The sequence below is a fragment of the Zingiber officinale genome, chromosome 5B, assembly GCF_018446385.1.
Source record: "Zingiber officinale cultivar Zhangliang chromosome 5B, Zo_v1.1, whole genome shotgun sequence".
Lineage (NCBI taxonomy): Eukaryota > Viridiplantae > Streptophyta > Magnoliopsida > Zingiberales > Zingiberaceae > Zingiber > Zingiber officinale.
Genome location: NC_055995.1, coordinates 86443875 through 86515963, shown reverse-complemented (window position 1 = coordinate 86515963; position 72089 = coordinate 86443875). Strand labels below are relative to the sequence as shown.

At 38.7% G+C, this 72089-nt stretch overlaps 3 protein-coding genes and 2 pseudogenes across 5 annotated transcripts; all 5 read left to right on the top strand.

The window, feature by feature from the left end:
• The first annotated feature begins 10659 nt into the window (after window positions 1-10659).
• On the top strand, window positions 10660-10828 carry LOC121988002 (annotated as a pseudogene).
• Window positions 10829-21004: 10176 nt separating this feature from the next.
• LOC121984816 (long-chain-alcohol oxidase FAO2-like) lies at window positions 21005-24081 on the top strand. The gene is made up of 4 exons (XM_042537960.1): window positions 21005-21307; window positions 21828-22100; window positions 22190-23563; window positions 23642-24081. Exons 1-4 carry the CDS (start codon window positions 21020-21022, stop codon window positions 23990-23992), a joined length of 2286 nt encoding a protein of 761 aa, XP_042393894.1. The 5' UTR covers window positions 21005-21019; the 3' UTR covers window positions 23993-24081.
• Window positions 24082-24717: 636 nt separating this feature from the next.
• On the top strand, window positions 24718-30957 carry LOC121984815. 2 transcript variants are annotated; one of them, XR_006113001.1, is made up of 8 exons: window positions 24718-24936; window positions 25026-25057; window positions 26242-26339; window positions 26447-26529; window positions 28888-28965; window positions 29059-29154; window positions 29383-29724; window positions 30807-30957. XR_006113001.1 is itself a non-coding variant. In XM_042537959.1 (7 exons), exons 1-7 carry the CDS (start codon window positions 24802-24804, stop codon window positions 29656-29658), a joined length of 798 nt encoding a protein of 265 aa, XP_042393893.1. In that variant the 5' UTR covers window positions 24718-24801; the 3' UTR covers window positions 29659-30732. The 2 variants fall into 2 exon arrangements, 1 of the variants encoding a protein (XP_042393893.1); XM_042537959.1 differs by lacking the exon at window positions 30807-30957 and having other exon boundaries at window positions 29383-30732.
• Window positions 30958-38817: 7860 nt separating this feature from the next.
• LOC121984814 (general transcription factor IIF subunit 2-like) lies at window positions 38818-44123 on the top strand. Of its 2 annotated transcripts, none has more exons than XM_042537957.1 (7): window positions 38818-39150; window positions 40998-41106; window positions 41429-41559; window positions 41656-41730; window positions 42322-42471; window positions 42831-42955; window positions 43902-44123. In XM_042537957.1, exons 1-6 carry the CDS (start codon window positions 38959-38961, stop codon window positions 42945-42947), a joined length of 774 nt encoding a protein of 257 aa, XP_042393891.1. In that variant the 5' UTR covers window positions 38818-38958; the 3' UTR covers window positions 42948-42955; window positions 43902-44123. The 2 variants fall into 2 exon arrangements, with proteins under 2 accessions (XP_042393891.1, XP_042393892.1); XM_042537958.1 differs by having other exon boundaries at window positions 43899-44123.
• A 215-nt stretch (window positions 44124-44338) lies between these two features.
• Window positions 44339-47252, top strand: LOC121987586 (annotated as a pseudogene).
• The last annotated feature ends 24837 nt before the right edge of the window (window positions 47253-72089 follow it).

The window sequence follows — 72089 nt, the reverse complement described above, 5'->3', positions numbered from 1 at the left end:
AAGGAGTTTCGAGGGAATGAGTTAAGCGTATACCTGATGATATCACGATTCTCAAGTTGATGGCCGATGATATGTAGTCCATTTAGGATGTCCTTAATCCTCATGTGTAGTTGGCTTGCCGACTCACCATCTAGCATTTTAATATTTAGTAATGAATTTAATAAAAGATCACGCTTTATTACCTTTGTATCATTTGTCCCTTCATGTAGCTTAACTAACTTATCCCACAAATCTTTTGCATTGTCGAAGGGGCCGACTCGTTTTAATTCTTCTTTTGATAATCCACATTGTAAAGTGTTGAGTGCCTTTGAATCAATTTGTACTTTCTTCTTTATTTCTTTTGTCCATTCCTCTGGATTGTTGATTGGTGATGTGTAGCCGCATTGGATAATGAGTCATTGATCAATGTCTGTTTTGAGAAAAACTTCCATCCTCTTTTTCCAGTATGGGAAATTACTTCCATCGAATAGCGGAGGACGCACAGTCGAATATCCCTCGGATTGTGTCATTTTCTTGCACCAAAAATTGAGAAACAAAAAAGAATTTCCAAGACTCTTGTCTTGGGATTAGCAGTGCTTGAATAAAAAATATTCTAAGAAAAAAAATGATGAAAAGAAAAAGTTTTAAAAGATGCTTTGAAAAACGGTTAAGTAATTTCAGAGCTAACGAGCCTCTGATACCAATTGATAGATCGGATGAGTACGATAGAGGGGGGGTGAATATCGTACTCTTTTAAAAACTTTTCTTTTCGTATTTCAAAATAATTTGAGTAAGCAGCGGAAAATATAAAGGGACAAGTTCGTTTACTTCGTTCGGAGCCTAGCTCGACTCCTACTCGAAGGCCCGCGATCCTTGATCGCACCGATGGGCAAATCACTATAGCTCTTCTTTCTGAGATACTCGGAAAGAAGCAGATCGTACAAATGAGCAAGATAGTAACAACCCTACTATCTTGCTTAAGTGAATTACAATGCAAGCTTATATAAAAATATACCAACAAGTAAATGCAGTTGAAGCTTTGGTCGGCACTTCCGGATAGTGTGGCTTGCTGAGCTGATGAAGGCTTGTAGCACGATTTGCTTGCAGAACAGAACTTGAGTCGATCAGAGAAGAGTTCCTGAGCCTCAGACCTCGAGCTCCTTTTATAAGTGCCATTGTTGTTCGGTCGACCGATCCCTCTGTTCGGTCGACCGAACCCGCTCCCTTCCTTCCTGGCTGGAGTCTGACGTTGGCTCGATCTTTTGCATTAACTGATCTTTAATGGTTCGGTCGACCGATAACCTTGTTCGGTCGACCGAACGGTGAATTTCCCTTCTCGGCGAGATTCGCACTTAATGCTCCATTAATGTTTTTATTGGTTCGATCGACCGAACCTCATTTTCGGTCAACTGATCATGCTGTGATGCATATTTGTGATCCTGATCTGCTTTTCCATTTTTGCCCGTTCGGTCGACCGAACCTTTTTTCGGTCTACTGATAAAAAGTCTTTTTCGGTCGACTGAACCTCCTGTTCAGTCGACTGAACCCTTGGTAAATTGAAGGTTTCTGAGTGCTGGTCGCGTGGCCGCTGACAGAGCCTGATTCTGAGTTCTGAGTCAAAAGTTATGACCATTTGAAGTCCAAGAGGTCATATGATTCTACAACACAAATTTAGTTCCATATAACAAGAATATTCCTGCAAAACAAAGTTAGCACAGTTATAATAGTAATATGCATGAGTATAACAGTTAGGACTGTCTTGATCTCAACTTGGAAACCTTCCCGATTTCTTCAGTTGGATCAGCGACCTTAGGTTGTTCCCTTCAGGAACCCGACCTCACTGTCGCTCCTCCAGTTATTTACCTCAACCTACCTGCCAAACGTTAGGTCCTCCAGACCTGTTTGGACTTTACTGTCTGGTCATGACTAGGGCTTTCCTGATTGAGTAAATAGCCTGCACATTTAGCCAAATCATCAGATCATAACAAGACTTAACTTGAACCTTTGACAACATCAAAACTCAGGTTTGATTCTGGTGCACCTTGCACCAACACTATTAACACCGACAGTAACCAAAAAATGCTACTTGTTATTCAGCAAAAGATGCTACTTGTTATTCAATCGATGGATTTGTGTTATTTTTTTATCTTCATAAATTTGTTTGATCCCTCTAATTTAAGTGGTTATTTCTCTTTATTTCAAGCCATATGGACAAATCTGTGGGGACCCTTGGCACTCTATCATGCTTGTATTCCGTTATTTCAAGCTAAGCTTGGCAATGACGAGAATGTACTGGAAGAAAATGACATCGTTAAAATGTATATGTTAATTATCTAGATTGTTTTGTGACTCTCTATGATTTAATTCTTCTTAGGTTTTTTGGCAATATCTTCTCTGTGTTGCAGTGACATGGGCTGTCATATTGATGGGTTTATTACTGTGGTGGCACACACTCATGTTATACAGGAAGGACCAGTGACTGGTAGAGCAGCAAATGTGATTGCTGCTGCCAATACAGCAGCAGAAGTTGCCTTGCGCCTTGTGAGGCTAGGAAAAAAGGTGCCTTTATATTTGACAATGATGAAATTGTTAATAATCTTTCCTAACTATGTAGAGGGATTTTGAATTTAGTTTCTAATATATGCATTGCGAAGACGTTACAAGACTGCTCATTGTTCTAAGTCAACACTTCAAGCCACGTTGATGTTAATTCCAACTTCAATATTACCATCATCTGGTGCGTATTTGACCAACTCAGTGTTGTGTCTTGCTCATGGTGACTGACGTTCAACCAATTTGCAATTTATGAAAATTAACTTTTACAAGCAATTGGTGTGTTAACTCTTGAAGGCAGTCGGAATAGCAAGGGAAATTGGGAATTTTCTGTTCATTTATGTCATCCTACACTTTCTGTTTTATATTTTCTCACGCTAATTGTAATTTTTTTGTTTGGAGAATGTGATAAATTCCCTGTCTCATGGATGAATGTCATACGACATCTTCTTTAAGATCTTTATCATTTTGATGGTTCTTAAATTTTATTTTATGATTTATTTATTTAAGTTCTTATTTGCTTATCAAAGAATCTAATGGATAAAAGGTTCGTTTAGTGAACATTGATTTTTAAGCGATCCATCTGAAATAATTAGCACAATCAATTTTCATGTCAACGTTTACCTTGTTTCTATGCCATTAAGTTTGATACTTAGAAGATGCAAATTGATGGATGGGGTTTTCCTGGTTTAATCTTAGTTTCAGAATCGGAAAATTGATTGCTAGTGAAATCACCTAAGAAATATTTCTTTTAGTTGTAACTGGCTGTAGTACAATTTGAACAAGACCTCTTAATACAACTGAATTAAATCATTTTCATTAAGAAATATAACAAAAGCAAATCAACCTTCATACATGTGGGTTGCTTCAATTTGAACCAAATAATTAAAATCATTCATTAAAGTTGTTCTTTTGAACACTGAATTAAACTATAGATATAGTGTGGTAATTTTCAAACTGAACAATGCAAAATATTCTGTTGAAAGTGTACAGAACATGTTTTATTTTTATGTGTTTTCCGTATGAATTGATAATATACACATGTACTTGTTGGGAATTCCTGAAGGACATGATGGCTTGGACTTTAATAATTGATGGAATGACCTCTTGGATCTGATCCAGTGTCTTTCATAAGTTTTTTTGGCTTATTTTCTTACCTTTGTTGAAAGCCATGCAGAAAGATCTGGTAACACCAGATTCATCTTCTCCAAGCTCTGGAACTTGTAGCTCTGGACCACCTCCTTCAGCAAAAGATGCTACTTGTTATATGAGCAGTACTCAAAGTAGTCCAGTTGATCAAGATGACAAGGATGGCTTTGGTCCTGAAGGTCATGTTACAGAACCAGCAATGGAAACGGTATAATGTTTGAGCTCCTTTAGTACTCTCTCAACAAAAAAATCGGTATAACTCTTTATTTTTTACTAGATGGAAGATAAGTTCCTCGATCTAATCCAGAAACAGGACGAAAATAGGCTAACTGTACATGGTAAGTTAGTTTTGATTTCAGCTGTAAGTATAATTAAACTTGCCTGAGATCATGGCTTTCAGGTGGCTTTACAGGTCCGCAAATTTCCTCCTCCAGATGTAAGCCATTTTTAACATCACACGAGGAAAAGACGTCCCACCAGGCAACGTCTGTGGTCGACGAGACAAGAATGTCTACAAACAGAAAAGTCATTGTGAGAAGCTCATACTTCAAGCATAAGCCATCAGATGTCAATAGTCTCCATCGACCCAATGATGGTGCCCATAGTTTGCAAAATCGAGATCCGGATCGTAGGATCGTACGATCCTACGATCCGGAAACCCAAAATCGATCCAGGATCTTGCAGAATCATTTTTGCAGTAGGATCGCAGCAGGATCGGTAGGATCGGAGCAGGATCGGTAGAATCGGAGTAGGATCGGAGCAGAATCGGAGTAGGATCGGTGGAAGCTTTGAGAGGTCATAACTTTTGACTCGGATTGAACCACGGGGCCTATAATATATCAAATTAAAGCTCGTTCAGATATTTTTAATAAATTTCAAAGTTTATCCTTAACCATTATCTTTTTTTCATCTTATTAGAGTTTTAAATTATTTAAATATATGTTTAATTATTTTTGAGTTAGTTTTTTATCAATAATATTCTGTCATTTATTTTTCTCAAAATAATAAGTTTTTGGATGTCTATTGTCTAGTATTGTGTGACATCAACCAGTCTTTAGAAGATTATTTCCGACATTCATATTTGAATCAAAGGATTCAATAGCTTCTGTTATATACGTTAGATGCTTTGTTGGTATTTAAATTGAATTATCTTATAAATCAAGGAAATATTTTTGACATTGTATGTGTTATTATTATTGTGTTAATAGATATTTTATATTCTTTCATTTTATGATATGAAAATATAAATATTATTACTATGCGAGAATGATAGTTGAATTACAAGTTAATTTAAATTTGTACATGTAGTAATGTAATTTGATGTGTTGAGTGTAAATAATTGCATATATATACAAAATTAGTTATTTATTTATATGTAAATGAGTTTTTTAGGTATTTTTTCTAATTATTAATCATGTATGATAAAATTTTAAGGATTTTTGGTAGAATCGTACGATTCTACGATCCGATCCTGACCGATCCGATCCTGACCCTAAATCGATCCTGCGTAGGATCGCGATTCTACAAACTATGATGGTGCCACAGATGGTAATGAAAATAACGATTGTATTCCTGGTGGCTACCCTGTCAAGAAAAGAAAACTATCTGAGGACAACGAAAATCAGCCACCCATCTTAGTAATGAATCAGGAAAATCTGCCATCAAAGAATGCAAGGACTTCAGTTCATCATGGAGAAGGTTCGAGCTACTTCTTTCATAACCAAGTTTATGTTCTTCACATCAGTTGATGATAAAGTTGTTATGCTTGCAATACTCTATAACGAGCGAAGGAGACAGTAATCACAGTCAAAAGGTTTATGCTAAATAAAACTAATAATACCGGTACTCTGCAGATAATCAAGTGTCTCGTTTGAACAACAATGGCGCCATGGTAAGGGAAGGAGGAAAATTCGGTTGTGACATTTCACATGTGAACAACTACACAACTATAGTGGAGAGATCAATGGACAGATTTGCAGCGCTCATGTCATCTTTCAGATACACTCAATCAAGTGCCCGTGCAAGTGTCCTCCGTGCACCTCTAAAAGACGTTCAAAATTCTTCTTCCTCTACAAGGTATTTTTATCATCTCAATCTATAGTGTTTCTCGATACTATCCAAGTTTCTGTTTTATCATTTCCGAACAGGAGGAAAGTTGTGCCCATTGCCATTGAAGAATTCACATATACATTCCAAAAACAAGGTTGACTTGGGGAGTTTCTAGTCAGTCAAATTTTCACAATTTTGTATGTATGCTCAGTGGCCTTTGCCATTTATACATTTTGGTAGGCCTCTAAATTGCATATTATATGCATATGTATATGTATATGTGTATTGGTGTGTATGCGGATGCGCGCAATTATCCTTCAATGAATTAAGCATTATGAACAATAGTCTTCCACAGCAGCCTTTAAAAACTTAGTATTCTATTTTATTTGATACATGTACACATTTGTTTTAGTTATTTGACATATGGTGGATTATTGGGTCCTGATCATGAATTAACTTTGTATAAAGTATTGTAGATTATCTTTGTTGCAAGTATCAATTAGAAAGGGATTTTCTTTGGTTTAGATATTTTGCATTCCAAATTTAGTTTATTGGTAGTTCTCATTGCAAAACCAGACTGAAAAGCTTTCAAAATGCTTATTTGAAGTGTTAGAAGGATAGAGATCAGAAAAACTAGACTGGCCTCGTTAGAGCTAGAGCAGATATTTGGAAAAAAATAAATAAATCAAAATTGCATCTTTACCATTTCCAACTTTCAAAATTACATCTTTACCATTTCCAGCTTTCAAAATTGCATCTTTACTAATATATTATTTATGTGTTTTTACAGTTTACAAATCTCAAGTACTCCAGAGTTGAAATTGATGAAGTGCGGTTTGAGTGGGCTAAATGCATGTTAGATTACATTTGAAGTGCGGTTCTAGCTACCTTAATGTGTTGTTAAAAGAATGTTCTACCTTGATTCTGATATCTATTAGTTTTTGATGTAAAAAGAATGTTTGTGTATTTTATGGATACTGTTGTAAGAAGATTATTTATGTAATTTGTGAATATTTGTATATTTTATGGATATTGTTGAATGAAGAATATTTGTGTAATTTGTGAATATTTGTGTATTTTTTTGGTTACTGTATTCATTGTTTCAGAAATCAATGTGCTGTTAAAAAATACCGATATTACATCAGTTTTCCACCGCTGCAAAACAGGTGTTATTAACTAATATTACATCGGTCGTATACCGCTATCAAAACTGGTGTTATTAACATATAATATTACATCGATTTTACACCGTTGATGAAACGATGTCGTTAAGTCATACTACACCGGTTAATAACCGATTCGAACACCGGTGTCGTTAAGTGATACTACACCGGTTTTAACCCGATGTATAAAATGGAAGACCTTTTACATCGGCTTCATAGACATCGGTCGAAAATGTAATAGACACCGGTGGAAAACTGATGTCTATGAGGGTTTTTGTTGTAGTGAAGGTCCCAACATCCTACACTTGGGTGATGCGGAGATCTGAGACTAAGGCCTAAGTGATATCGAGATCTGAGACTTATTGTTGGTTGCTACTCGGAATATCGTACTGGTTCCCCTATACAAAAATTTAAAATTTTGTACAAGTCCTGAACCATTCCTAACAACTTATTGTGTTCTTTAGAAATTAAATTAGGAATCGCAAACAAAACTTAACATTGTTGATTCCAAATTCAATTTATCTGTTCTTAGAGGTTTAGACTTGGATCGCAAACGATGCTTAACATTATTAATCAAAATCCACCTATGTTACAAATTTGATTAAATATTTATTTCAGAGATCGGCTTCCAGGTTAAACATGGCGAGGTACTAGGCTTTTTTGGGTATGGGATCATCCACCACTTCCTAGACAAAGCCTTTCAACGAAATTCAATATTTAATCTCCTTATAGTAACCCTAGGTTTAACCAATAAGAACAATCGAATCACAAGATCGAAAAAACAAAAGAAACACAAACTCGAATCATAAATCCGAAACCTAGAAATGTTAGCCTCTTGTGTTTGATATTTCATGATCTAAACAAAAAGATGAACTAGTTATGATGCGGGAACTAATAACTAGTTATACCTTTTGTAGCTTATAGACCTCACGATCTTCTATCATATTCCTCTTCTTATCTCGGATGTCGTGTGGGCGACGATCTACTGAGATGAGAATCCACCCAAGCTTCCTTCTTCTCCTTGAAAGTTTTGGCCACCAACAATCTCCTAGAGATGAAGAACTTCAGCCACCAACCAAGCTCCAAGGGATGTTAGGAAATAATGCCTCCTATTTCTTCTTATTCTCCAAGCAAAATCCGGCCACCAAGATCTCTCCAAGAAGATGATGTCGCCGGCCACTTAAGAAGAAGAATAGGGGAAGAGGAAGAAGAGAGGGTCGACCACCACCAAGGAAGGGAGGAATACTAGAGGATATCTTGTTGTAAGGTGAGACACCTCTACCCTCTCTTTTATATTCCTTGGTCTTGGCAAATAAGGAAAGTTTTAATAAAAACTTCCTTATTTTCCTTGCCATAGAAAGGAAAATTTAATTAATTAAAAAATTCCTTTTCTCTTATTAATGTGGCCGGTCACCTCAAATCCTCCAAACAAGGAAAGTTTTAAACACAATTAAAACTTCCTAATTTTTTTTCGGAAATTTTTAAAATAAAAATTTCTCTTTAAAAATTCCCTTCATGCTTGGTTATAAAAGAAAACTTTTATAAATTAAAATCTCTCTATTAAAACATGTGGATGATTACAAAAAGGAAAGTTTTCTCCAAAATTAAAATCTTCCTTTTAACTACAAATAAGGAAAGATATCAAATCTTTTTCTTAATGAAACTATAAAAGGAAAGATTTAATTTTAAAACTCTCTTTTAAATCATGAGAATGGTTACAAAAAATAAAAGTTTTATCAAAAATTAAAATCTTCCTTTTAACTACAAATAAGGAAAGATATCAAACCTTTCTCTTAATCTTTTGTAGAAAGCTATAAAAGGAAAAATTTAAATTTTAAAACTCTCTTTTAAAACCATGAGGATGGTTAAAAAAAGGAAAGTTTTATCAAAAATTAAAATCTTCCTTTTAACTACAAATAAGGAAAGATATCAAACCTTTTCCTTAATCTTTTGTAGAAAATTATAAAAGGAAAGATTTAAATTTTAAACTCTCTTTTAAAACCATGACTTCCACATAAGAAAAGATTTTAAATAAACTCCTTTTATTTAATTGTGGCCGGCCACCTAAGCTTGGGTTCAAGCTAGGGCCGCCCACCTACTTGACCCATCTAACCTTGGTTTGGCCGGCCCTAGCTTGGGCTCCAAGCTAAGCTTGGTCGGCCACCTTAAGGTGAGTAAGAAGGTGGGTATGGCTAGGTATAACACTTCATAATTAAGAGGCTACGACAGGGACCGAGAGGAGGAATTTGTTTTGGTCTCCCGATGAACTTGAGCTTCCCGTGTTCGCCCCGAACACCCAACTCGAGTTCATCAATAATAACTCATACCACTAAAGAGTTATTATTGAACTACCGCACCAATCCCATATTACTATATGGGCTCCTTCTTATCATGAGTGTGTTAATCTCTCTGTGTTTAAGATATAGAATGCCCACTAATTAAATGAGTTACTGACAACTCACTTAATTAATATCTAACTCCAAGAGTAGTACCACTCAACCTTATCGTCATGTCGGACTAAATCCACCTGCAGGGTTTACATGACAATCCTTATGAGCTCCTCTTGGGGACATTATCAACCTAGATTATTAGGACACAGTTTCATTCTATAATCAATAATACACCATATAAATAATATCATTTCCCAACTTATCGAGCCTATTGATTTATCGAACTAAATCACACCATTTGAAAAATTAAAGAAATGAATATTGAGTATATGTGTTTGTTATTATATCATGATTAAGAGCACACACTTTCATAACAACCAAGGTCTTGTTCTTTTATGCAGTCAGTATAAAAAGAACTTATCTTAAATGGTCCTGCTCAATACACTCAGAGTGTACTAGTATAATTTTATAGTCAAGATAAACTAATACTAAATTACACTACGACTATTCCAATGGTTCGTTCCTATCCATCTTAGTCATGAGCTACTATTTATAATTTATAAGGAACTAATAATATGATCTTCTGTGTGTGACACCACACACCATGTTATCTTTAATATAAATTAATTGAACAACTACACTTAACATATAAATGTAGACATTTGACCAATGTGATTCTTTAGTAGACATTTGACCAATGTGATTCTTTATTTCAAAAATAAATGTTTAAAAAAAGCTAGGCTTTTAGTATACACTCTAACAACTTAGGCCCAAGTGATGTCGGGATCTAAGACTGAGGCTTAGGATCTTGCCTCCGAACGAACTATATTTCTGGGAATGAGTGTGTTGAGTTGGTTTAATCAAATCCGAGTCTCTTGTGGGCTGGGTATAATTTCCTTTGGATCATATTTGACCTATTTTAACTTTGATTGATAGATAAACATGACTTTTGATCGTACAAGATACATGGGCTATCAGAATTTGCCACATTAATATCCATGAGAAAAAAAATGAGAACGTTTTTTTCCCCTAAAAAATAGGTATATTTTGATTAATAATACTTGTCAAAATCATAGATTCTATCCACTAAACTTGATCTTAAAACTTTAAACAAACATTAAGTGTGAGGAAAGAAATATCATTACTTTTTTTAATGAATATCTTACTATTTAATTAAGAACCTCGACCTTTAATAACTAATTTGGATGAAACTCAAAATAAATTACGTTAATGTCCTTTTTTCTTTTAATACTCAAGATAATTTTAAGATTTATTAGTAATTTTTTTATGGTTATTTTTTATATAAAAAGCATGTACTATCATGGTTCTTTTTAGTTTCTAAAAATGCTTTGGATCGGCAATGTTAGAAAGCGCATATTTCTTGGCCATTTGGCTAAGATCAAGTATAATATCTATTTTTATCAGTTTAATATCTGATATAAAAATTTAAATTAATTTTTTTTATGAGAGAGAGTCTGTTACATCACGTGTACGCGATGGCTAGTTAGTAGTTAAGGACAAGTCCAACTCCAAATTTGACACCAAGTAAAAAGAGCAAAAGGTGGCTTTTTATTAATCAATCAAATTATGAATATCAGCAGTGCAACTATTGTGCCCAAAGGATATTCACATATCTTCATAATGATATGATATTGTCAACTTTATGTCTAAGCCCTTATGACTTTGCTCTTGGGCTCTACCCAAAAGGTCTTACGCCAATTGAGATATCTTACATCCTTTGAAATTCATAATCTTTTCTAAATCTTTTCAATGTGGGATTTTGATTGTATCTTAACAATTTGTTGGATCGTAAAGACGCTAGAGGAGGGTGAATAGCGATCGTCGCCTTTTTCAAAAATCGAGAATACACAGCGAAATAAAGGAAACAAAAATAATGCTAACAAAGCCAAGTTTTACTTGGTTTGGAGCCTATGACAACTCCTACTCCAAGGCCCGCAATCGTAGATCACTTTTGTTGGGCAATGACTATCAATTCAAATATTTAAATTATAAAGTTTTAGTACATGAATTGTAAATTGAAAAGTTACCAACAAGAAGAAAGAATGAATCGAGTTCCATAATTGTCGGATGTCGGAGCAGCCTTCTCAGAGCAACGAGCAAAAACGAAAGTTGTAACAGATGATGTTCTGAAGCTGCTAGTCAAAGGCCTTTATATAGGCCCATTTAGTTTATCCACTTCCGGGTGTTTGGATCGTTGATGTGGGTTTGGCCAGTTGTTGTGCTCCAACTCTACTTCTGGATGAAATTTTTGGTTCGGGCGCCTAAACCAACCCCAGGCGCTCGGACCGCCCGGGTGCCTAGCAAGCCACCCGGGCGAAACTGGCCAAGGCACCTGGACCAGCTTCGGACTCCCTTTTTTTAGCAGCTTCTTCCCTATAAAAAATTGTTAGTCCAAGTAACAAAAAACATATGTTTATCCTGCAAAACAAAGTTAGCATAATACAGTAGGATAGTAGTAGTAATTAGATCCTATCTCCCTGATACCAGAATCTAGTCAAGGTCTCAACTTAGGTTTTCCAAATGGACCTAAGTTGGACCGACGTCTACTATTCTCTCAACTAGGAATGCATCCTTACTGGATCTGTCCTCTAGTTTCTGACCTCCACTTACCAACTGCAGTCACTTGACTTGTCTTTGACGCACCGGGTCTTCTCGCTAGTTGTCAGGTCCTATGAACCCAACTAGATTTCGACCAGTTGTTAGGTCCGCAGATCCAACCGGACTTCCCACCAGATATCGAGTCTCGCGGACCTATCTGGACTTCACACCAGTTATCCGGTCCTGCAGACCTAACTGGATTTTAGCCTGGTGTCAAGTCCTTCAGACCCGTCAACTTCTGCACACTTGGTAAGATAATTAGATCACAAACATTCTAACTTTAAATCATTTGTCATTCATCAAAACCTGAGTTAGATCATTAGTGCAAATTGCACCAACACAATCCTCCCCTCAAACAAAAGACCACCATTACTCTCATGGTCCAGACTTTCTTGTGAGCATTCAATCACTTTTGACCTACTCCGGACCTCCCCACAAGCATCTGGTTACCCTGACTTACTTTGGGTCTCCTCGTAAGCATCTACTCACACTGATCTGCTCCGGACCTCTTCGAAACATCCAGTCACCCTGACCTACACCGGGCCTCCGCGTGAGTATCTAGTCACCCTGACTTGATCCGGGACTCCTAGCAAGCATCCGCATTTGATCACTCTTGACCTGCTTTGGGCCTTCCCGCGAGCACCCGATCATCCTGACCTGCTCCGTGCCTCCCTACAACTTTGTTCAAGGTCACTCCACATGTCATATGGTCTGGACCATGACTCTGACACCACTTGTTGTGTCCAAAGGATGTTCACTTATCTCTATAATGACATGATATTATCCACCTTGGGCCTAAGCCCTTATGCTTTGCTCTTAGGTGTACCCTAAAGATCTTATGTCAATGGAGATATCCTACATCCTTTTAAATCTATGATCTTTTCTAAATCTTTTCAATGTGGGACTTTGATTGTATCCCAACAATCCTCCCCTCAAATGAAGGATCACAATTACTCTCATAGTTTGGGCTTCTCTATGAGCATCAAGTCACTCTTGACATGCTTCAGATCTCCCAGCAAGCATTCGGTCATCCTAAATTGCTTCAGGCCTATCCATAAGCATCTAGTCACCCTGACTTGTTTCGTGCCTTCCCACAAGCATATGGTCATCATGACCTGCTCCGGGCCTTCTCGCGAACATTCTATCACCCTAACCTGCTTCGGGCCTCCCCACAAGCATTCGATCATCCTGACCTACTCCAGGCCTTCCCGCGAATATCCAGTCACCCTAACATGCTCCAGGTCTCCTGACCTGCTCCGAGCCTCCTAGTGAGTATTCGGTCACCCTAACTTGCTCTGGGTTTTCTGGGAAACATCTGGTCACCCTGAGTTACTCCGGGCCTATAAAATACCGAAACCCAATAATAAGGTTAAATGGATAAAATACCTTAACGGAATTTTCAAAATTTTTAAAAATTTTCTGAGAATTTTTCGAATGTCGTATGGTGTACGTTACAGGGATAAATATTGGGAGTAGGGGAAAGCATGTTTAGGCTACTCCATTGAACGAGGAAAAATTTTATTTTTCTTTTCCTTTTCCTTTTCTTTTTCTTCTCCCGTCGTCGAACCCGTGCCCGACACCTCTTCGTTTTCCCGATCTCCTCTTCTTCCCCTCCTCTTCTCTTCTTCCTTGTCACCGAACCCTTTCCCCTTCCTCTCCTCATTATAAGCCAAGCCTATTCCTCTCCTCTTCTCCTGAGCTCTGCCCTAGCCTCTCCACAGTTTGTTGCTGTCGAACGGAGCAGCGCCGACCACCAGATCTCTCTAGCGTGCCCCATCGTGCCCTAGATTGGGTCCATAGTCGCTGAGCCCTAAGCCATCGACGCTGTCTCCTTATCTTCCTCCCATCACAACCGACGCTGACTCCCTGCCTCTCATGATCTCTTTCTCTCGCGCACGAAGTCACCCCCTCTCAGTCGATCGCCGATCACCGGTCGCTAGCATCTACCGCCTACTGACGACGACCTCCCCCTTCTTTGGAGGCTAGATCAGTGACACAGCCGAGCACCTGCATCTGTTGTGTCATTGCCCTAGATCGTCGCCCAATGCCTGAGGTACATCTCGTGCCCTAGCCTTAGTCCTTCTTCAATTGAGCTTTCTGCTCCAGCGCTGACCTAGGGTTTCCGACAATGGGTTAATACAAGAGCAATAGATTTGGTTTCGACTAGCCACTGTTGCTTGCTATCATCACCAGAGAAGAAGGTCAGTGGGTGATTGGTCTGAAGTTGCTGGATTTCCGGCCACCACAGCACTGAATGCCTAGTTGTTTTGTTGATATCCATCTCTGATTCGATCAGTGTAAGTGTTTTCAGCAAGTGAGTTTCTGTTTTGTAGATCTAATATTTAAATTGAATTAGGTATGAATTGGATTATATGGGTGGATGATAGATTTATATTAGGTGAGTTAGAATTGATTAAGTATAGATTTAAATCTAAATTGAATAACTAGGGTTAAGGAACTAACCCTAGTTGACTGTTGAGATATATTTAATTAGGGTTAAATGATGATCTAATCTAAGCTTCGGGTTAGATCTGATTTATGTAGTTAACAGAGATTAAATGGAATTAAAAATCTAGTTTCTTAATTGGACTAGGAGTTTGGTTTAGCTATTTTGTTTACAATAAAACTTAGCTAAATTGTACGATTTATTACAGGACTTTGATTTGAGACGGGAGTCTCGACGTGGGATCTATCTGGATACGATCTCCATTTTTTTGAGGTGGGTACCTTGACTTATTTCTTTTGATAATGTCATGTTGATATGCGTAGTAGGTTATAGCCTCTAGTAATAATTATGTTTATCTTTGCTTTAGTATGTCACTACATGATACTTGTTGCATGCTTTTATCTGTTCTGCATTTATGTTTTATACCATCTTGTTTATTGCCATGATTATTTATGCTTATAGAGGTATCATGCCTTATGATACACCGGACTAGACATTTACCATGTCTGACCCATGTACCCAAATCTGTTTATTTGATCCATTTATTTTTGGTACATGTTTTATGGAGGTAGATATGGTCAGGATTTTTATGCTTAGTGTCATGCACCATCTCGCATGATTGCATGCTGAGCGATTGTCGGCTCCATTATTGTTGAGCACATCGCCAGTTACATGGATCTGCACACATAACCACTCATGGGTTAGTGGTTTTTATTCAGGCAGAGTGTGTTGCAGCAGGTTACTCTGTTAGGCTCCGTTGGTCAGCTCATGGGTAGTGGTGACGCAGCGTGGTAGCCGGCAGAGATCCCTCCTCTGGATTGTCTCAGGGAGATGAGAGCATTAAGCTACCCCACTTATGATTTGGGGTAGCAGGATAGGTGTACTTCGACAGCATCCTGTCCACTCGGTCACTCATTAGGAGCAATGATGGTAGAGTGCACAGTTGTCATAGCTCTACCCATTCGGTCGCACCATCATGTGTGAGATGGTTGACTGGCGTCAGGGGTGACCAGGATATGTCATTTGCATCATATGCATGATTGCATTTATTGCTTATGTTTGCTGCACTTTATTTGCTACATATTTGGTGGATGCATATGTTTGACATGTATACAGGGACATATTACTTTTGGTCTGACGATCTTATTATTCTGATAGGAGGTCCTGATGAGTACAGCTTCTCCTTTTCTTACAGTTTTGCATTTTGCATTACTCCAGGAGACTGTACACATATTTATTACTATTGGTTAATTCTTATTATGCATGCCAGCCCGATATCCGCTAAGTTGTTGAACTCATCCTATTGATTTATTACCATTTCAGGTTGATGCTGTCAGGAGGTTCCAGTCGCTAGTCCCCCACCACTTGTCGCGACAGATTCATATATTTTGGGTTTTTGGTTTCCTTGTTATGTATTTTCTATATACTTGTGATGTAGGATTGTACTCGAGGATTTTTATCGAGTTTTGGTCTACTACCGTTGTGTTCCACCGCGTTGGATTTCTGTTGTGGGTTTAGTTTTCCGTTGTTGTAGTGAAGTAGGGCTTAATTAAATATAAACTATGTGGTTGTGTCAGCCAGAGGCTGAGTAAATATAAACTGCGTGGATTGTTTGTTTACTTTTATTGTTATTATTCCGGCTGTGTTGACTAAGGTTTGTGTGGCCCGGAGGGATTGTAGTAAAGTTTTAGATTGTCACCCGTACAGGGGAGATGCTGCCGAAATTTCTTCTGGCAGGGACTACTTGGGGCGTGACAGAGCCTCTCCGCTAACATCCGGTCACCCTGACCTACTCCAAGCATTCCCTGCAAGCATTGACATTCGGTTACTCTTGACCTGCTCCGGGTCTCTCCGCAAGCACCCGGTCACCCTTATTTGCTCCGGACTTCCTCGCAACTTCGTTCAAGGTCACCCCACATGACATTTGATCTAGACCATGACTCTGATACCACTTGTTATGTCTAAAGGATATGCACATATCTCCACAATGGCATGTGGCAGGTTAAGAGTGATCAGATGCTCACAAAGAAGCATGGACCATGAAAGATATCATACATCCGGTCATCCTGACCTATTCCGGGCCTCTCCACAAGCATTTGGTCACTCATGACTTGCTTTGGACCTTCCCGGGTGTACGTCCCGTGCGACAGGTACGAGGGGGGGTGAATTGCCTACAAAATAAAATTTAACCCTTTCTCGATCTTTAACTTGATTAGATTAGCACAATTAAAATTAAGAAAAAATAATTAACATAAAAGAAATAATAACTTAAAATGGTAGGTAAAAGACTAGAGTTTTACTTGGTTATAACTTAAGTGGTTGTTAATCTAAGTCGTTGAAAAACTCACTAAAGAACTCTTTCATTGAAGGCGGAGAAGCCTTTTACATACATTGACAGTTCATAAATGACTAGAAAAGTTAATACTCAAGTTGTTGTTTATTTTCTAGTTCCAGGAGTCTTTTTATAGCTCTTGGAAAACTCTATCCGAAGCTGGAAGATGCCTTCAATAGGTTTCAAGGCACCTTCAATCAGAGAAGTTTTATCAAATAAGATAAAACTTTATCTTCAGCTAACGGTCACTAGAGGGCGCCTTCAACAAGTTAAAATATGCCTTCAATAGGCTGGAAGATGCCTTTAACAGGTTGAAAGACGCCTTCAATAGTATTCATGGAAGACACCTTCCAAGCCATTGAAGGAGTCTGCCCTGAGGCACATCAACTCCTTAGATGATCTTTTTTGTGTGGGTGATGCTCTGGTCAACTAGAGTTGGGCTCACAACTCCGACCTTCTCCTCGAGTAGGCTTTTTCACTATCTTCTCGTCCCTCGAACATTGTGCACGTCTTTCTCGTCCACAAAGTGTACTCTTTTGTAGCACCTTGTCCCTCGGATGCACCGAGCCCTTTGGTTGGTTTCTCATGCCATCATTCTCGTTCGTCACGTCTTCTACTCGACTTCTTACATTCTTAAGTCCCTGCACACTCAAACGCAAGACATCAAATAACACAGAGCTTAACTTGACTTAGTTGATCACATCAAAATCATCCCGGGGGTACTAACACTGTGAACATCCGGTTACTCTGATATACTCTGGGCCTCCCGAGGTCTCCCTACGAACATCCTGTCACCTTGACTTGCTCCGAGCATATTCACAAGCATTTGGTCCCCCTGACCTGCCCCGGGCCTTCCCCGTGAGAATTCGGTCACCCTGACCTGCCTCAAGCCTTTCCCGCAAGCATCTGCATCCGGTCACCTTGACTTATTCCCGGTCTCCCCGCGAGCATCCGACCATTCTTGATTTGCTTCAGGTCTCCTCTAGAACATTCGATTACGTTGACCTGCTCCAGACCTCCTTGTGAATATCCGATTACCTTGATCACTTTAGGCCTCCCTGCAAGCATCCGGTTACCCTGATTTACCCCGCGCCTTCCCCATGAGTATTCGGTTACTCTGACCTATCTCAGGCCTTCTCCACAAGTATTTATATCCAGTCACCTTGACCTACTTCGGGCCTCCCCGTAAGCATCCGGTCACTCTTGACCTGTTTAATGTCTCCCTACGAACATCCGATTAGCCTGACCTTCTCCGGATTTTCCCGCAAATATCTGGTTATCTTAACTTACTCCGAGCCTCCCTCATGAGTATCCGATCACCTTGACCTGCTCCGAGCCTCCTCACAACTTCGTTCAAGGCCACCCCACATGACATCTGGTTTGAACCATGACTCTGATACCATTTGTTGTGTCATAGGAGGTTCGCATATCTTTATAATAGTATGATATTATCCACTTTGAGTTTAAATCGTATAATTTTACTCTTAGACTCTACCTAAAAGATCTCACACTAATGAAGATATCTTATATTCTTCTAAATTTATAATTTTTTAAACAAATTTTTAATATGGGATATCCCAACAACAACCTTCTTCAATTTAAGAAATAAAAAAGTCATGTACTGTGGAGATTCTTTAATGAATAAATGGCCACTGCGGCCCAATTTCTAGATGCAATATTAATTATGGCGATAAATATTTTCTTTTATTTTGTTACCGATTTTATAAATGTTAACCTAAACGACTTACGTTATATTACAAAATAATAATACAGTGTGAGAATATCTTCCATGATAAATGATAAATAATAAATAATAATAATAATAATAATAATAATAAATTATTAAATAATATATTATTATTATTAGTAGTAGTAGTAGTCATCGTCCACACATATAATATGGACATAAATATATAAAAATAAGTATTTTAGACCTATAAATTAAATTTAGTAAGACTATATTAGACTTATGTAGTAATACAATATAACAGCAACTCTTCCTATAATAAAATTAATTTATTTTTTTATATCAAAATTAAACAGTTAAGAATTTGATCTTAGTTTAAAAAGTCGAGAAAATTATATTTTCTAACGTCTATAAGATATTTATAGAAATTTATCCTCTCATAGTATCACTAATTCTAAGATATAAGATTAAAATAAATCATGATAATATATATTTTTATATAAAAATAATTTTAAAAAAATTATTAATAAAATTTAAAATTATTTTTAGAATATAAAAAGAATACTAACATAATTTTATTTTAGAAGCAGGAGATCCAGATTAATAAAATATAGTAAGGTAATAAAACAATATAAAAAGTCCACTGACTTCTACGCGTCCTTTTGAATAACGACTTTCAATATAATTGCACTCTCCACCAATTTGCAAGCCATAATCGAAATCATGAGGTCGAAAATATCACATAAAAATGTATTATTTGCCACTATCTCCTAATTAAATTGATAAATATCAACAACCTAATTAAATATATAATAAATAAATTACTAGTCATCTGATGACTAATCAACTAGAGTAGTCCTTTTTAAAATGTGATGCTTTTCTTATTTTATAGTATTTCTCTTTGAATTAACAAATTATAGAAGAAAAGGTCGCTTCCGGTGGAGAAAATTATGATTTTGGTCCTACAACTTGTGTTTTTTCTAATTTTAGTCCTGTTGAAGATTAATTTACTTTTTTAATCATGTAACTTGTAATATTTTTTAATTTTAATCCTTTTCTTTAAAATTGAAAATTTTGACCGGTAAATGTTGAGTTGGCGGTCATTAATTACCTACGTGGCACACACAAGCTTTTCATAGCGTTTGTGTCCGTTTATGAAACTATGGAACAGAGGAAGGAGACAGAAGGAAACCTTGCATCTTTAAGATCTTCTTCGTGATCTTCCGAGTGCAGGCTGGCCAGTGCATTTGAAGCTGGAATGAAGTTACAATAATCTTTAGCGGCAGAAAAGTAGCAAAAAGTTTAGAGAAAAGGAGAAGAAGAGATCGAAGAGAAAAAAAGAGATGAGCGGATTGAGGATTTTGCTGAGGAGACTCTTCTTTCTTGTCTACTTCTTTCTTCCTCCTCCTCTTTCTTCTTCTTCTTCAGCTGATCTTTTGCTTTAGGTTTCTTCTTCCCTGGCTGTGGAGGTGGTAGAAGAGTCAGTAGCTGTACTTTCTTGTCGGTTTCCCTCTCGAGATGCTCCACCACCTTCAAAGGATTGGCCACGGCCTTCTTCCCTTTCACCACCACCTTCTGGACTCTCCAGTCTCTCGCCACCTCCACCACCCCTGCTGCCATGGAACATCGATCGTTTTCAGAGGAGATGTTGAAGGTCGATGTTCATTGTAGAATCGTTGTACCTTCGTAGCTCTTCAAGACCATCTGATCTTCCTAGCGCAGCCGTTGTAGTGCATGGACACGCGCAGCTCGATCTCCTCCGGAGGCGACAGTGGTTCCTTCTTTGCCTGCTTGCCCCCTTGTTTCTTCGCCTTCTTCCCGTTGCCGCCCTTGGCCTTAACTTCCACCGGAGCTTCCACTATTTTCTCCCCGTAGCCTTCCGTATCCCCTTCCCTGTCGTTGCCCTCAGACTCCTCTTCCTCCGAAGGCAGAGGCGACTCCACATTTTTCTCGCCTTCTTCTTCTTCCTCCTCTTCCTTATCATTGCCCTTGGCCTTCTCATCCTCAGGCGTCGCCGCCGAAGTCCTTCTCTCCCCCTCCAGCTTCTCCTCCTCCTGCTCCACCGACCCTGGCGCTGGAGCCTGCAGGGGTCGGTGGGAAGGCGACATCAGGGGGAAGGGCGATTGAGAGGAGGAGGAGAAGGGAGAATGGAGGATCGGCGTAGGTTTAGGTTTGACATTTTTTATATTTTTTTTTTCCACGTGAAATGTGGGATAAGTGGCGTTTTTTTGTATTTTTTTCCAGGTAGGCAATTAATGACCGCCAACTCAACATTTACCGGTCAAAATTTCCAATTTAAAAAAAAGAATTAAAATTAAAAAATATTACAAGTTACGGGACTAAAAACGAAAATTAATCCTCAACCGGACTAAAATTAAAAAAAACACAAGTTACAGAACCAAAATCATAATTTTCTCCTTCCGGTGTCCATACGGAATTAGCGGAGTCGATAATCATTTGAATATCGTAAATCAATGGAAGCGTAGAATAAAAATGCCCCCGTAATTTAATTAGGTGTTCTATACTATTTGATGCAGCAATGAAATTTCAGGGGCATTTAAAGAAGTAGAGAAGGCTTTCCTCCTCCTTTCTATATATAACAACGAACAAGACGTCACTGACAATAAGTGAATCTAACGAGCCTTCGATTCGATGGCGAGAATGGAGAAGAAGAAGGAAGGAGGCAAGGGCAAGGTCAACGGCGGCAACCTGCTTCTGAAGGGAGGGCGGCGGAAGGGTGACTACGACCACGGTTTCTCGGCGGCGCAGGTGGGGGTGCTTTCTGCGATGTGCGAGGCCCTTATCCCTCCCATGGATCCGGAGAAGGCCGCCGATCACGTCGTCGCTGGAGGCAAAGAGGTCAAAGAGGATCAAGCCCGTCGGAAGTCGATCGAGGCCTTCTGTCATGCCTCCGGCGGCGACGCCCCTGTCCCGGACGAGGTCCTTAATTCTTCTCCTTCGTCCTCCTCCTCCTATTATTAGTATTATTATTTATTTATTTATTGAACTGTATATTGTCTATGGAAATAGAGCAAGATATTTCCATTGTACTTCAGCTCTTCTCTGTTCTATATAGATCAATATATTTTTATATTAATTCAACAGTCTTTAACAGTGTTTAAACGATCTTTTCCGTGCTAATCTCTCTCTCTTCCATCGACTTTGACCATTCTCACTTTTTTATTATAATTTCTCCTAGTCACTGAAACTTTTCTCTCTGTTTTTTATTACTCACGCTTAATTTTCCTCTTAGTTTGTTGTTTTCTGTGTTCTTTAGTGTTAAATCCGCTCACTTCTTTTTTCTTGTTTTTTTGCTCTCCTCTCTGACTATTATTCAATTAACGTCAGTTGCAACTTATTTTCTGTCTACATTTATTCGACCTGAAACTGATTGATTTTGACCATTTTCTTTAGTATTCTTAGTTCAGATGGATCACTTTTGATTGTGTGGGAGGTGCAGGTTGCAGAGCTCCTGGTGAAGAGAAGCCCAGCGAAGGCCATTGTGCTGGTTAAGCTGGTTCTATTTCTCCTTGCTACGAGACTGGGAACGCTACTCCTCTGTGGAAGTCTGTGCTTGTGTTCCAGTTTCCCCTTCGTCCAAAAGTTCTCAGAATTGGCTTCAGAAAATAGAGAACAAGTCCTGAAGAAATGGAACAGGCAGAAGCATCTTACATTTCTTAGAATGGCCTTCGTGCTTCTCAAGGTCTTCAGCCATTTCACCTTCTACTCTCTGGTACTAATTAATTCATCAATTTTTTTTATTTAAGATAGTCCGGATTTGATTGATAGTTATGAATAATGATCAGTTTTTGATATCTACAGACCGATGAAGACTCGCAGAATCTAACATGGAATGCAATTGGATACAGCAATGTTAATGTCTCAACTGAGGAGTCATCGGAAGAATCTGAGACAGAGAGGCCGCTGGAGAAAGGAATCATAGAAACCATGCACAAAACAGACTCCTCTCTCCTTCAATCTCTGATCCAAAAGGGTTTAAAAGTCACTGAATCGTCCCACGATTTCACAGTCGAGTGCGACGCTGTCATCGTGGGTTCCGGTTGCGGAGGCGGCGTCGCGGCAGCGGTTCTGGCGGCGGCCGGCCACAAGGTCGTGGTGATAGAGAAAGGCGGGTACTACACGTCAAAAGATTACACCGGCCTTGAAGGCCCTTCGATGGCGCAGTTGTACGAGTCCGGTGGAATCATGAGCTCCGACGATGGGAACGTGATGCTTTTGGCCGGATCGACGGTGGGGGGTGGCACGGCGGTGAACTGGTCCGCCTGCATCCGGACGCCACCGGCCGTGCTCAGGGAGTGGGCGGAGGAGCACAGGCTTCCTCTATTCGCGAGCGCAGAGTACGAGTCCACCATGGACGCCGTTTGCGAGAGGCTCGGAGTCACGGAGAACTGCGTCCGCGAGGGATTCCAGAATCAAGTTCTCCGAAAAGGATGCAAAAATCTCGGTCTCGAAGTCGTTCCGGTGGCAAGGAACTCGCCGAGCGATCACTTCTGCGGCAGCTGCTGCTTCGGTTGCAAGGCCGGCGAGAAGCGCGGCACAGACAGGACTTGGCTGGTCGACGCTGTCAACCACGGCGCAGTCGTCGTCTCTGCATGCAAAGCCGAGCGATTCATCCTTGAAAAGGGCAAGAAAGGGAGCAAGAAGAAGAGATGTTTGGGATTGATAGCGGCGAGCATGAATGAGGCCATCACCAAAAATCTCAAATTCAAAGCTAAGGTGACGGTCGCGGCCTGCGGGGCCCTCTTCACGCCGCCATTAATGGCGGCGAGCGGTCTCACCAACCGCCACATCGGTAAGAACCTTCACCTCCACCCGGTGGCGCTCGCTTGGGGTTACTTCCCGGAATCCGTAACCGATCTCAAAGGCAAGATCTTCGAAGGCGGGATCATCACGTCGCTACACAAGGTGAAGCCAGGAGTGATCTTAGAGACGCCGGCTCTTGGGCCGGCGTCCTTCTCCACCGTGTTCCCGTGGGTATCGGGCCAAGCCATGAAACAGAGCATGCTGCGCTACGGTCGCACCGCGCACCTCTTCGCCCTCGTTCGAGATCGAGGCTCAGGAGAAATCCAAGCGGAGAAGCGAATCACGTACGAACTGAACGAGCCCGACAAGGAGAACCTAAAGGGTGGTTTAAGGACGGCTCTTAGAATCTTGGTCGCCGCCGGCGCCGTCGAGGTAATTAATTCCGTAGTCGATCAAAAGATCAAATTTTGATCAAACATAAATACTAAAGATCAAATTTTGGTTTAACAGGTCGGGACGCATAGAAGCGACGGGCAAAAGATGAAGTGCAAGGGGGTGAAAGAAGAAGAGCTAGAGGAGTTCTTAGACACGGTGGGCGTCGCCAGCGGGCCGACCGCGAGGGAGGAAGTTTGGAGCATGTTGTGCTCGGCGCATCAGATGGGGAGTTGCAGGATGGGGGCGACGGAGGACGACGGAGGGGTGGACGAGAAGGGGGAGAGTTGGGAGGCGGCGGGGTTGTTTGTGTGCGACGGGAGTGTGATTCCGACGGCCATCGGGGTGAATCCGATGATCACTATTCAATCCGTATCCTACTGCATCTCGAAGAGGATCGTGGAGCAGATGAAGAGGAATCATGAATAATGTAATCTTGCAACAGACATCAAAATATTTTCCCTTTTAAATATTTACCCTTGAAGTAATGAGCGAGCCATAAACAAAAGTTGACGATATATGGGTATAATTGAATTATTTTTGAATGCTTGAGTTTGACTCATTTTTAATCGAGCCGAGCTCGAGTTTTATTTAACGAATATATTCATAGTTCACGAGAACGACCTTAATAAATATAGATTATAAATTTAAATCTTTATTAAAAATTAAATTATATATTTAGAAAAAATTATAATATTCTTATTAAAATTTATAATTTTATCCTAATAAATAAATTTAATATATTTATCTATATTTTAAATAAATAGAGTGTAAAATTTATATATTTAATATTAAAATTATTATTTTTTATTTAAAAATTTATTCATAAATTTACTAACGAATATGTTCATGAACTAACGAGCCGAATATTATGAAACTTGAGTTTGATTTGTTTATCTTAACTAGCCTCATTAAACAAACTCAAACAAACTTTTATCGAATTAAGTTTTGAATAGCTAATGAGTAATGAGTGATTTGGTTCATTTATACCCTAACGACAGAGTACGCGATTGTTTTTTATTTTATAAAATATAAATGGTAAATGTAATATTCTAAACTCGGAGGGGAGGAAAAAAAAAGCGATTAAGCGAAATATGCGAAATATGAAATTTTATCTAAATAAATAAAATAAAATAATTGGATTGGAGGGATTATTACGTTCATGTCCTCGGATCTCGAGTGCTCCACTGAGGAGAAACGAACCTTCGTTTCTCTGCACCCGCCTCCAAATCAAATCAATGGCGTCTCCTCCGCCACAAGATCCAATGGCATCTCCTCCGCTTCCTACTGCAGCCCCTCACCCTTCTCTTCTGATTGAGATCGGAGCCGACGGCATCACCAGAGAGTCCCCCGTTATTGCCTACACCGAGAGGGTATTCTATATTTTCCTTCAGATTTATCTTCATTCATCGATTGATCTTGATTTGACAATCCTCGATAATCAAGATTGCTAACATTACAGATCATTGAGGCGGAGAAGCTCCAGTTGAAGAGGTATCCCGAATCAATCTGAAACATTTCTTTAAACCTTTAGATTCCAGAAGATTGGTTGTCTTTTCAATGGATTTCAGAATTGGGGAGGAATTTTCAAGGAATGTGATTTAGATTCTAGCAGAAGGACAAAAAACTGAGGCATTTGTGTAGGTTCTTTCGTCTGAGGTCAAATAGGCAGTTGATAGAACGTTGTTGAGGAAGTCAAAGTCTTGGGTGGAAAATTTTTAAAATAAAAAATCGGAGGTAATCAAGGGTTGCCACTTTGCGTGCTGTTGAAGTTTTTCCTGGTGAAAAGAGGTTATGAACTTATGGGGAATCAATAGAACCCAAATATTTGTTTGTCTAGAGTAATCTAAAGGTCAATGTGAATTTGGGTAACTTCAGATTAGACAATGGGAATGTGGACCTTTTGCTGTTTTTTCCCCTTCTGTTTTTTGATAGATTGGTTTTCTTTTTTTTTTATTCAACATTCAAGGTACAGTTGAAGGGTCAATATTTATATAGCAGACCTAAATATTTGGGAAAAGTAAGATTTGATGATGATGATGATTCAAGGCAAAAAAGATAGGTCACATTTGGAATTGTCATGTGTGTCAGTGTTTAAGGATTCAAGATGAATTGATCATAACCTCTGCTAAGATGAATATATTATAAACCTCTAAGACAATTCAAAAGGTCAACTGAATACTTGTGGATGACAGTTTAAATGCCACATTGTGAGTGACAATTAAAGTATTGGATAACTCAATATTCAAGGAATTTTGTTTTGAATGTAGATTTTCTGAAAAACAATGAAACGAAGGCCTCTTGAATTGATGATATGCAACATATGATACTATGCCTTTGCAAATAGTACTGCTCCTAGAGCCTTTCAAATGAATGATATGATGTGTGTTATGCCTAGAATCGTTCCTAGTTTCATATTGTTAATCAATGGTTAAAATTAAACAAACATGAGTGCCATTTTGAACAATGTTCCACTAAATCAATTGAAGTTATCTGAAGACTAGTAGTTCCACATGTCAGGTGTTCCTGCCATATTTTATCTTAGACATGAGTTTGGTTTGCATTGTGTTTTCAATGAAGCAACACTTTCAGCTGTCCCTTTCAGTATTATTTCTCTGTTTCTTCAGTAAATTTCTTGGAGGGCCCTGCTGTGGTTAAACATTTGTCTTATTTCTCAGGTATATCCAAGAAAACTATTCAAAGATACGAGAAGTAGAACGTGAATTTGAGAATCTTACTTTGGAGTTGAAACTTACAGCTGGGTCAAAGAAAGCAGGTTCTTTCATTTCCAGATTATCTAGGACAGGAGTTATTCATTCTTGTAACTTAGCTTCTAAATTAAGTCTTCTCGTATGTTTTATTGCTTAAAATTGTGTCTTTAAGCACTTGAGCATTTGCGCAAGAAGATTGAATTATCTGCTGAGAAGATACATGCAGCTAAACTTAAGGAAGAACAAGCAAAAAAGGTTAGTTTAATTTCAACTGAAGTGCAACACTTTTGTAATTGTGCTTCCTGCTTATTAAACTAATCTGCCTATGTGAGTGTTCTATTTTCATGGGAGATCAAAGTCAAATAGAAGTATTTTTGTTCCCCTGTCAAATTCAATCTTACTCTTTTATTTAGGGCCTTGGTGTGTCTTGTATTATATATAGTTTACTTTTTATCTTCATTGGGATCAAGGTGGTTACCAATAATTTCTAGAAAAACTTTGGTTTAATGATTCCTTATATTATCTGTCTTTTTCAATGCTTAACAGCCACAAATTTCAATTGTCTGCTAAACATTCAAAGGGCCTATGATTCAGATTAGATTTACTTTAATAGCAGGTCTTTAATTAAGACGAGCAGTCTTTTTCTGGGAAGGAAACTTTTCTGGTCATATAATAGATACTATATATAGTTACACAAAGATAGGGATGAGTGAACATATAGACTATGCCATCTAGCTAATAATATTGCATTGTCCAGTTACTATTTCAGTATTTTGTAACAAAACTTATAGAAAATTACCTCAGGCAGGTAGATATATTACACAATACCTCCCCTCCTGGATTTCCTCTTTTCCATTTTGTTCAGGTTGGGTGTACGGCACTGTAGTAACGGGTTATAGAACACCTCAACTGAGGTAGCTGGTATTGTGGTTCTGCTGCTCCCATATCTTGCAAAAGGAAAATCTCTATAGTACGTGGCTATCAGTTTCTATGGTAGAGTTACATCGTCCACATTGGTTATCTGAATTGTGTTCTTTCTGCAGTTGTATGAGCTCTGACCATTTGGTTTACTCGTACTGTTCCTGCCATCCACCATAACTCTGGAGCTCACAAACTCAAATATGCCACTTGCTGAGCCTTCCTATTCAGTCAGATCTGGTTGACATTATGTGGGTTAATCGTGATAAGCAAGTTTTGCAGTTCAGTAATGTCAATTCTCTGAACTGTTAGCACAATTTTCCAAAACCAAACCTGGTTAACTTTCCTGACTGCATCTCAAATCTGCAGAATTGTGTGACATGATGGTGAATCTCTACTGATAATGGTTTGTTTGATAATCCATAGCCAGGAATCAGTTGGTTGAGATGCAGTCCATTGGTACGTCCTGGAGCAAGGATGGAGTGTGGCTACTATTTCTGACTGTGCCATGCTACTATCTGAAGCTAATCTTCACCACCATATGTTTCTCAAACCAATGTTGTGAGTGTGAATTAACTTTGATACATAGCCCACCTTCATCTTTGGCACTGGATAGCTGGGACCAAGCCACCAAGCAGTTGATACCTTGGGCAGTTGATTAACCTATCCAAGGGAAGCCCTGGTTTGATCTGTTTCCTTTATGACACATTTTGGCATATTGAGCATATAAGAAAGCACTACTGTATGGACACTATTCACTAATTGTGTTCTTCTTGCAACAGATAATTTTCTTACTTACAAAGGGGCAACCTGTCTGTCCAATTATTTTTTAATATATTATTATTACTACTTTCAATATAAATTGAAGTCAGTTTTCCTATTTGAGTTGTATTGCAGAGAGATGAAGGCCTTGATAAACAAATGGCACTGAGTCCTTGTTGCATCGAAATAACCTAGAGATGTTTTCTTCCCACTCCCTATCCTGTCTCGAGCAGAGGATTTTACCTTTGTGGTAACTGTTGCTGACCATGCATTATCCATAGTTAAGACCTTGATGCCAATCTTATGTCGCGCACACTCAAACATAGTTGTCCTTGTACAATGATAACGTGTCATCTCGAACTTTTACCATTACTACTCCATCATCAATGGTCTCCAATGCCATCCTGCAGAAACGTTCTAAGATCTTTGGAGGTTTGCTACCGTTGAGAAAGGAGAGAATGGTGCTAAGGAGTCTCCTTTGAGGATGAGCAGTCCTAGTATTAGTTAATTTTACTTCTAACATTTCATCTGAAGAGGAAACAATACAACTTAATTGGGATGTTAATTTGTATCATTAGTGGTTCAACTATGTAGATAGAATTTTTACACCTCTTGCAAGCCAACTAGCGAGGAGTAATCTGATATAGTACAAATACAATTCTCAATGGTCAGATTTGTTAGAAAGTCAAAAGAATAAGTAGTTCAAAACCTATCATTTTAATTGACCTCAATACTGATTATTGTTGGTTTCAGAGGTTTCATGCAGTTCCGTTTTCTTTTTCTGGTCCCCGTGCTCATGCTCATATAATAGTCAACTGTTTAGAAATTTCCAATGTTAAGAGTTAACTTGTACTTAAAAGATGGGAAAGGTTTCTCATAGTTACTTTCTAGTATTAAACATCCTTCAAGGATAAACTAAGTTCAGCATCTTAGGCTTGGGAAGCTGCAGCTCTAGCTGTTAAAAACGAGGAGGCAATCAAGCTGAAGATTTGTGATGATCTGAACCAGTTGGTACTGTTTATTCTCTTTCTTTCTAGTTCAGATTGACATATTTGCTTCAACTATTCTTTTTTTTTTTTAATCATCTTGATGCACAATGAATAGGTCCAAGAAAGCACCAGCACTCAGTTTTTAAGATTGGAGGAGCTAAAAAGACGATTGGAGGCTCTCAACCCCAGCAGAATATCTTCTGATGCTCCAGTATGGCTTCGTTCCTGACCCTTCATGATTTTGTTCTCTTTAGATAAAGTACATACTGATATTGTCAGGATATATCAGCAGTTCCTGATTTCTATTCTTGATACATATGGTTTATCGACCTAACTAAAACCTGCGATATTGTCCTTATTTTTAAAATTTTCTACATTTCAAGATCATCCTCATTATAATGCATTGGTTTTTTGAATTTCCGTCATGATGCAATGCCAGGATGGGAAAATCATGCAGCAGACACCTAGTAATGCTGCAGGACTCCCAACTGCAGCGAATCAATCAGCACCCGCTAGTGTTGCTGATGCAAATGCTGCAGCTAGTAGCAGCAGGCCAGCATCATCCGACGAAAAGAATCAACGAGTTACTGAAATGAAAGATAAGAAGAGAGTCATTAACTCTGGAAGAGCAAAGGGCAACATGCTATTGTCGAAGGGAAGAGGATCCGGGTCTGGCTGGACCGGATCTGGGTTCAACGTCGATAGTGGCATGTGAGGAACAGTTGATTTTGGAGCCACCTTCCAGAAGATACAGAATCTAAGTAAACAAAATGACAGGGAGGTTAGTTCGAAAATCTCCATCTCTTTGCGCCTCAATTTTTAACTAAATGTGTTCTCCTCCTAATGATTGTTAGGGAAATCATGTGTCCCAATGGGATAGCGTAGGCTAATAGTTACTGAATATATAGAGTGTAAGTGCATTTCTTTGTTGATTGCCAATTTACGGCAAGACCAGTACTTATCATAGTGAACTTTCTTTTTTTCCAATCTCTTTTTGTTCAATTCAGTTTAACCCGTTTAAATAGTACAAGACATCAGGTCATAAAAACAACAATTTACGGACAGTAGCTTGTGAGGACTTGAGTTTGTACATTAACACAAGGAATATATATACTCTCTCTTTCAGTCTCCAATGACTTGGATTGATCTGTTTTACTGTTTATATGAGATTCATTCATATTCTTTTTGAGAGGGGGAGTATCATAAGATAATCTGCATGATTTAGTGTGCGTTTGAAAGGAATCGACAAGGAAGAGGAAGAGGAAGAGGAAGAGATAACAATGAATGAATAGAGAAGCGTTTGGTTTGAGCACTAGACTTGGGCATTACCATGAGAATTGTATTGATTTAAAGGCTCGCGTGCGCCCATGTGCCTCGCCGCTCCACTTAAGTTAATCTTCTTATTTTCTTCATCAATCAATCACAAAATCTATATTAAATGATAATCAGCATTTCCCAAAACCGTTCCGGCATGTGAAATCATATGAGAATCATGTGCAATGATAAGAGTGAGGGTTAATAATCCCCTTATTCAACTCGCTACTCCCTTAGATTCTTCACCAATTTGTATTTCTTTTATTATGAGCAAACCTAATCGCATTAAATTAATTTCCGTATGATTCAGTTAGTGCTTAAGGATTTATTAATCACCTCAGCATGTGTTTTTTTTTCTTAAATAAAAAAGTATTGGAGAGTATCTAATTTGACTGAGTTTTAAGTTTTTATTCAAATTCCTTCTAATCGGTAAGATAACTTATTACTCTCGAGATAATGAAATATTTATCAACATTCTTACCCTCCATTCACATCACTTAATTGTTACCTCCAATTCAATCATCATCCATCATACGTGTATATATATAGCTGATGCCGGGCATGAGACAGCGTTGCCGGAGCAAGACGAAATGCAGATGGAAGAGAACGAGTACGGAAGAAGGCACGCCTCGCAGTGCATGCCGCGGCTATGGCGGAAGCCTCTGCCGATGCCAGCGCCGGCGTCCATCCTGGAGCGCTTCCGAGAGGCGGTGTTCAAGCTCATGATTTCGTCAGCCGTCTCCAAGGGCCGGCGACGAGAAATGCTGGAGGAGGCGGCCGCACGGCAGCGGCTCCAGCTGGCACCTGACTCGTACCGCAGTGAGGCCGTGGAAGACTGCATCAAGTTCTTCAAGCGGTCGGCGGCGGCCAATGCCGACAGGAGCCACTGCGTCCCAGAGGAGGCCTTGGAGGTCATGTGAAGAGTTGTCTTCCTTCTTTTGGAGGAGCCCCGGCGTCGTTAATTTCCGGTTGTACATACAACTATAATTTTAACCGGAGATTTCATCGGAAAAGAACGGACGCCTATGGCAAAACCAGTGGAAAATATGTTCATAGGATTTTCCTTCGGTTATATTTTAAGTAAAATCAAATAGTTGTCTGATTTATTTTTTATTAAAATTAATTTTGAATAAAATTAGTTGATGGATTAAATGATCTCTGATTGACATGAAACTAGTTCTTATATGTTTACTCATTCTATTATATCTATTCTCTCAAATATCAATTTGACCTAATATTTTGAGAACAATGACTTTTTAAATACAAATTAAAAATTTTAAATATATTTATATTAAAAAATTATTGTTCTTAATATATTGAGTATGAATATAATTAGAACAACTAACTAAATACATAGGAGACAGTTTCATGTTAATTCAAAAATATTTGGTCCATCATATATTTTTGGACAAAATCAATTGATGGACCAAACGACCTTGGATTTATATAAAACCAATTCCTTTGTTTTTTGTCTAATTTTTCTGATTATATTCATACACTCAAATATTAACTTGCCTAAATATATTAAGAGCAATGATTTTTAAATACGAATATGTTCGAAAAATTAAATTCGTAGCAAAAAAATCACCGCTCTTAATATATTAGGTCAAATTAATGTTTAAGGGTATAAATATCAAGAGATATAGACAAATACATAGGAGCTGATTTTATATCAATCCAAGAATGTTTGGTCCGTCAGCCAATTTTGTCCTAAAATGACTGATGGACCAAACAACCTCGGATTGACATGAAATTAACTCTTATATGTTCGGTTAGTTGTCCTAATTATATCCATACCATAAAATATCAATTTGACCCAATATATTATGAGCATTAATTTTTTAAACACGAATTAAATTTTTTAAATACATTCGTGTTCAAAAAATCACTACTCTCAATATATTAAGTCAAATTGATATTTGAGGGCATGGATATAATCAGAAGAATAAGACGAACACATAGGAACTAGTTTTATGTCAATCTGAGAATGTTTGGTCCATCAGTCGATTTTGCCCAAAACTGACTGATGGACCTGTTGGGATCAAAGGGAGCTAGAGAAGTGGGATAGCTCGCTCGCTTCAATGAAGATGAGTTGCAATGGAATACTTGAAGCGAAGAACTTTCCAATGTTAACACGAGAATTTACTTGGTATCCACCTCCTTGAGGTAAATAATTCAAGGATCTGATCCTCTCTTACACATATACTATGAAAGAGCTCATTCTCGGAAATAATACGAAGGCAGAGAAACCTCGTATAAGCTTAAGAACAAGAGTACAATTCGAAACAAGGAAATAAACGCAAATACTAATCAAAACATGACTTAGCACCTTAAACCTTGATTTGCTTGAGCTTTTCTTGCCTTAGAATGCCTCTTGAAGGTGGGAAATGTAGCACTTGTCTCCCCCAAATTTCAATAATTGGTCATGTAAAACTCTATAGAAAACGATCATGAAAAATCCGTTTCTAGGGTTACCTTGGGCGCCTTAATCGCTTAAGCAAATCTTAAGTGATTACCACAACAACAACCTGCTTAGAACCTATAAAATGACTATATTTCCAACTTTAAGCGATTAGCCTAATCGCTTAAGTCATGCTTAATCACTTACCCTAAGCGATTAGGCACCCTTCTATTCGATCGTGAGAATGGCTGTAAGTGATTAAACTTCCCTGCTTAATCACTTGCCACAGTTGAAGTAATTAACGTAATAGCTTTAACACTTTTCTGTTTCTTCACAGAAAGGATTTTAAGCGATCACCTTGATCGCTTAAGGCCTACTAAATCACTTACCCTAAGCGATTCAACACCTCACTATTCAATCGCGACTCTAAGCGATTAAGCATAGTGCTTAATCGATTAAGCTCTACCAAATAAATTATCCTAATTGATTTGACAACCCTAGCTCTTAAACTTGAGTCCTAGGATTCTTTGCCCAACATTTGATCAACCTTGACCTATTGTGACTCATCATTACCTAGCATTCGATCACCCTTGACCTGCTGGGACTTCTTCACCAAGTGTTCGGTCAATTATTTGACCTACTTGGACTTTTCTCCTCGTGCCAAGTGTCCGATCCTCCATGACCCACTTGGACTTCTAAACGTCAGATGTCTAGTCAACCTTTGACCTACCTAGATTTTTCAATGTCTGACTTCACTCACCGAGACTTTTCACTAGCTAGCTTCACTCACTAGAATTTTTCAACTGCCCCGCTTCACTCACCGGGACTTTTCACTAGCTAGCTTCACTCGCTAAGATTTTCCATCCGCTTGACTTTACTCACTAAGACTTTTCAACTACCTGACTTCACTCACCAGGGCTTTCTGTCTGACTTCACTCACCAAGACTTTCCAACTGTCTGGCTTTACTTATCAGAACTTTCCAACTATTTAGCTTCACTCACCGAGACTTTCCATCTACCTGGCTGCACTTATCAGGACTTTCCTCACTACCCGGCTTCACTCACCAAGACTTTCCAACTGTCTGGCTTCACTCACTAGGACTTTCTATCTGTCTAGCTTCACTCACTAGGACTTTCCACATCAAGTGTTCAGTCAACATTGACCCACTTGATTTTGTTGGATCGTAAAGTTTGCTAGAAGGGGGGATGAATAGCGATCGTCGAAAATTCGTTATCGAGTAAGTAGCGGAAATAGAAAATTAAACACAACGCTAACAAAATCAATTTTACTTGGTTCGGATCCTTCGTCGACTCCTACTCCAAGGTCTGCACATGAGAGTGATTTCGTTGGGCAATCACTAATAATTCGCAAAAGTATTACATGATTTAGTACAAGAATTATGAAAAGAATACCGACAACAAGGAAAAAGAAATTGAGTTGTAGATTGTCGGAGGAGTTTCGCAGCATCGTAGGAACAGTGCGCAACAGAGCAATCGTAGAAGGAAGTTGTCTTTGCTCCAGGTGGAGGGTTCCTTATATAGGTAGCTCCGGGCACCCGAATCCCTTCCGAGCGCCTGGACTGTGATGTCTACCCAGCCAATCAGTGCGCTCCACATTGCGACGAGATAAACTTTTGCATTTTGGGCGCCCGGATCCCTTCTGGGAGGATCCGGGTATCCGGATCCCCCTTTTCCAACAACTCTTTTTTCTGCAACAAAAGGTTAGTCCGAGGTAATAAAATTTATACTACCCTGCAAAACAAAGTTAGCACAGTATAAGAAAAGGTTAGTCCGAGGCAATAAAATTTATACTACCCTGTAAAACAAAGTTAGCACAGTATAACAAATGAATAGTAATTAAATTCTGTCTCCTCGAGACCAGAATCTAGTCAAGATCTCAACTTAGATTTTTAAAATGAATCTAAGTTAGATCGACGCCTACAATTCCCTCAAACGGGGAACACATCCTCACCAAATCACTCTCCTCCAGTGACTTACCTTAACTTACCATCCTGTCAGACATCTGGTCAGCTCGTCGACCCTGTCTGGACTTTGTACTAACTATCCGGTTAGCCCATTGACCTAGCTAGACTTCATGTCAGATATCTGGTTTGCCCGTCGACCTATCTAGATTTCCTACCAGCTATCCGATCAACCCGTTGACCTAGCTGGATTTCTTGCCAGATATCTGGTCAGTCCGTCGACCTATCTGGACTTCTCATGCACACTCAGTTAGATCATTAGATCACAACAAACCTAACTTAACTTATTTTGTCATCAATCAAAATCTAAGTTAAACCGTTAGTGCTAACCGCACCAACAGATTTTTTTCTTCTGCTAACCATCCCGTTGGTCTTACCCTTGCCTAACCTCCAGTTAAGACTTTCCCAGTCAAGTATCTGGTCAATCTTGACCTACTTGATTACTCTCTCTCACTTCAAACTAATCAACCTTTGACTAGAGGAGACTTACACCAACATTCTCTCTATTGGACAATTACATCTGCAATCTCCATATATTGTCAAACATCAAAACTCAAGCTTGAGCCAAACTGATCAACTTTTACCATGGGATAATTACACCAATAGGACCAAATGACCTCGGATTGACATAAAACTAGCTCCTATGTGTTCTTCTAATTCTCCTGATTATATTCATACTCTCAAATATTATTTTGACCCTATATATTAAGAATAGTGATTTTTTGAACATGAATGTGTTTAAAAAATTTAATTCGTCCTCCAAAAATCACTGCTCTTAATATATTATGGTTAAATTGATATTTGAGAGCATAAATATAATAAGGAGAATTAAATAAATATATAAGAGCTAGTTTCATATTAATCCGAGGATGTTTGGTCCATCAATCGATTTTGCCCAAAATTGACTAATGGATAAAATGACCTCGGATATATATGAAACTAGCTCTTATGTGTTCGGTTAGTTCTTCTAATTATATCCACGTCCTCAAATTTTAAAGAGCAATAATTTTTTGAACATGAATGTATTCAAAAAATTTAATTAATGTTAAAAAAAAATCACTGTTCTCAATATATTAGATTAAGTTAATGTTTGAGGCCATGAATATAATCAGGAGAATTATCCGAACATATAGGAATTAGTTTTATATCAATCCAATGTCGTTTGATCCATTAATCGATTTTTAAAAAAAATAAATCAATCGACTGATTTGTTCAAAAATTTCATCATAAAGAGAAATTGATTCGACTACTAAAAAAATAAGTTGATTGATTTTCAAACAAAAAATCGATTCGACTGCTTTTTTTTTTATCAGGCAATTAATTAAGGATAGAATAGGAAGTAGGTATGTGATTTGGTCATTTTGAAACTATCCTACATAATTTAATAATTTCGATACATTACATACACAGTTCAGTAAAAAGTCGAAAAATTTATTATACGTGATATGGTGAATATAGAAAGTCGTGTCCCTAAAGGTAAACATCATGTCTTAGTGGAGATCGTGGACATCGAAGTCACATAAATCAATGAAGGACAAATCCACTTGGATAGTCCTTTTCAACCCTCATTGGATGAACTTTTTACTCCACTTTTCCTCGATCGGTTCCATCAATCGGACCCACACCGTCTCTCCCTAGTGAGTCCCACAGAGACATGCTTCATTTTTCTCTAGTCAGTCCCACCGATCGGGCGCACTTTGTTTCTCCTCGATCAGTCCCATCGATCGGACGTGCTCTGGCTCTCTCCAGTCGGTCCCATCGACCAAACGTGCTCTGTCTCTCCCACCGATCGGGCGTGCTCCACCTCTCCCAGCGACCAAACGTGCTCCCCCTCTCCCTAGTTAATCACACTGATCGAACACTCTCCACGTCTCCCTGGTCTATCTTACTGAGTAAAGTGCCTCGACATTCCCAGGTCAATCCAATCAAGCAGGGCACACCACTCACATCGACTGAGCCTGCCTTGCTTATCTCCGCTTATCCTTGGTAGTTCGACGCTCTTCCATTTAGTAGACCTTCAACCTCCAGCCTAATTATCGCATGAGCCAAGGGCCTTATGGGCTCCATTATGGAGTATGAAGTCTACGCTGACACAACATATGGATTGTCAAAGCACATGGATTGTCATCCCTATATCTTGATCTGTATCACACTAGTAGATATGATGGAACACTCCCTTTAATGCTTAGATCTCTAACTATACAACTGTTCATCTCCTCCATTTTTCTTCACATCTCTCGTTGAAACTTATTTAAGCATTGGAGTGATAATGCATAAGCATCTAACTTTCTTCTTCTCTATTTTTTTTCCCTATCAAGCTTAGCGTACTCGAATCTCCTTTCCTTGTCATTCAGCGATCTCAATCAACATCTTTTTTAGTTCACTAGTTGCTCATCCGTCGAAGGTATCAGAGGATTACCAATATGTTTTATTCAGACCGAATTGATGGATATGGATTGTTATATGCTAATTATTTATTAATCAATTTGAAGGTGTTTTATTCAATTAAATAGGGTTTTTTTTATTGACAAAAAATTATGAATAAAATGAAGACTATTTTTTAAAAAATAGTCTCTTATGATTCCATCTAATAAAACTTATAATTCTTTGCACATCTACTCGTGAACCCTTCCTATGAGTTTTTTAGGATTTACAATTTAGGATGTAAGGTTTAGTATTTAGGTCAAAGAAAAGAAAGTGAAAATAAAAAAAAAATACTATAGGCTTATGATGGAGGTATAGCATATCATTCCTTATATATATGGCTCTGTTTGATTTATGTGATAGGGATTAATCGTGTAGGTGGGATAGGGATTAATGGTTCGATAAATAATTCTTTGGAAGAGCTAATGATTATTTATCACACCATTAATCCCTATATCATTAATCATATCCTACCTACCAAACATTCACTATCACATCATTAATCTCTAACACCATTAATTCTATCCCACCAACCAACGGAGCCATAGTGTTTAGTAAATACTATATGGATTTTTTTTTCAATATTTATAAATTTAGATTTACAATATTTTTTTTTTTCAAATTTATCATTGTAATTATACTAAATTTTGTTATCATAATTTCAATTATAATGTAAATTAAAAAGGAAAAATTCCTTTAATCCTTCTACTTTCTATCAAGTTACATTTTATCCCTTATTTAAAAAATAACACTTAACCTTTTATTTTTTGACCAAAGTCAAATGTAAAAAAAATTATAAAAAACAATTGTGTTATTATGTTTTTGATATTTTTTTGATAATATTAAGAGGAAAAAATATTGAATTATATAGAAAATAATTACATATATTTTTAGGGTCGACTCTTTAATTATTGATTAGTTGGATCAATTATATATACAAAAATAAAAATATACATAAAAGGATAAAGAAAATATAGTAGCATCTAGTAATAGTGCCCTTCATCACTCGCTCGGATCTATGATTGATGTCGGTTTGTCAGTGCATCTGCTCTCACTGTCCTACAAAGCAAAGCTCGTCAGTTGAGAGTTGACATTACTAGTGTTGCTATTTCTGATCGTCAAATCAATGATGAACTGAGATGTGAGGCTCGTGTGCATGCATGAAAAAGTAAAAGAGCTAAAAGAAGATAAAAAATATTTACTTTCGTGTAAGAAAAGAAAATTATATTTTCACCTATTTTCACGGAATCTCATATAATCATGGACAGAGGTGGATCTAAAATTTTAATTTTATGGGGAAGTGAAAAAATAATTATCATACATTATATTTGAATGCTTCACAGTCAGACACCGAAAATAAATATTTTAACCTACTGAATTTTATTTTATTCATATAAATAAATATTATTCTTTATATATTATTAAATGTTATACATAATTTATTGATTTTAATTAGTAAACCAATAATCATACACGTTCAATATCAATTAGGACTTTAAATTAATTAAAATTAATTCAGATATATCAAAAGAAATAAAAGTGGAAGTAAATTATTAATAAATTTAATATGATTTTTTTTTTTGTTAAAATTATAAAAAAAATCAAAAACAGAAAGATATAATTATCTTTTATTATTATTTTTCCATATTTAACTTTAATTAAAAATAATTAAATATTATTTTTAAAATATAAAAGGATAAAATACTACTTCATAAAAGAGGAAGGTCAAAGACTCTTTGTCCAAATTAAAAGTACTTAAACTGGTGCTCTACTCAGACTGAGTGAAAGCGGTGGCAGGTGGAATAAGGATATTATTGGAAGGATATTTGCCCCGAATCGAGGCGTTCTCATTTCAACCTCATCGCAGCCACCACCGGACAGTGGCGACAGATCGATGGAGGACGGCAGGATCCCGCTGGAGACTGCGAGGGCGGAGCGATCGGTGTGGCTGATGAAGTGCCCACCAGTCGTGTCGAGGTCGTGGCAATCGTCCGCCGCCGGATCCTCCACCTCCCCCAACCCCGTCGTTGCTAAAGTTGTCCTCTCCCTAGACCCCCTCCATCCCGACGATCCCTCCTCACTCCAGGTAAGTAAATTTCCATTTTATGTATCACTTCCTCCTTATTTTTCCCCCTTCGTGCACTGCTTAGCACGCCGCCTAGGACTAGGGTTCTGAAAAAAAAATCTGGAATTAGGTTTCCCGATTTCATGGTCTTGAAATTAGCTCAAGGAATTGAAATTAGAAGTTGCAGTTTGATAAATTTGCGTTTCTTTCTTTTTTCCATTTATAAGAATAGGACTATCCTTATAGTTGAGTAACTTAACGACAAAGAATATACCGCACAGAACTTATGAAAAAGGGGAGGTGTGTAAGATAATCTGAAAATTTACAATAAATTCACGAGAACAATAATTTAATTGATATACGTAGTCATAACAAGCATACTGCAATGATCATGGATCACTTAAACAAATTGAAGGTATGCATGTAGAAATCTCATTTGATTGCAAAATCACTCTAATTACTATACAGTTTTGTTTTAAAATTTATATTCACGATCATAACAAGCGGAATGCAATTAACGTGGATCCATATAATAAATTGAAGGCATAGGTGCACAAATCTCATTTGATTGCAAAATCTCTCTAGACTTATGCCCGCTAAATGCTATGTTGTTGGAGAAGAAATAGTCATATACAAATTGCTCATAACTAAGAGGAGATTGAGCCCCACAATTCAAGGTTATTTATTAATTTGAATGAGAGGACTAATTCATTAATTTATTTATCCCAACCATTAGCCAAAATACTTGTGCCCATTCATCTTAGCCTATGACTACTCTCCATTAACCCATAATTCATCATGTAAGAGTAAATTGAGGTGCCACAATGCCTTTTGGGTTTGACTTTCTCATCAAGACCCATGTCCAACTCACAATCCAAAATATTGCTAATTGATCCAATGGTATCTAGTGCCAACAGGTAAGCGATCATTTTCAATCAACTCGTTATGTATGATTAGATTGGTTTTGGTACCAATTTTCGTAATCCATCTATGAGAGCATTGACCCCACTAACTTGTTATGCCAACCATTGACTAAAAATGCCAATGCCCAAGCTAGTAATAGGTCTTGCATTTTATACTATGACTTTCTTTGTTAGCTCATAGTTCTCCATGTGGGACTTCATTAGAATGACACAAGACTTATCTTGGATATGCATAATTAGTTCATCTAGTAATTATATGAAAAGATATTTGTCTAGAGTTAGTGCATGGTGTAAACTTATAGGTCTACGAAATATCATTTGTTGCTCTCCTAATGGTGTTGACTCTCTTAACACTAGTAACTAAATTATGACACTCTTTTATCTCATTGATCTGTTGATCATATAATTCATTTTGTGCTAAAACTCACCACAATAATTATTTAGGGGGTATCATAAATTTTTTACAGGTCAATAATATTCAAGTTCAAAATCCTTTCTATTTTGTTGAACAAATGATGTCTAGATTTTATGCCTTAAAATGGATTTGATGTCTCCAAAAAAAATTGTTTCTTCTCTTAATCATCTTTTCCTAAGATTCATAGGAGTAAGGATTCCTCGTCAACTTGATTTATTTATATTTCGAACAATGTTGTATGCCATTTTTATTCTTGTCAATTTGTTATGGAAACTTGGAAAGTTTCTATTCATCAGGCATCTTGCACAGACACACTTGTGCTCCAATACATGTAGACCGGGAAAACCAGATTATACTCTTTCCTTGGAGTACTTAAAGCCAAATTTTTTGTTCTTCTTTATGTTTTTCTTCCATGTGATTCCATGATCATTAATGGTTATTTTTTTGGCATTGCCAATCTAGGTAGGTAATCTACATCCTGGGAAACTTTTGTAGCCCTTTTTAGAGTAACGTTGTGTTTCACTTTGCAGTTTAAAATGGAAATGGCTCAAACTGATTCTGCTAATACACCCAAGAGTTACACGCTGAACATGTTCAAAGATTTTGTTCCAATGTGTGTTTTTTCTGAATCAAACCAAGGTAAGCATGTGTTAGCATGTCTTTTAGTTCTTGTTGCACAAACCCATAGCATTTTTTTGTCGGAATGAAGCCCTACATGCGAATTCTCTGGTGGCACTACAAAATACTACTGCTTTCAAGATTCTCTGGTGGCACTACAAAATAATACTGCTTTCAAGAGCTCTAATGTCTTTTAGAATCATTTTTTTGCAAACATTAGGAACTAGTGAAGCATGCTAATATAGTAGTGGCATGCTCGTACATATGTGACATTTTTTTTTTGTCTAGTGTCATCACATGCATATTTGACTGAGTCTCATCACAAAAATAATTGTTAATGTAGGAAAGTTCTCACTAGAGGGAAAGGTAGAGCACAAATTTGACATGGAACCTCACAGTGAAAATTTTGGGGATTATGGTAAATTATGTCGTGAAAGGACGAACAAAGCTATGGTCAAAACTAGACAAGTCCAGGTTCTTACATTTAATTCTTGCCTAGTCATCTCATTCTATGTCTCCTTTCTTTTAATTTGAAGCTAATCCCTTACTTTTTCCCCTCCAAAATTTAAGGTAATTGACAATGATCATGGTGTGCTAATGAGGCCAATGCCTGGTATGGTTGGTCTAGTTCCATCTGGTTCGAAGGTAGCTTTATTCTTCTGTGTTAACTAACTTTGGAAACCTGTCACTTCGTCTGATATTTCATTCATTATTCATTTATTGTATTGTTACATTGCCTTTGGTTTACCATTTCATATGTTTGGATTTTAACAATTGTTGGATTGTGATTTCTCCCCTCTTTCGTACATCTGAGACTCAAATACTCTATAACATGTTTAGACTTTGTTTATTGGTTCATATAGGTGATGTGCCATTCTTTATTTGTTTATTGGTTCGTATACAAGCTTTGGTTTACCATATAACATGTCTATACTTTGACAAATGTTGGACGGTGATTTCTACTCTTCTGTACACCTGAGACTAAATACTCTATACGTGTTGCCTGATTCCTGTTATTTTCCATTAGAAACTCAGTAAGACTGTGTTTTAATACGTTAGCTACTTTCTCTATTGTCTTGCATTCATACTATAATTTCATTCTTCAAAATCTGATTCATTGTATGAATTACTACACTGGGTCAGTTGCCTATATTCAAATGTTTCTGTCACAAAAAAATTTCTGATCACTTTATATGCCTAAAAGTTGTCATTCCTTCACATATGATGCTTTGACAGGACAAGAAAAAACTAACCCCGTCCAAAGGATTGGATGCAAAACGGATACGCAGGGATAAACAAGAATTGGTGAACATTCTCTTTAAACTTTTTGAAAAGCAACCAAATTGGGCACTGAAGCAACTGGTTCAAGAGACTGACCAACCTGAGGTACTACTAACTTCATTGATTTTATGATTTTATCCAGAACCAAGCCTAAATGCTTCTTACATGGTACTCCAGTTCTTTGGTTGGTGATTGTTGACCGATCCATCCAGAGTGCTTCAGATAGTTCATGTTGCATAATGTTGTAGACCTACAGGGAATTGATAGCTAATATCTGTCTCTTGCCTTGTACCTTGCTTAAAGTTATTTTAATATATCAACGATGATAGATGGTTCTGTTGATCCATCTTGTGTTTGGCATGTCTGCATGACTAAACAGGACATTTGATGATAGCACTGATATTTTTTCAGTTTCTCCTTCCCATTGGGTTGTTTTTCTGAGTAGTATATTCTATTTTGAACAGCAATTCCTGAAAGAGATATTAAATGAGATTTGTGTCTACAACAAGAGAGGACCTAATCAAGGAACTCATGAACTCAAAATGGAATACAAGAATTTCGAGGGAGCCGACAATGAATGATGTTCCAGGTAATTGCTATTCTGGATTATTTATTTATTTATTATTATTTACTTCGGAACTAACGTCTCAAGGAGTAGGTAGTTTTAGAGATTATTGTGTAAATATCTGGAATTTCATTTTGGTTTTTAGATGATTTATATGTCAATTTATTGCTACGCACTCGATTGAGTCTCCCATCCCACCATCAAAATTGAAAAAGTCAAATTGAAGAATAAGATCTAAACAAAAATTAAAGAAGAAGAGTGATAGGAAAATGTTGGGAATTCCCACATTAAAAATTCATGGAAAAGTTTATGGTTTGAAAGGTGAAGATATCTCTATTGGTATGGAGACCTTGTGGATAAGCCTAAAAGTAAATACATAAGAACTTAAGCTAAAAGTGGATAGTATCATATGGAGATATGTGAATTCTTTAAAAGATGAAGATATATAAGACTTTTTGGGTAGAATCTAAAAATAAATTCATGAGGGTTTAGGTTTAAAGTTGATAATATCATATTATTATGAAAATATGTGAATTTTTTTGGCCTAATAAAAAATAGGGGGCTTAGGAATAGGAGAGAGTTTATGTTCAAAGTGGATAATATCATATCATTAGGGAGATGCATGAATTCTTTTAGCTTTAACTTAAAATAGGGATAAAAACGAGGGTGCTGAGGAAATAAAAAACATAAAGAGCAAGTTTCCACAAGCCAACCTGTGTGTTTTTGTTGAAGAGTCATCCTCGTTCACCAGTGGACTCATCTACTACAATTCAATTTATTGTATGTTCCGGTGGACCTTGATCTTTGATTCTCGGACTAACTTGATGGATCGACTGTTCCACTACAACTTTACGCCATCGCCATCATTGATTCCTAGAAGCGATATGGTTTTATTCTTTTGATAAGAAGATTCATTCCAAGAATACAACTCTGTTTATAGTTAGTTTGATGTGGATTCTATGTTAAGCAGGCGTGCAGCATTGCTCAGGAGCACAGTGGATTCCTACTCCAGTTGCGCTTGTGTGGCAAGGTCTTCAGGTTACTGCCTAGATATCGGATGCTTTTACAATAAACTTAGTCATGGCTTGTATTCGTCGAATATTATTATACATTTTTGCTAAAAATATATACTGTGGCATTCACGTGTTGTTTGCTTGCTTGGTTTAGTTCCATTACGGTCATTATTTTCTTCTGTGGAACTGACCTTCAATTTTTTTAAATAATTAAATTAAAATCTTTTGAAGAATAATTCTGTTCGAAACAATAATTGGGCGAACAAATGATATATCTATTACGTCAATATTTTTAACAGTGTTAAAAATACGATTATTGTTTTGATGTTGTATAATGATCAATCAATCCTGTTAAAAAAAGGTGGTATTGGGCTGTAGGCCTATTAGATGGGCCTTCGTCAACTTTTGCTCCTTTCCTGGTCGATTCAATTCTTCCGATTGCTTTCGCCTCCCTCGTTGTCCCGAATGTGCACCAGCTGCTGCAGAGACACAACAAAGGAAGAAGAGAAAAATGTTGGCTTTCTCCGCCCTCGGAATTGCCTCGCCCTCTCTTCCTGCTGCTCGTTCCGCCGACGAGAAGCCTTCCTCCAACTTCCTCTCCGCTCCGCGCCTCCGCAGCTCAGCCGGCCTCAGACCGCATACCATTGGCCACCGGCCTCTCTTCGCCGTCCCCTACGATGCCGTAGACAACACCCAGCAGCCCCTCGCTGCCTCCGACAACTCCCTCTTCCGTCACGTATATTCCGTCGCCCTTTTTATTGGACAATTCACCAAATTATTGGAATTGTTGGGAGAAATGCGCCTCAAAATCCAATCATTTTCAATATCGAATTCTCAAGTGCGATTTTTGTGCTCTTGCCGTTTTAGAGTAGCATCCTTTCGAAGAGCATGTTTGGATCTGACATTGTTTGATCCGAATCGCAGGCAGTGGTGAGCCGGGATGAATCATTGGTGCTGTACGAAGACATGGTTTTGGGGCGCGTCTTCGAAGATATGTGTGCACAAATGTACTACCGGGGCAAGATGTTCGGCTTCGTCCACGTCTACAATGGACAGGAGGCCTTCTCCACCGGTTTCATCAAGCTCCTTGAGGCCCGGGACAGTGTTGTGAGTACTTACTGTGATCACGTCCACGCCGTTAGCAAAGGTGTGCCGCCTCGCGCTGTCATGGCCGAGCTCTTTGGCAAGGCCACCGGATGCTGCCGTGGCCAAGGTGGCTCCATGCACATGTTTTCTGCGCAACACAACCTCCTTGGCGGCTTCGCCTTCATCAGAGAAGGCATTCCTGTGGCTACCGGAGCTGCTTTCTCTTCCATGTACCGCCACGAGGTCCTCAAGGAATCTACCCCAAACGGGCTCGATGTCACCGTTGCCTTCTTTGGCGATGGAACATGTAACAATGGTCAATTCTTTGAGTGCCTCAACATGGCTCAGCTATGGAAGCTGCCTATAGTGTTTGTTGTCGAAAACAATCTGTGGGCAATGGGAATGTCCCACCTCCGAGCAACTTATGACCCAGAGATATGGAAGAAGGGGCCGGCTTTTGGCATGCCCGGGGTGCATGTTGACGGCATGGATGTATTGAAGGTGCGGGAGGTTGCAATAGAAGCAATTGCACGGGCGAGAAGGGGCAAAGGACCCACGCTTGTTGAATGTGAGACATACCGATTTAGAGGGCACTCTCTTGCTGATCCTTATGAGCTCCGGAAGCCAGGTGAGATTGCTACTCTCTTTTCTGTGTGCAACACTATATAGTCATTACACTTTTTTTTTTCTGTGTTTGGATTCTTTGTCTATACCAACTGTTGAACATATTTGTGAGAACTACATTTGTCGATGCACTTTTATGAGCACCTGCATAACAGTACCCACTTAGTAGAATACTGCTTAGATGTTTCAAAAGAATGTTAAACTGGATAAGTAGTGAGGTTCTGTAACAAAAATGTGTGAAAGATGAGTTCAAAAAATTTGTGTTCACAATCTTAGAGTTAAATAGACAGTTCAATATGAATTATCTTGTCCCCTGACTTCTCAACTTACAACTACTCTTGCACTATACTGGAATGAAAAGAGCTTCAAACTTGTAATTACTAATTGATGGTATTTAGAGTAAAGGGCTTGCTGAGAATTATGGGGAATTACTTTCCTATTGGTAATTATGTTCCTTTTCCATTAAAGAAATCGCTAGGCTTCTCCTTGTATCCAGTATTGATTTATGTGTGCACTTATTTGTAACATTTGATCTGATTGTGTCTTCTTTATCGCATTATTGGAACTGTTCTTTTCCTATTGATGAAGGTTTTTGTTTTCCTAAAATTTCTCACTTCCGCCTATTTCCCTTGAGTTTCTCTTGTAGATATGGGTCAATATGACTCCCTTTTCGGTGCAACTGTAGGTGCAATGTCATTAACTTGAATGTTTGTGTTTCACCAAAGAGTTAATTTGGTTTTGTAACACTTTAAGAATTTCAATTATACTATTTTTTTCTGACATGCTGAAAAGATGAGCCATCTTCTTTATTGAATGTTTATGCCATAAGTTTTGGACCCTATCTCAAATATATGCCAAGGTAACCGAACCAAAGCTTCAGTTTGGGATTAGATTACATTGTCACACTAGGCACTTTATAGTGGCTGATGCTGCACTTTGACTGAAATTTTGAACTTGTTAGACTTCTGACTCGTTAGTTCTTCTCCTTTAGCAATATTTTCAGTTGATTACTTGCAATTCTATTGCTTTTCTCCTCCTAATAAATTTTCATACCAACTACAATTTGAATGACTAAATCCCTTGCAGACAAGAAAGCAAGTTATGCTGCAAGAGATCCTATAACAGCCTTGAGGAAATACATTCTTGAAAAGGAACTTGCAAGTGAAGCTGAGTTGAAAGACATTGAGAAAAAAGGTTGATGCGGTGATTGAAGATATTGTGCAGTTTGCAGATTCAAGTCCACTCCCTCCATGGAGCCAGCTACTGGAAAACGTTTTTGCTGATCCCAAAGGGTTCGGCATTGGGCCTGATGCGAGGACCCTAAATTTATAGAAGGCACCGCGCAAATCTAAGTTTGGAATCCCGTCTACCGATAAACCATTTGCATCGCTGTTTGATCCCTTCCGAAAGCTCAATACGTCCTAATTCTATCAAAGTTCGTCATGGTTAACTCTGCATCAGTGATAATTGCTGTATATTGCATGTTTGAAGTTTTTTTTTCTCCATCACTTACCAAAATGTGGTCTGTCATGTTTCAAAACCTCCAAGTGCTTTGAGTCTCTGATATAGTCTCGTTGTTTCTTGACCAACTGTAGTGGTTACTGCACATGAATCAAATAGTGGAACTACTTTCTCTGTTCCCTCAATTTTGTTCGATATATCGGGTGTTTGTTTCCCACTCTAATATCACTTTCACTTCAACAATTAGATCCAAAGTACTATTAATGTAGATGTGGATAAGATGAAGGTCCTTGTCTTGAATCTAATTGCCTAATTGTTCTGTGTATCTTTGAGCAGGATAATGCCAAAACTTTAAAGATAGTTAGAGATCGGATTTGATCTTCATGCTGTGGTGTTTGCCTCTTGGTGGTCCAGGTTTCGAAGATTTTTTTTCATTTTTTGTTAATTTTTTTTTTCGAATTAGGGTTATCTTCCCTTTTATTTCCAGGGTAGCGTTATCAGTCAAATCAATAATCTCCTTAAGATAATCGTTATTATGTCCGGCGTTAAACAACATACTATGTTTGGCATAAAATTATAGTCAATTTGAGCATCTGCTGGTGAGATTATGAGAAAATTATTCTTGAATTCTAGTTATAATACGGTTATAAAAATTCACAACAATTCAGTAATTTTGGACTGATCAATCCAATACTCCAGCGTTTAAATCCTTTTCAGAAATCATTAACTAGTTTAATTTTGTTTAAACAACGAAGATAAGAGTTTGTCGTAGCTACAAAATTCACAGTTTCTGCCCTATGAAACGGAAAATAAAAAAGGAAAAAAAAAACAGAAAAAAAAATAAGAAGAAGAAGAGAATAGGTACGTTGCTAATCAAATTAATAAAACAACCATCTGTTTAATAAATCCATTAATCACTTGGAAACAATAGTTTCGAAGCAATTAAGGCCGTCGAATTCCATAGCAAACCGCCACTTCTTCTGCAGATTGTCGTTACGGCCAGTATTCCCCTTCGCCGCCGCGCCGCCGGACTTCTCGCTCTCCTCCGCTTTAACAGAACCCTTCTTTCCCGACCATCCGCCTCCGATGGACGCCTTGCCCTCGCCGGCGTCGGAGCTGAAGAGAGAGCCGAGCCACTGCGCGTTGAAGAGAGCCATGATCGAGTCGATCAAAGTAATCAGAGCTTGCGATTCGTGTCGTGAAAGCGTAAAGAACAGGGGAGGGGTTTTATAGGAGAAGGAAGATACTTACCGATTAATTAGGCAACTAATTTCCTAATTAAGAAATAATCTTCCTTTTCTTGCCGCCTTCCTTCCTGGATTCGGTTCCGTTCCGCGAGGGTAACAGAAGCGTGTGGACTCGGCATTACTATTACATTCCTTTTTTGACAAAATATATATATATATATATATATATATATATATATATATATATATATATATATAAAATTAATTACTCTGATTCAATCCGGACATATATATATATATATATATATATATATATATATAATTAATTAATTACTCTGATTCAATCCGGACATGCATTGACTCGGTCAACTGTTTGCCATCTCAAGCAACTCGAATTCCGCCACGACTATATATATATATATATATATATATAATTAATTAATTAATTAATTAATTACTCTGATTCAATCCGAACATGCATTGACTCGGTCAACTGTTTGCCATCTCAAGCAACTCGAATTCCGCCACGACGACTTTACGTACGGATCTCGAATTATTCTATGTTGACAAGTTACAATCAAAGTCAACATGGGATCGACGTTGACATTAGAGATCAGTCAAAATTGGCATGATCCTCTTCCCTAGTTCCGAGCTCTTTCTTTCTCTTATTAGTCGCATTTATTAGTCTAAATTGGCGTTGACGTCTTAGGCCTCAAATGAGTTGTTTAGCAAGTACAGACTTTCAACTCAGTCTTCAACGATTTGATCAGTATCCACACCTCTCGCATGATGCGACATGAATGCGAGGCCTTTTTTTCTTGCTTCAGAGTCGGACTTTCAAGTTAGCACCAAATTCACTCTATCCCTAAAGCACTAAGTTTAACGACGATAAGGATAATAATCTAGAATTAATTTAATTATTGATGATTTATCATATTTAATTACAATCGTAACTATATTTAAATTTTTTTTATATTTATTATTATCATATTTATTGATATGATAAATAAGACGGCCCCTAAATTGGAAGATAAAGTCAAAAAATTTAGATGATGTGATCATCAAAGTTAAGGAGAAGTCAACACTTGGGGTTAGCACGGTCACATATTTCGATCGATTGGTCTAGTCGATCCGATCTGATCCCTAGCTCTTCGGGGTCGATGAAACTTCGAGTTGTTTTAGTGTTATTCAGAGTCGAGTCCTCTGGGTCACTCGGGGATCACATGGGCACGTATCTCGACCAAGTGGTGTAGCAAATTGGATCTACGGTCCAATTGGACATGCTATGGACATGGCTAGATCGGACTCTTTGGTCGAACAGAGAGGTCAAGCGAAGGACGAGTCCTTGAGAGGGTCATTATTCTTTAGCCGATTCGACCCTATATGCAACGAGGTCTGATCGGGTGATAGAGGCGACTCGATCGACTTACCATTAGAGCATATTAATAGCCCACTAACCCAATACCTAATATTACTTTTTTGACGTTTTGTGTAACGGTTATCAAAGAATCAAGGGAATATTCCTTATGCAGTTTTTACAATGGAAGCTACCACCCTGCAAAAGCGCTGGGGTGGTAGATTTATTTTTTAAAAGATGTCAAAGTGTCAGAATGATCGGTTCTTTTTTGGAAATGCATTGATATTCATGCACAAAGGAAAATTGACACTATATAAGGGGTCTCCTCCTAAAGGTGCAAGTACACTACCCAACCTTATGCACTCAGAGCTCACTGTTCCTTTCTACTGTTCATTGCATTATTTTTCTTCTCCGCCACCTATTTGACTTGAGTGTCATTGTGCCTGCACTGGGGACCTCTCCCCGACTCGGTTGCTAATGTTTTCTTATCTCTATTTTCCTTTTTTTTATACCCAGGATCACTCGGCGCCCTCTACTTTCAGCTCAAAAGTCTTCTCATGGTCAATAACAAAGCCACCTACCCAGCGCACCATTTTTCCCAATTTTAGATAGGATTAAATTTGGCACAGTCTATGGGAACTTCGTCTGAATCTAAAATATAAAAATGGAAGAGACTAGACGATTCACTATAGTTACTTTGTCGCAAGAAGACTTGGAGCTGCTAATAACTGCCCGAACACAGAGGTTAGTGCAATGGTAGCAAGCAGCCGGGTGTCCTTTGCTGAATGACTCGACTATATCGATGATAGGCCCCCACACCGAGCAAGGGACCCGAGTGGAAGGGTCGACTAGGTTACAATTGATTCCTTCTCCTCCAGCCAGCTTCATGTCAGCGCTTGTGTAGTTGATCGACCTGCCGCCCATGTCACCCTCCCAGGTTGAGTATCACCCAACACTATTTATCACACTATTAGATGATATGGGTTGAGAGGAAAGACCCCAAGGATTATCTTCTGGAGACACGCCCGATTAAAATAATCGAAATGGGAAAGCTCATATGACCAGTAGCTCCCCCAAACGAGTAAGTATGCCATTTCCCCAAGAAGTATTGGAAGATAAGCTGTCAAATCATTTTCGACCCCCAATGATCAGAGAATATGAAGGAGCTATCAAAATATTCATCACACTATTAGATGATATGGGTTGACCGGAAAGGCCACAAGGATTATCTTCTGGAGACACGTTAGATCAAAAATATTCCAAAGGGGAAAGCTCCTATAACTAGTAGCTCCCTTGAACGAGTAAGTATGTCGGTTTCCTAGGAAATATTAGAAGACAAGTTGTCAAATCATTTTTGACCCCCAGCAATCGGAGAATACGAAGGAGTGATCGACTCGGAGGACAATCTACTCAAATTTAAAAATGTAATTATCGTCCATCAATACACGGATGACGTAAAGTACCGAGTGTTCCTAACCCCCTTTTCGACTCTACGCAAAGATGATTTAATAGACTTCTTGTCGATTCCATCTACTGCTTCAAAGATTTTCACATAGCATTCCTCCACCACTTCACAAATAGCTGCTGATACCATAAGACCACACTGAGTTTATTTTTCCTCAAGCAAGGGCTCAAGGGGGCACTGAAGGCATACATAAAACAGTTTAACCAAGTGGACATTGTTGGATCGAGACGCGCTAGAGGGGGGGGTGAATAGCGCTCGTGACTATTTCGTACGTATCGGAATCGAAAACAGCGTTAGAGTAATTAAAGCAGCGGAATTAAGGAACAAACAAACACAAACAGAAGGACACAGAGATTTACTTCGTTCGGAGCCTGTGACGACTCTTACTCGAAGGCTCGCGATCCTTGATCGCTTCTGGTGGGCAACAACTATAAGCTCATTAAAAGATTACAATTATGAGTACAATTAAAAGCTATAAGTATTATACCGACAACAAGAAATGCTAAATCTGAAGCTTCGGGTCGTCGGACACTTGTAACAGCACTTCGGAGTGTCTTTTGGAGCAGCACGTTGATGAGAGATCACTTGATATTCGTTGTTCTGAAGTGCTGGTCGAAACCCCCTTATAAAGGGTGTTCAAGGCGCCTTGAAGGCTGTTCAAGGCGCCTCCATGCTGCCTGGTCTTCCGCGTGGATCAAATCTGATCTGGTCGAACTTCATCCATTCAAGGCGCCTTAAACCTCACTCAAGGCGCCTTCCAAGGCGCCTTCTGCCTTCTTCAAGGCGCCTCCAATGGTGCTTCGCAACCAGCTCATCCTTTGCACCCGAGGTGCCTCCAAGCTCCATGGAGGCGCCTCGCACACTGTTTATCCGAGGGAAAACTACCTTATTTTGTACCTGCAAGACTTGTTAGTCCCAAACAATATCCTGCAACACAAAATTAGCACAAAATAACAGTATGAATAATAAAAGAATGTTTATGACAGTCTCCGGACTGTCTGGGTCTGATTTCGGATTTCCAACCGGAAACCCTAGGTCGACCCGACGCCTACTGTTCCCTCTACGGGGAACGCGTCCTCACCTACTCCACTCAGGAGATTTACCTGTTGCCAGTGCGATCCTCCAGATCGACTGGACTTTTGCTCAGCACTCGATACTTCCGGACTTTCTGCTGGACATTCGCTTCCCGGCTAGTCCAGACTTTCACCTGGTTCGCGACATCAGGACTTTCCACCTAGGGTTACCACCCCCTAGGACTTTTTGCCTGAAGTCATCGACCTGCCAAGACTTTTCCCATAGGGTTACCGCCCCCTATGACCTAGGGTTACCGCCCCCTAGGATTTTCCCTTTGCCTAACCGCAGCTAGGACTTTCCTGAAATCCTCAAGTAGACTTGTTAGACTACAAAACATCTTAACTTTGAATTCTTTGCCATTATCAAAACACGAGTTCGATCGTCGGATGCTTCCCACACCAACAATCTCCCCCTTTTTGATTATGGCAACTCAAATTCAAAGTTAAGTAAACGAACGAATAGATAGACATTTTTAACACGGGCAAATTTGCTAATTATAGATGAACACAGTAACTAAAGCAAATTTGCTCTATTTGCTCCCCCTTAACTTTTGCTTCCCCTTAGCTATTAATTTGAATTTTACACTTTGTAGTTTGTCTACTCTCCCCCTTTGCCATATATCAAAAATGGGTAATAATTTGATTGACTAGATTTTAACTGTTGGGGAGTGTATCTCTTCGAGTTAAGTTTTGAAAAAAATTGTACAGGATTTTACTAAGGTTAACAGGTTAGCTAAGTTCAACAGGGTTTGAAAGTTAAGGTCTATTGGAACTTAGCTTAAAAAAATATTTTAAGTTTTAGGCCAAGGTTATTCATTCAAGTTCAGTTGGTCCTTAAGTCCAAGCACAGGTCATGTTTACTAGATTGATTTACTAGGTATCAGAGCCATAAAGATCAAAATATTCTTAACTAGAAAATTGAGTAAACTTTGGCAACTGTCTAACCTTTAGTTATTTGCTGATTGTCTACAGGACAATAGCTTTCACTTGGTTAGTTAAGTTAAGTTACTTTGGTCCAGATAGACTTGACTAGAGCTGGAGGACTTAACTTGTCACGCCCCGAGAGTAAGGTTGTCCGACGAAAATCGGACAGCACCTCCCCTGTAGCAGTGACAAATGGAACCAGTATACATCACCAACAGATAATACATATGCAAATTAAATCACAACCACGCAGATAATATGCAGCCCACACGGCTGTAAAATCAAATACAACGGAAAGCAAGAATAACAAGTATAAAGTAACAAAAACTCACCGCGGGCCGGCCCGGCTTGACTCCTCGACAAAACAACCAAATACAAAATAACAAGTCCACAACCCAATTATTACAATGCTAAATTCAAAGGTTTAACTAAAAATAAAATGAAAACCAAAATCATAAACCGTCCTCGGAAGCGACGTGGGACCGGCAGTCGGGAACCTCCTCCGGTGTACTGTATCATCTATCGACTACCTGGTGAAATTACCAAAGCGGGTGGTGAGTATAAAGACTCAGCAGGTAATAGAATAGACAGTGCATGAGTATCATAAAGAACAGGAATACAAAAGGATACAGTCTCGGAAAGATAAATAGCAGATGCTACTGGGTAAACAAAGTGTATATCCATACCTGAAACCATATCCTAGGCTAACAGTGTAAGGTCTGAGATAACATAAACTGCTACAATACTGCTCATAACTACATGGTATCATGTGAGGTATATACATGTCTACAGTAAGTAAGTCAGTGTCTAAACACATATCACAGGTATACATCTCAACCTATGTAAGCATAACAGCATAAATAAACAACAATAGCATAAGCCAGTAACAGCAACATAGATAAGCAACAACAGCATAAGTAAACAACCAGCAGATATAATAATAACAGCGTATGCACGGATGGTCACTCCCGCCCACCCCTCAAGTCCATGACCCTAGTATGGACGAGAGGCCGGGACAATGACAAACTGTACACCACTCCAGCTACCACTACTCTCGAGTGGCCGAGGGGACAGTTGCATAGTAGCTGAATAACTACGTCTGCGACGGGGGTCCCTGCTGCCCGCGACTCCAGCAAACACTACCCATGAGTGTGCGAGTGGGGGGCACAACAGGACATGCGGCACGCTCCAAGCTACCACTACCCATGAGTGGCCGAGCGTGCGGCCCAGGCCAACGACTGTCTCAACCACAAGGGAGCCAAAGTCGTCGGCTATGCATGCAATGACATGATGCGAATAATGCAACAGTCATCATATATATATATAACAGGAAATCAGGTATGCTACATGAATCCGCATGCTCAATACTAAGCATAAATAAACAGTAGTCAAACAGGTAAACATGACATATAGTATCTGCTAGTTATCAAGAATAACAACGGGAGACTGTATAGATACGAAAGTGAGCATCTCGAAGATTGAGTGGATAAAGTGTCAAGCACAAGAAATAAAATGAGTGGAGTCAAGATAAACTCTACTTTATCTGGGCTACTCATGCACCAAGAACAATAACTAAAGAAACAAGTACAAAGTACCCGCCTCTAAATGTAGGCTGAATCCGATGTCAACCTCGTCACGACACCCTCCTCGATCAGAGTCCTGTGTCAACGTATCAATTTAACTAAGTACATCTGAAACTAAATAACTAAACCACTGTGTAAGACAGGTGAATTTAATCTAAATTCCCTTCATTACCCCAACGAAACTATTCCAATCTACTACTATCCAATCCAAAACCCTAACCGTATGCCTTCATATCATAAAATTAGAATTTTCCCCAAATCATGCATTTGTTCCTACTACACCAATGCACCAATATGTATTTAAATTAAACCATGTATCCACAATCTAAAGTTTACCTTACAGAAATCTCCCCACTGATAACTTGCTGTCGGAAGGTTAAATCGCCGGCACTAGTACACGGATGCTGCCCAACATTGTAGATCCACAGATCTGAACTCTAACAGAGCTATACGCATCACAAACATCCTAATTGATGCCTAATCAGTATCAAATTCAATCTAAAACCAACATTTAGGTCTACAACCTAACATCTACAATGGTAGGGATCTTACCCAAGGAATCCCGGATGAAGAACAGTAGTGGGAGATTGTGGCCGAACACCTCACGGTATGCCACTGCTGGAAACGAAACTTAATCAATAAAATCTCGCATTCTAGCACTAAACCACGAATTTCCTTAACTAAAGAACCCAAATCATGATAACCTATACCTCCACGATCGACGGAGGGAACCCGATCAGATCCACTCAACTCTAGCCCCGAAAAGACAAGATAGTTTCTTGCGATGCAGATCAACGTCCCACTTCAAGCTCTGGTACGGCGATTCAAGCTCCGGCGTTCACCGAGGTCAGATCAGCTCACCCGACCGAGGCATTTCAAAGGAGGATGTCACAAACGAAACCTCCGACCAGGCGAGGGGAGGACCGGCGACTCGTCTCGCACCCAGGCACCGGCAATCGGTTGCGAGCATACGTCGGTGCTGAGCCCGTCGGCGAGAATAGAGGACAAGTGGGGAGAGATCGGCGGAGGCAGTAGGCACGAAGGAATAAGGGTAGGCATCGATTTAGGGCTTAGGACTGTAGCTTATAAGGGGAGGGTTTGGGTTAGGTTAAGTTCTCACAACTCCTTAACTAACCCTCTTTTAATGATGATTTACTTTACCACCTTAAGCTTAACAATTTATCCCCTTAAACATTATCATACGACCTCCAAATAAATCCAGAAAAATGTCCAAAAATTCCCAGTAATCATTATAGGTTATTTTATTTTGCCGTATCTCACATAACTTGATTAATGTATATTGCGTATTTAACGCCCAGACTCATATCGATGCACAGATATAAGCATTCTTGAGTCCAGGCTATACCCTATGCATCTCACACCGTTCTATGTTTTTCAATCACAATAAAGGTATACCTAGGTGCTTGTGAGATGCTCTGGCTCAATTCTAGGGGAACATGATTTCTAGGGGGAAAGCCTAGGCTAAAATTTTTTTGAACAATCTAGGAAATTGGGAGTTTTGAAAATTATTTTTCCTAGAATTTGAAAAAATGATAATTATATCCAGAATTTTGAAATTTTAAAAATGATATTTCCTAGAATTTTTAAAGAAAAAAACAAGATAACAAAATGAGACCCCTACTCTACCCAACACATTCCTATTTGCCTTCTAAGTGCACTGAACTCAAGTTCAGGTAAGGGTTTTGTAAAGATGTCAGCTAGGTTTGATTTGGACTCAACGTGGTTGAGTGCAATTTCACCTTTAGCTACATGGTCCCTTACAAAGTGGTGTTTTACTTCTATGTGTTTAGTCCTAGAGTGGTGAATAGGATTCTTGGTGAGATTAATTGAGCTGATATTATTAATAAAGATTTGTGTATTTTTATACTCTAGTTGATAGTCTTTTAACGTATGCATCATCCACAGTAGTTGAGATGCACATTCTACTAGAGCTATGTATTCAGCTTCTGTGGTGGATAGAGCAACACAATGTTGCTTTCTGCTTGACCAACTTACTAGGCATTGACCTAGAATCTGGTAGCTACCACTTGTACTTTTTCTGTCTAGCTTGCACCTGACATAGTCTGAGTCAGAATAGCCGTAAAGGTCAAAGGTGCAAGTTCTTGGATACCAAAGTCCTACATTTAGAGTTCCTTTAATATACCTAAGTATTCTTTTAACGTATGATAGGTGTGACTTTTTTTGCACAGGATTGGTATCTTGCGCACATACCTACTGCAAACAATATGTCGGGTCGACTTGCAGTTAGGTAGAGTAAGCTACCTATAGCACTTCTATAGTATTTTGGGTCAACTGGTTTTCCTTCAGGGTCAGAGTCAATGTTTATGTTGGTTGTCATTGGAGTATTTATAATTTTTGAATTTTCCATACAGAATTTTTTAATTAACTCTTTAGCATATTTAGTTTGATAAATGTAGATTCCATCTTTAGTTTGTTTAATTTGTAAGCCTAAGAAGAAATTAAGTTCTCCAACCATACTCATTTCAAATTCACTTTCCATTAATTTGACAAATTCTTTTAAGAATTTTGAATTAGTTGAGCCAAAGATTATGTCGTCAACATAGATTTGGGCTATAAAGATGTTTTTTCCTAGAGTTTTCACAAACAAAGTAGGATCGATTTGTCCTTGGTTAAATTCTTTAGATATTAAGTAATTAGATAATCTTTCATACCATGCTCTAGGGGCTTGTTTTAGTCCATATAGGGCCTTTTTTAATTTAAATACGTGATTAGGGTAGTCTATGTCTTCAAACCCTGGAGGTTGGCTTACGTAGACCTCTTCCTTGATAAAACCATTTAAAAAGGCTGACTTAACGTCCATTTGGTACAATTTGAATCCTTTATTTGCTGCATAGGCTAATAACATCCTAATGGACTCGAGTCTAGCTACTGGAGCATAGGTTTCATCATAGTCTAAGCCTTCGACTTGACTAAACCCTTTGGCTACTAACCTTGCTTTGTTTCTTATTATATCACCGTGATCATCCAACTTGTTCCTAAAAACCCATTTAGTGTCTATTATTGATTTATCTATGGGTTTAGGTACAAGGTCCCAGACTTGGTTTCTCTCAAATTGGGCTAATTCTTCCTGCATTGCAATGATCCAGTCTGGATCAGGCAGGGCTTCTTCTATAGTTTTAGGTTCAGTTTTAGAAATTAGAGCAATCTGACTAAGGTTTCTATAGGATGATCTAGTTCTGACTCCTAGGTTTGGGTCACCCAAAATTTGGTCAGGTGGGTGAGAGGTGCTTACTCTAGTTGGTCTTGTCTGTGAGTCAGAAACTGGTTCTTCTGACTCATTAAGATTAGGTTGGATTTCATCATCGTCTATAACTCTTGGATTAATGTCAATATTTTCATTTATATTAGGTAAGTTGTTTTCTTCATCAAATATTACATTAGTTGTTTCTTCAACTTTCAAGGTATTTTGATTATATACTCTAAAGGCTCTACTGGTAGAGGAGTATCCTAAGAATATTCCTTGGTTAGATTTGGGTGTAAATTTTCCTAAGTAATCTTTAGTATTTAAAATGTGAACTTTACACCCAAATACTTTTAGATAGTTTAGATTGGGAATTTTATTATAGTAGAGTTCATATGGTGTTTTATTGTGAAATTTATTAATTAAAATTTTGTTTTGAATGTAATTTGCAGTATTTATCGCTTCAGCCCAAAATTGATGATTTAGGTGATATTCGTTTAACATAGTCCTAGCTGCTTCTTGTAATGTTCTATTTTTACGTTCCACTAGTCCATTTTGTTGGGGGGTTCTAGGACATGAAAATTCATGTTGGTATCCATTTATTTTACAAAATTGGGTAAACCTATGATTTTCAAATTCCCCTCCATGATCACTTCTTATTCTTTTAATTTTAGTTTCTTTTTCATTTTTCGTTAAGTTGCAAAAATTACTAAATATTTCATAGGTTTCATCTTTTGTTTTTAGAAATTTTACCCAAGTGTACCTAGAGTAGTCATCAATTATTATTAAGCAATATTGGTTCTTGTTTAGTGATTTGGCTCCATGTGAATCAAATAGATCAAGGTGAAGGAGCTCAAGTATGGTGTTGGATCTTTCTAGGTTAGTTGACTTGTGGGTTGACTTGGTTTGTTTTCCTTTTTGACATGCATCACAGATTGAATTTTCAATAAATTTTAATTTGGGCAAACCTCTAACTAGACCATTTTGACTCATTTTTGAAATGAGTCTTGTGTGAGTGTGACCCAGCCTTCTGTGCCACAGTTGGGTTTCCTCTTGTTGTGTCAGGAGACACTTTATTGAGGATATTGATAAATCAATTGTGTAGATGTTATTTTTCCTAAGTCCCTTAAGTTTAATTTCTGGATTTTAAATATTTTTAACTAGACATCTAGATTTATCAAAATTAACTAGGTATCCGCTGTCACACAATTGACTTATACTTAGTAAATTAAAGTTAAAATTTTCAACCAATAAAACATTTCGAATAATGAAATCGGAACTAAGTTCAATATTACCTTTTCCGATTACTTTAAGTTTACCGTTGTTGCCGAATGCAACTGATCCTAGACTCTTGTACTTGAGTTTGGTAAACTTCAACTTATCTCCAGTCATATGTCTGGAACATCCACTATCCAACATCCATTGATCCAATTCCTACACATGAAGTAGTTGAATTGATTTCTTTTTAATGGATTTAAAGATAGCGTGATTGAAGCAGACTCCTTAGATTTTCTAATCTATTGTATTCAAGATAATTTAGCAAACGCTTATGTTTATTGAGTTTAAGAATAATTTTGAAATTTAAGTTTTTCAAATAATTTTGAAATTTAAGTTTTTTAAAATAATTTTAAAATTTAAGTTTTTAAAATAATTTTGAAATAATTTTGAAATTTAAGTTTTTAAAACAATTTTGAAATTTAAGTTTATAACATAAGTTTTTTTTTAAAATAATTTTGAAATTTAAGTTTTAAAATAATTTTGAAATTTAAGTTTTTAAAATAATTTTAAAATTTAAGTTTTTAACATAATTTTGAAATTTAAGTTTTAAAATAATTTTGAAATTTAAGTTTTTAAAATAAGTTTTTAAAATAATTTTGAAATTTAAGTTTTTAAAATAATTTTGAAATTTAAGTTTTTAAAATAATTTTGAAATTTAAGTTTTTAAAATAATTTTGAAATTTAAGTTTTAAAACAATTTTGAAATTTAGGTTTTAAAATAAGTTTTTAAAATAATTTTGAATTTTAAGTTTTAAAAATGATTTTGAAATTTAAGTTTTAAAACAATTTTGAAATTTAAGTTTTAAAATAAGTTTTTAAAATAATTTTGAAATTTAAGTTTTTTTTTTAAAATAATTTGAAATTTAAGTTTATAAAATAATTTTGAAATTTAAGTTTTTTTTTTAAATTTTTTTTTGAAATTTAATTTGAAAGAAAAAAAAATTATCAGTTTGATTTTAATTACTTAGTCATCTCACTCGATCTAAATTTTCAATCAGGGAATCCTATAATTGTTGTGAGATGAATTATTGTAGAATTAAGGGTCTGGTTTAACTTTGTGTTAGATTCAAGATTAGCTTTGGGTTCAACAAGTAAGCATTCTTTGGATAAACTTCTGGGCTATGGTGAGTCACACGGAGCTCATTAAAGTAACCATGCTTTCGAGGTTTTCCAAATAGTCCTACCCATTGGACTTAATACTACTCCTTGGTCTAACTAGTTAGGATCCATTTAAGGGTAGCTTCGATCAGTTCCGCTTGGCCAAATGCACCAGGTCGAAGCCATATCTTCCTAGACATGCGATGCCCAAGTTTTCCTAACGTACTATCATCAAAAAACTTCACCAGTACTGTGGTTCAAGTTAAACTTATCCTGTTTTAATCTAACCTTAATTACCCTGCCGGGTAATCTATTCTTGTTTTACCCATTTCGGGTAAATTAGGTTCAGTTACCCTATCGGGTAGTTCAGTTGGAGGTGCCAGCTAGTTTGGATCCTCCATCTATTTTTCGATTTTTTAATTTAATTTTGAATTTTGAATTTAATTTCGAATTTTTAATTTAATTTTGAATTTTGATTTTAATTTTGAATTTTGAATTTAATTTTGAATTTTGAATTTAATTTAATTTTGAATTTTTAATTTAATTTTGAATTTTGAATTTTTAATTTAATTTTGAATTTTAAATTTTTAAGATCGTTTTTCTTTTAGATCTTCCTGGATCACAACCTCAATATGGTCTATCGAGGTAGTGTATTTGATCCTTCGGAACCCAGTATTTGCCAATTCCAACTTGATTGATCAATTTGGACTTGGGGACCCATGCTTGGACTGTTTTACTACTCTGTTTGTTTATTAGGGATAAATAAGATTTATATTTCTTTTTATTTTTGTATCCCAGCCCAGTTTTGTTGTAGACGGCTCTTTGTGTTCCAAGAATTAGGTCCAAATTCTTGGATCTCAGAGAAAACCGTTCTAAAGTATTTTTAAAATCTTTTACCTGATTTCTCAAACTAGAGTTTTCTTCCTCAAGTTTTTGAACTTGAGTAGAATTTCCAGTTTGAGCTTGACTAGGTAAAGAATTAGTGTTTGTTACTTCTTTAAGGACGGCTACTTCCTTTAGAAGTGATTTAATCCTAAGGTTTGATTTAGCTAGTTTGCGAAGTAAGTAATTAACTAAATTATTAAGCCTTGGAATGCTTACAGTGGAGTCTGGCCCTTCTGAAACGGATGCGGATCCGTGGCTTTGCTCGGACTTGGCTTCTGACTCGCTCTCGATGATCTGGTCCCGGGCCATCAGTGCGAGTAGACTTGTTTGATCAACTTCATCGTCGTCGTCCTCTGAAGAAGATTCATCCCAGGTTGCTTTCAGGGCCTTCTTTCTTCTTAGCCTTTTGGGCTCCTTTTGATTGGGACAGTTGGCTTTGATATGCCCCTTCTGGTTGCATCCGTAACAAGTGACTTCGAACTTTACCTTTGAGTTCGGTTGGGCCTCCCTGGACTGAACTGCCTTCTTCAAATCTTTCTTGTTGAAGCCCTTCTTCTTCTTGTAGAGCTTCTTCACAAGGTTTACGAGTTCGCTGGTTAGTTCATCCTCTGACTCTTCTGAGTCGGATTCGTCTTCTGATTCTGTTTCAATTTTTCGCCGTACTCTAGATTCTCGTGTTCGACTCGTACCTGCAACCAAGGCAATACCTTTCTCGGATGGCTGTGCATTAGTTTGTTCATGAAGTTCAAATTCAGAAAATAATTCGTCTAATTTTAAAGAAGATAAGTCTTTGGAGACCTTGTAGGCATCTACCATTGATGCCCACAATGTACTCCTTGGAAACGAGTTAAGAGCATACCTTATTATGTCTCTGTTTTCTACCTTCTGCCCGATTCCATGAAGGGAATTCAGAATATCTTGAATTCGAGCGTGTAACGAGCTTGCCGTCTCACCTTCCTGCATTTTTTAAATTGTATAGTTTATTCAGTAACAAATCACGCTTACTTACCTTGGTTTCCGAGGTGCCCTCGTGAAGTTCGATGAGTTTCTCCCAAAGCTCCTTCGCGGAGGAGAATGGACCGACTCTGTTGAGCTCTTCTTTGGTAAGACCGCACTGGATGGTGCAGGTGGCTTTGGCGTCGGCTTCCACCTTTTTGATAAACGCTGGCTCCCAGTTCTCACAGGATGTAGGCTTACCGTCTGTCCCAGTTGGTAGTTGCAGTCCTGTTTTGACTATCATCCAGGTGTCGAACTAGATCTTCAGATATGTTTCCATTTGCCCCTTCCAATATCCGAAGTCTTCTCCGGAAAATAGTGGGGGACGAACGGTGCTATATCCTTCTTGTTGGGCCATTTAGATCTAAAAAAAACAGAAACAATAAGATCTATTCCAAGACTGAGTCTTGGATTAGTAGTGCGGGAAGAAGTAGAAAAAATGACAAGCTCAAGTGGTATTGACCAACTTTGAGCAGAAAGTTGATTCGAAAAAAAACAAAAAATAAGAATATAGCTATGAGACTAAATTCTAATCGACTACGAACAAAACCACGAAAAAATTGTCTTGAATAGTGGTTGCACTGATTCAAGACGACCCCGCTCTGATACCAATTGTTGGATCGAGACGCGCTAGAGGGGGGGGGGGGGTGAATAGCGCTCGTGGCTATTTCGTACGTATCGGAATCGAAAACAGCGTTAGAGTAATTAAAGCAGCGGAATTAAGGAACAAACAAACACAAACAGAAGGACACAGAGATTTACTTCGTTCGGAGCCTGTGACGACTCCTACTCGAAGGCCCGCGATCCTTGATCGCTTCCGGTGGGCAACAACTATAAGCTCGTTAAAAGATTACAATTATGAGTACAATTAAAAGCTATAAGTATTATACCGACAACAAGAAATGCTAAATCTGAAGCTTCGGGTCGTCAGGCACTTGTAGCAGCACTTCGGAGTGTCTTTTGGAGCAACACGTTGATGAGAGATCACTTGATATTCGTTGTTCTGAAGTGCTGGTCGAAACCCCCTTATAAAGGGTGTTCAAGGCGCCTCCATGCTGCTTGGTCTTCCGCGTGGATCAAATCTGACCTGGTCGAATTTCATCCATTCAAGGCGCCTTAAACCTCACTCAAGGCGCCTTCCAAGGTGCCTTCTGCCTTCTTCAAGGCGCCTCCAATGGTGCTTCGCAGCCAGCTCATCCTTTGCACCCGAGGCGCCTCCAAGTTCCATGGAGGCGCCTCGCACACTGTTTATCCGAGGGAAAACTACCTTATTTTGTACCTGCAAGACTTGTTAGTCCCAAACAATATCTTGCAACACAAAATTAGCACAAAATAACAGTATGAATAATAAAAGAATGTTTATGACAGTCTCCGGACTGTCCGGGTCTGACTTCGGATTTCCAACCGGAAACCCTAGGTCGACCCGACGCCTACTGTTCCCTCTACGGGGAACGCGTCCTCACCTACTCCACTCAGGAGATTTACCTGTTGCCAGTGCGATCCTCCAGATCGACTGGACTTTTACTCAGCACTCGATACTTCCGGACTTTCTGCTGGACATCCGCTTCCCGGCTAATCCAGACTTTCACCTGGTTCGCGACACCAGGACTTTCCACCTAGGGTTACTGTTAGGATCCTTCGTACGGCTAGAGAGGGGGGTGTGAATAGCCGACCCCAAATCGCTCGCGTTTCTTCCTACACTTCGTTAGCGCAGCGGAAAAATAAACTAGAAACGAAAGGAAGAATATCAAACCTTAACACAGCGATGTACGAGGTTCGGAGATGATACTCCTACTCCTCGGCGTGTCCGTAAGGTGGACGAGCCCTGTCAATCCGTCGGTGGATGAATCCCCGGAAACCCGGCTAAAATATACTCCTTCTGGGTGGAGAAACCTCGCCACAAAATCTTGCAACAGCAAGCAAAGAGTACACGAGATACAACAAGAAATACAAGACAATATGAATACAACAACACTAGCTTGCCTTCTCGTTGTCGCTTGCCTCTTGAAGTCAGCAACAACCCTGGATGAAGCAGCAGCTTCTCGGATCCAATCGTGGAATGAAGCTCACGCGAAGCTTGCGAAGAAGAGCTCAACAAAGCTCAAGCACCGCAGCTCTGTCGCAGAGAAGTAGTGGAAGAAGAAGGAGTGCGGCGGCCTCGACCCTTTATACTGCGAAGAAGGCGGTGAAGAAACTGGCGTTGCGTCATAGCAGCTAGAACCTGATCGATGCAGTGGACCGTCAGGCCCTACGATCGGTCCCGGACCGATCGATCGATGAACGTAACCGTGCGTGCTACGTCGATGCGTGGACGATCGGGCCTGATCGGTCCACGGACCGATCCAACCGCTCCCTCGCGACATCGTCTCCGATCGGTCGCCACGACCGTCGAAGCTCTGATCGGTCCGCGCCGATCGGCGTCTTTCGCGACTCGATCACCTTCGATCGGTGCGGACCGATCAGATAACTAGTGACTTGGTTTTGCCCAAGCCAGTCCCAAGCCTTCAAACCAACATTCGGTCAACCTCGACCTGTTGGTACTTCATTCCTAGCATCTGGTCACTCCCTTGACTGCTAGAATTCCCACCAAGTGTCCGGTCAATTCCTTTGACCCACTTGGACTTTCCTCTTCGTGCAAGTATCCGGTCACTCCTCTGACCTACTTGGACTTCCCATCACCGGATGTCCGATCACCCTTGATCCATCCGGATTTTTCCTCCGGCTTCACTCACGGGACTTTCCAACTTGCCTCACTCACTAGGACTTTCTCACTCCTGGCTTCACTCACGGGACTTTCCAACGCCTAACATCCAGTTAGGACTTTCTCCTTGCTTCACTCACAGGACTTTCCACACCGCCTAACATCCAGTTAGGACTTTCTCTCTACAGCTTCCTCACTGAGACTTTCCAACGCCTAACATCCAGTTAGGACTTTCTCCTACGCTTCACTCACCAGGACTTTCCACACTGCCTAACATCCCAGTTAGGACTTTCCCACTGCCTGGCTTCACTCACCAGGACTTTCCAGCTGCCTAACATCCCAGTTAGGACTTTCCCTCGTGCCAAGCTCCCTGCTTGGACTTCTCCGTGCCAAGTCTCCATACTTGGACTTTTCCAGTGCCAAGTCTCCATACTTGGACTTTTCGCGTGCCAAGCTCCCTGCTTGGACTTTTCCCGAATCAGGTCAACCAGGTCAACCTTGACCTAAGGTTGCACCTACAATCTCCCAAACACCTATTCTTGTCAAACATCAAGAATAGAACTCTCTCACGAGTGTCAAACATCAACATGCAACTCAACTAGGTCAACCTCGACCTAAGGTTGCACCGACAATCTTCCTAAGTCAAACATCAAAATACAACTCGAGTCAAGTCACCTCGAGTCGGGTCAACCAGGTCAACCTTGACCTAAGGTTGCACCAACAGTTACCACCCCCTAGGACTTTTTGCCTGAAGTCATCGACCTGCCAAGACTTTCCGCATAGGGTTACCACCCCCTATGACCTAGGGTTACCGCCCCCTAGGGTTTTCCCTTTGCCTAACCGCAACTAGGACTTTCTTGAAATCCTCAAGTAGACTTGTTAGACTACAAAACATCTTAACTTTGAATTCTTTGCCATTATCAAAACACGAGTTCGATCGTCGGATGCTTCCCGCACCAACAGACATGGACGTTCTGTTGGGGTTGCAAGGTTGCAAACATAGTCCCACATTGAAAACACATGGGAAAGATCATGGGTTTATAAGAGAACTTCATTGGCATGAGGCCTTTTGGTGAGAGCCCAAGAGCAAAGTCATGAAGGTCTAGACCTAAAGTGGACAATATCATGCTATTGTGGAGATATCTAAATTTTTTTCTATCATACAATTGGTATTAGAGCCCGGACTGCCAGAAGGTTTAACTGCCGACTGTGCACAAAAATTATGGTCTGATTGAGCCATGTGAGTACAATATTGACCTCAAACAAAAAAAGTGGGGGTTCCTATGTTCAGATCAAGAGGACCAGACACCAGGCAGGAAGTCCTAGTAGGTCGAGTGGACCGAGGGGTAGGAAGACCTGGTGGGTGGAGGATCGGATGTGGGAAGCCTGTGGTCCTTTGTTTGAGAGGGGATTGTTGAGGTTGCAAGGTTGCAAACATAGTCCCACATTGAAAACACATGGGAAAGATCATGGGTTTATAAGAGAAAAGATATCTCCATTGGCATGAGGCCTTTTAGGGAGAACCCAAGAGCAAAGCCATGAGGGTCTAGGCCTAAAGTGGATAATATCATGCTATTGTGGAGATATCTAAATTCTTTTCGATCCTACACATTCCTCAGGCTACCCTAGAAATTCTAATGAGGGCCTTCTCCCAAGGTCTCATAGATGGTGACTTCTTCCGGTTCTTGATCAAGAAACCCCCGAGGGACTTTGACCATCTGCTCGGAAGAGCGACCAAGTACATCGATGTGGAGAGGCTCAGTCCGCTCGGAAGAAGGAGGTAGTGGCGCCTGCACCTGTCCCTGCCTTGGAACACCAAGTCCCTTTCCCGCCTCGTCCACACAAAGGACCTCGAGTGAGACCCATCCTCATCAACACAAGCATAGACCTAACACTGTACAACATGTGGAAGCCGATCGGGTATCATTCGTTGAGTCTCGTCAATGGGTTCATCCTTTTTGTACTTATCGTCAGACGAGAACCCATAACACTCAAGAGTGTAATATGTATTACTAAGGGATATGCCAAGAAACTAACTAGGGGTTAAGACAACGATCCCTGTCTTGAATAATAGGCGTTATCAGTGGCATAACAGGTCATACAGAAGTGACGTTGGAGACGCCGAGAGGTGCCAACAAGAACAGTAAGAGAACAGGGCTCCAATCCCATCCAAGTTGAACATGAGCGCCCCCCAACTTGGCAAGAAAAAATCACAACAATGCCACTCGGGAAGACATTGGCATGATAGCGGGCAAACCGACTGATGGAGACTCTAACTGGGCCCAAAAGTCACATGTTTGTTGACTAGAAATCCACGCGATCAAGTGTAGTCAAGAGCAGGCACAAGGATCTGAAATCAACTTCGGTCCTAAGGACTTAGAGGGCGTGGAAGTACCACATGACGATGCCTTGATCATTAAGATTGCTATAGCTAATTATAATATATATCATACTTTTATTAACACAGGGTCTTCTATTAATATTGTTGGAGCAATCTAGATACCCTAGGTTTTGATTTTTGGACAAAGATTTAAGTTAGATTTATTATTGTATTTAATATGCATTGTGAGTGTGCAAGATACAGGTACAACAAGGAAAGTCCAAGTATGATCTTGGCAAAGGAGGAAAGTCCAAAGGTAAGTTTTGGCAGTGTAAGTCCAAGCATGTAGTCTTGGCAACGTAAGTCTAACTGTGACTTGACAATTAATGAAGTCCTAAAGGCTCCTCTTGGCAAAGGAAGACCTGACAACGATGACAAGGCCAATAGAAGTTCTAGAAAGCAAGACGTGAATGATGGGGAGGCATCCGAGGGATGCGAAGCTGATAGAGAAGGCTAGAAGGCTAGGTTTAGGTTGTGCGGGTAAGGATGAGTGCATGAGAGATTGTACTCAGGGTAAAATCCTAGGTTTAGGGTTTTATTGTAGCAGTTACTATAGTAGTTGACTAATATTTTCATCAGTCGACTAGTAGCAAATAGAATGTCTCTGTTCGCTCAACCCATATGGATCAGTCGACTGGTATCGAGTCGTTAACCTGTAATAGTCAAATTCCATTTAGGACCAATCCACTGGTGTTTTTACCAGTTGACTGGTGGCGAGAAAACAGCTTAGTATTTTTCTCCGAGCTCTATTTAATAGAGCTCGGGGTTCTTAAACATTATTGACGAAATTAGTGGTGATTAACCCTAATTAGAGTCTCTAAGTTCTCAAGTGATTTAGTGTGGTCTTGTGTGAGTTGTGGTGAGGTTTCTCCACCCACAAGAAACTACGCAAGCTAGCCGAAAGTTCTCCGGGGAATCATCCACAGACGGATCAGAGATCGTCCACCTTACAGACAACCATACAATAGGAGCTTTATCTCCGAACCATGTAAATGAGCATGTCTTTGTGCGTTGCTTGTCTTCATTCTTCTTATTTTAGTTTAGCTTTCTATTTGTTAGTTTGTTTTATATTCCACTATGCACTAACATTATAAGAAGGAAACGATTTAGGTGAGATGCTATTCACCCCCTTCTAGCGGGCGTTAAAGTCCTAACAAGTGGTATCAGAGGGAGCAAAACGCTAGAGGAAGATGGATCCGAATGACCTCTTGGATGGGATACTCGGATCCCACCTCCATATGAGAAGGATGATTTCGAGTATTGGAGGAAGCGGTTGGAGATTTGGTTTCAAATGGAGTGGAACCATTGGATGGCCTTGAAAGAACCATTCAAGACTCCAATGGACAAGAAGGGGAAGCGTCTCCGACCTTGGTATTAGACCGAGGAGCAAAGGGAGCAATCAGAGACGGATAAGGAGGTAACAAAAATTCTATTGAATTTATTGCGTCCTAACTTGTTGTTGAGTGTAGGTAATTACGAGAACACATGTGATCTTTGAAAAAAAGATTATTGCATTTCATGAAGATCCTACAAAACTCCAAGGAGTGGAGGAGCCCAAGGAGAAGAACTCATTGATCCAAGAGGAGAAGGACAAATCGAATGTTGACACGTGTTCAACATTCGAGGAGGAGAAGGAAAATAAGAAAGTGTCATCCATATCTTCAAGGGAAGAGGAAGTGGAACCGTTCATATCTTTAAGTGAAGAGGAAGAAGAGCCATCCAAGAAAGAAAAGATCTTGGAAGCTCAACCTTCCACCTCATCCACCAAGAAGAGCGGGGAGAGCCACATCAAATGCTTTGAGTGTGGTAAGATGGGACACTATAAGAGTAAGTGTCCATCGCTCCAAAATGTAAGGGAGGTAAACCCTAAACTCACTAAGGTTGATTTAACTAATGTGAGTTGTAGGAAGAAGAAGGAGAAGAGGCATATTAGATGTTTCATGTGTGGTGAGTATGACCACTACCACACTAAGTTCCCAAGGAGAGGAGAGTTTAAGAAATTAGCACACTTAAAGAAATGGGAGAAGAAGAGAAGCTCATGTCAAAGGGGAGTGTCAAAGGTAAAAAGGAAGGTAATCCCTAACTTAAAGTTTAATCCAAGCTCTAATTCTTATATGCTTGTTAGAAATAATGTAGATTATTTACCCAAGCATAATCATAGATTTAGGTACAATGATAGGAGCAAGGTTAACATGGTAGATAACCCTAGAAAATCATGTACTAATGTTAGACCTAATAAGACCCAAACCACTTTACCTAAGGAAAAGAAAGTGGGCGAAAACCTAAGCATTAATCCCAAGAAAGGGAGACATATGCCTAGGAAGGTGGGTAGGTCAAGTAATGTCCAAGGTGGATATGTTGATTTTAGGGCTAGAACCCTAGAATTGAAAAATCAAGCTTTGAAGGCAAGGCTTGAGAAAATGAAGAAAGTCCTAGATAGGTTCATTATTGGGATTAAAGAACTTGACATGTGTTTAGATGGTCAAAGACCTAAAAATATCAAATTAGATCCCTCCAAGACCAAAAGGAGGTTAATTGCTAAGGTGGCATATGACATTGGTAAGGGAGAAGTGACCAAGGACAAGGAAAAATCATTCAAGGTCAATGAGAAGAAATATGCTAGGGTTACATATGTTTATGGCAAGGATGAGGTGTCCAAGATTAAGGACAAGAAGAAGTTAACCAATGACAAAGTGCCCAAGGTTAAGAAGAAGAAGACACCTATGATGCACAATGTGGATGCAGCCATAGTGGATGAGTCATCTAGTGAGGTGACTAAGGTTAAGAGCCCTAAGGTTAGGATCTCAAAAAGCCTTTGGGACCTATGGTAGATGGGCCATCAAATGTGCCAAGTGGTTAGAAGATAGACTTAAGTCTCTAACCTAGTTGGTTGGTATAATTGGGATGATATCAAGCACAGAAATATTAATTGGATTCATATTGCATGAACAATATTTTTGATGTATATATGCTATATAAACTAATGCTAGGGATGCATTATGGTCTGGTATAAGCAGATATATTAAGAGGAAGCAAAAACTAGGACTTTAGGTTAAGGTTCAATTGAACCATTTAGATAATTTTAAGTTTTGTATCAATCTTGGATCCATGATAAATATATTTTATATATATATTTTTTACAAATAGACATTGGTAAAATAGATCTCTCCACAAAATTTGAGAATAAGAATTTTTTGAGGTCTGTGAAATTTTTGGTACATTTATGAAGTTGTGCTAGAAATACTATTTTTGACTGAAATAGTGTACCAGTCGACTGATACAGTTACAAGTCAACTGGTAACACTGTTCATGAACACCTAATGTCTCTGTAAGCTCATTTTGAAGAGGACAGTCGACTGATACAATCTAAAAATGTGTTTTAGTACTAGGAAATGACCAAAGGATGTTGAAAATGTATGTAATCTTTTGAGGGATTAATACATGATGTTTATGGTTATTAGAGGTTAAAGAGTTTAATAATTGAGATATTATTAGAGTTTTTTTTATGTATGACAAAGGGGGAGAATTGTTGGGTTTAAGTGGGAAACCTATACATCTTTGCAAGAAATCCTCGCTCAAGGGGGAGCTTAGGGTTAGGTTTCATGACTTATGCATGTGTAGATTGCATGTTTATTTGCATTGTTATTATATTTATGTTTCCCTAACTTAAACAAATTTTCAAATATAAAAAAGGGGAGATTGTCGGAGCAATCTGGATACCTTAGGTTTTGATGTTTGGGCAAATGTTTAAGTTAAATTTATTGTTATAGTTTATATGCATTGTGAGTGTGCAAGATATAAGTATAATAAAAAAAGTCTAAGTGTGATCTTGGTAAAGGAGGAAAGTCTAAGGGTGAGTCTTGACGATGTAAGTTTAAGCATGTGATCTAGGCAACACAAGTCCAAGCGCGACTTGTCAATAGATGAAGTCCCAGAGGCGTGGCCTCTTGGGAAAGGAAGACCTGATGATAATGACAAGGCCGATAAAAACTTCAGAAGGCAAGGCGTGAAAGATGGGGAGACATCCGAGGGACGCAAGACTGATGGAGAAGGCTAGGTTTAGGTTGTGCAGGCAAGGACGAGTGCATTAGAGATTGTATTTAGGGTAAAATCCTAGGTTTAGGATTTTACTGTAGTAGTTGACTAGTATTTTCATCAGTCGAGTATGAAACATTGATAGATGGATTTCGAGAAGACAAACTATGCAAGCCTGATAATGTTAGATTATAGCAACAATTCTTTAAATTATCAAGTTTTATAGTATGAAACATTATAGCAACAATTCTTTAGTTTGAAGACAAACTACATTTGCCTGTTCGATTAGATTATCGAGTCATCAATAATGAAGCGGAGTATAAAATATTGATAGCTGGATTGCAATCCGCAAACCATGTGGGAGTCACCCGAGTCCTAATCTACTCGGATTCTCAATTTGCGGCTCAATAATTGAAGGGCAATTTTGAAATTAACAATGAACAACTCAGGTTGCATGTGGAGACATTTGAGAAGTTAAAAGCAGACTTTCAATAGGTGATCTTATAGAAGATCCCTTGAGCTAAAAATTAAATAGTGGATGAGTTATTTAAGTTGGCTGGCTCTTTAATACCGTGGACTCTAAATAAGCCCGTGGAGCAAACATTGTTGATAGTTTACATTGAATGGCAGGCTGAGCTAGAATTATATAGCGACTAGAGAGCATCATTAATTTCGTTCCTCTAGCAAGGAATTTTGCCCTCCGATCGGGAGCAAGCGAGTATGATCAAGAAGAGGGTCGATTGATTCATATTGGTTAGAGATCACTTGTACAAGAGGGCTTTCTCTCGC

Excerpts from the sequence above, each read along its gene's own strand:
- LOC121984815 (XM_042537959.1), top strand. The coding sequence starts at position 24,802 with ATGGCGTCTCCTCCGCCACAAGATCCAATGGCATCTCCTCCGCTTCCT. Across the intron at positions 26,530-28,887 it reads AGGAAGAACAAGCAAAAAAG|GCTTGGGAAGCTGCAGCTCT; the intron begins GTTAGTTTAATT and ends TCAGCATCTTAG. Across the intron at positions 28,966-29,058 it reads GTGATGATCTGAACCAGTTG|GTCCAAGAAAGCACCAGCAC; the intron begins GTACTGTTTATT and ends CACAATGAATAG.
- LOC121984816 (XM_042537960.1), top strand. The coding sequence starts at position 21,020 with ATGGCGAGAATGGAGAAGAAGAAGGAAGGAGGCAAGGGCAAGGTCAAC. Across the intron at positions 21,308-21,827 it reads ACGCCCCTGTCCCGGACGAG|GTTGCAGAGCTCCTGGTGAA; the intron begins GTCCTTAATTCT and ends TGGGAGGTGCAG. Across the intron at positions 23,564-23,641 it reads TCGCCGCCGGCGCCGTCGAG|GTCGGGACGCATAGAAGCGA; the intron begins GTAATTAATTCC and ends TTGGTTTAACAG.
- LOC121984814 (XM_042537957.1), top strand. The coding sequence starts at position 38,959 with ATGGAGGACGGCAGGATCCCGCTGGAGACTGCGAGGGCGGAGCGATCG. Across the intron at positions 39,151-40,997 it reads ACGATCCCTCCTCACTCCAG|TTTAAAATGGAAATGGCTCA; the intron begins GTAAGTAAATTT and ends TTCACTTTGCAG. Across the intron at positions 41,560-41,655 it reads TCAAAACTAGACAAGTCCAG|GTAATTGACAATGATCATGG; the intron begins GTTCTTACATTT and ends CCAAAATTTAAG.